Source organism: Lolium perenne, chromosome 4 (assembly GCF_019359855.2).
Source record: "Lolium perenne isolate Kyuss_39 chromosome 4, Kyuss_2.0, whole genome shotgun sequence".
In the NCBI taxonomy this organism is placed as follows: Eukaryota; Viridiplantae; Streptophyta; class Magnoliopsida; order Poales; family Poaceae; genus Lolium; species Lolium perenne.
This window is the reverse complement of record NC_067247.2, coordinates 173,045,096-173,117,184: the sequence shown is the minus strand read 5'-3', so window position 1 is coordinate 173,117,184 and position 72,089 is coordinate 173,045,096. Positions and strand designations below refer to the sequence as shown.

Genomic DNA, 72,089 nt, shown 5'->3' with positions numbered 1-72,089 from the left:
GTTCACCTTCAACTTCACATCATTCAATGGAATGCTTCACCATTCCAAGGTTTCAACAAGCCATATGTTCCCATCTAGCGTAGTCAAGTTTTAGTATTTTAGCACTAGCACTAATCATGAGGGGTGCTACATTGCTTCGCTAACTTTGCTACTCTAGTAGTTATATTCACTATACCATTTGATATCAACTCTTTGAAAACACAACAAGTAAAACTTGTATAGTATAAAGGTAGGATAGGATGGTATGAATAAAGATAAGAATCATGGTGCCTTGCCCAAGGAGGGCTTTGCACTTTGCAAGAGTATTAGCTTGCCTTGGTAGTTCTCTAGGTTTTCTTCTTCCTCTTCTGGGTAGAATTCTCCTTCCTCTTGGAAATCTCCGGTGCTAGCGTCTAAATTTGAATACGAGGTATAATCACTAAACAAGCTCAAGGACTATGCTAAGCACATCATTATCTCACACAATCTAGGCTAAGCACACACATAAAATAATTAGGTGCATTGGTTTTCTTTATTAAAGAAAAGTGATTTCCTTTCATGGCATATGTAGTTAATAGATTTCCATTTAGTTCTTGAGAAAAATAATTTCCTCTCATTGAAATCTTCTTAAGATTTAACTTCTCAAATAACCATACTTAAATTCATATTGACCAAAGTCAACATTCATTATTAGTATTTGAGAAAATGATTTAAATGAGGTATGTCACCTCATACCATTTTATAATTCTATAAATGATTTAAATCTCCAAATATTCATATAAGAGGGTTTGGACCAGGGGTACAAACATCACATGAATTCATTTGGGACAAGATTTAAATGAAGTAAAATACTTCATATGCTTTACATAATAGTTTTGGACAATATCACATAGCTAAACTAGCCATATAGTCCATTAATTAATCTAGGGCATGATCATGCAGAGTGACCACACCATTTTCTTGCAGAAACAATTAGTGTAAGTCAAATGTGAGCTATAGGAGTTGGAATTAATTCAATATCTATTTTGGTTGATTTTTTATAATTATTTGAATATGAAAAAGTCCCTGCCTTCTTCTTTTTATCATTTTATTTCCACAACAGATCTCTAGGTGAGACCAGTGTCATAATGTAGATCTTTTTGCTAGCTTTCCAAATATATAAAATTTGTTAAATTTGGCCAAGCCAAACAGATTCTATGAATTTTCAAAGTTGGGTTCTGTATTGAATTCAAACTAAATTTATTAAACGAGTTTTGAATTAAACGGGCTGGCGGGAAAAACTACTGGGCTCAATTGTTTAAAAACGGCCCAAGGCCAGCCCACCACGCATCTGTGCACGCGCGGGCCGCCTGACAGTGGGCTCCACCCGTCAGCGACGCGTAACGCCGAAGCAGTATGAATCAACAGGGGGCGTTGGATTAGAACGCGATCTAACGGCTCTGGTGCGTCGTCGTCGACGGCGAGAGAGAAGTTCGCCGGCGGCGCAGGTAGGGGGTCGGAGGGCTTACGGTGGCTCCAGCTAGGGTTGGCAGTATGCTCGATGAGGTTGTAGACGACGGCGAGGCTCCTGGTAGCAGTGGCGTCGCTTGGGGAGGCCTGGATCGACGGCGATTGCTGCAGCGCTTCCGCGGCAGTGATGCGTCGATTGGCCTTGCTCCGGCGACGATTGAGGTGGCTACTGGTGCTGCGCGAGGCGGTGGTGAGTGGTGATCATGGTGGTGTGCTTGGTTGTGTCCAGGGAGGTCTCTATTTATAGGAGGGAGGGGGTGCTGCGAGGCAGGGAGCTGGTCGTCGCGGGCGCGGCGTCTCCGGCGAGCTAGAGGGCTAGGCGTGACGCAGCGACGATCGGGAGAGTACGGCGAATCCACGAGCATCCGCGGCGAGTTAATGCGACGCGTACGGTGGTCGGGCGGGCGCGTGTACTGTCGCGGCCGTGGCGGGTGCGTTCGTCCTCTCCAGCGGCCGTGGTCGCCAAGGCATGACGTCGGCGTGTCCGGCGAGCTCCGCGTGGCGAGAAGGGTACTACGGCGCGCGGATATGGTCGGGGTACGGCGAGATTTGGCGGGCGCCGCGTGGCCGGGTCGCGCGCGTCCGTGCGCCAGTGACGTCGCCCATGCCGCTCGCGGCGTACCTGGGCACGCGTCGTCCGGGTCCTGTCGTCGTCCTCGCGGTCAAGGGCGTGTACTGGCGATCTTCTGGGATCCTTGGCTTTGTGTTTGGCAAGGTGGAGAGGAGTGGAGAGGCAGAGATGAGAGGGGAGGGTGTCGAGGTGGAACGGGGTCGGCATGGCCATGGCCAGCCATGTTCTGGTCGTGTCCATGTCAATCCATTGCATGGGCTAGGTAGGGTTAGGTCAGGGGATTAAGGCTAGGTCAAGTGGTGGTCAAGGTTTGGCCAGGTTTGATAACATTTTGAATTTTGGGAATCTTACATATGTTTCAATGTCTCATCTTCTCTTGATCATAACTCTTGATCCATACTGAATTTGATATCATGATCTTTACAAAAGTGGTTCACCTTGTTGTGTACTTGGATTACATGCAAAGAGTTGGATTTGTTTAGTTTAGAAATTTTGAAATAGAGAGGCTCAAAGTGGTGACCAGACTATAAAAGTCAGAAATGACCATTATCATATGTGCTTATATTTTTCAAATTTGAATTTGGTTAAATTGGTATATCTTTGATTCTCAAAGTTGTAATTACTCTTTAATATCATATTATAATTATTGGGGAAGATCAAATGGGTCTAGGGTCAAATTTACCATAATGACATGGACCATATGTTAGGGTTTTTAGGGTTTTAATAATATTTAATTTCTTTCTCTTTTTGATGGATTTGATTTATGATGATCACTTGATTACTCTAGGGTTTTGGAGTTCATCACATACACAAAATAACAATCATCATGGCATATCACTCAAAATGCACAAGTCCTATGCAGAGTACTATATGCAAAGTAAAAGTTTTTGTTGGTTCTGAAATTTGGATATTTGGAATTGTTCTACTTCCTTTATTTGAAATTTGGGATGTTACAAACCCTTCCCCCTTACAAAAGATCTCGTCCCGAGATCTTAAAGAAAATTAGGTGCTAGAGAGATCTGGGTATTCCTTCTTCATATCTTCCTCTCGCTCCCAAGTGGCTTCATCTTCGGTATGATTGCTCCATTGTATCTTCAGGAACTTGATGCTTCTGGTGCGAGTGGTTCTGTATGCCTCTTCCAAGATGCGAATCGGCACTTCGCGGTATGTCAGATCTTGGTTGATATCCACCGAACGGTGATCGATGTTCTTGAACACTTCAGTCTTCTCAGGAACTTCAAGGCACTTCCGAAGGAGTGGGATGTGAAACACGTCGTGTACAGCCGACATTTCTTCGGGCAACTCTAGTTCATAGGATACTTCTCCTCGGCGACTTAGAACTTTGAAGGGTCCGACATATCGGGGTGCGAGCTTTCCTTTCAGCTGAAATCTCTGCATTCCTTTCAGGGGGGATACTTTAAGATAGACGAAATCTCCGATTTCAAAGGTCATCTCTCGGCGTCTCTTGTCAGCGTAACTCTTCTGCCTGGATTGCGCCGTCTTGAGGTACTCTCGAATCTTGTGCACCTTCTCTTCGGCTTCACGAAGTACATCAGGTCCAAAGACTTGACTTTCTCCGACTTCCGACCAGTTCAGGGGGGTACGGCACTTCCTTCCATACAGAGCTTCAAAGGGGGCCATCTGTAAACTGGCTTGGTAACTGTTGTTGTACGAGAACTCTACGTACGGCAAACAGTCTTCCCACTTAGATCCATATTCCAGTACACATGCTCTCAGCATGTCCTCCAAGATTTGGTTGACTCTCTCAGTCTGTCCATCGGTCTGTGGGTGATAAGCGGTGCTGAAATTCAGACGGGTTCCTAGTCCTTCATGCACCTTCTGCCAGAATCTTGAGGTGAATTGTGATCCTCTATCTGACACTATCGACTTCGGGGTTCCGTGTAGGGCGACAATTCTAGAGATGTACAGCTCAGCTAACTTTGGGCCCTGGTAGGTGGTCTTGACAGCTATGAAATGGGCTACCTTGGTCAATCTATCGACAACTACCCATATGGAGTCATTTCCTTTGCTGGATTTGGGCAAACCGGTGATAAAGTCCATTCCTACAGAGTCCCACTTCCATTCTGGAATCTGTAGAGGTTGCAGCAGTCCTGCGGGTCGCTGATGTTCTGCGTTGACTCGCTGACAGATATCACACTTGGCGATGTAGCTTCCGATCTCCCTCTTCATTCCATGCCACCAGAACTGTTCCTTCAAGTCCTGATACATCTTGGTACCTCCGGGGTGAATAGAATATAGGGTGTCATGGGCTTCCTTCAGAATAACTGTTATCACCAGAATTTGACCGAGTTAGAGGTGGGCCGCGATCAAGATGGGCTTGAAGAATATACATGGAAGAAATACGTGAATCGGCCTTATATGCAAAGTTTGGGCTAGTTTGCCCTTGTATCTGTAAATATGATAGGATACGTGTCGGTTAGTTAGAGTTTGGCCCGTGCCCGGTTGGGATTATTCCCACGTTAGAAAGTCTATGGACTATAAATATGTATCTAGGGTTTATGAAATAAACAACAATCACGTTCACCACAAACCAATCTAGGCGCATCGCCAACTCCCTTGTCTCGAGGGTTTCTTCCGGGTAAGCATCATGCTGCCTAGATCGCATCTTGCGATCTAGGCAGTACAAGTTTATTCGCCGTTCATGCGTTGCTCGTAATGAAGCCTTTTTGAAGGCGAGCAACGTAGTTATCTTAGACGTGTTAGGGTTAGCATTGTTCATCGTATCATATGCTATCGTCGTGCAACCCTGAGACGTCTAGCCGCCCTTACGCCTATCTTAGGTGTAAGGGCGGCACCCCGCTTGATCATTATTTAGTAGATCCGATCCGTCACGGTTGCTCCTTGTTCTTCAAGGATTAGTTTAATATCTGCATAGTTAGGCCTTACAAACAGGTTGAAGGATCCAGTGGCGCGTAGGGTGTAGTTTGCTAGCCCTAGACAGGATGTTCCGGGGATCAACCTCGTGTTGGTTTTTAGGCCTTGTCTAGGGTCGGTTTACGATCACCGTGCGTGGCCGCCAGGCTCAATCATGAGTAGGATGTTCCGATTATGTGGTGAAAACCCTAAATCGTAGTAGGTCGTTTTAGCTTTATTTTGATCAAGCAGGACCACCATATATTCGTACACCTCGTGCGAATCATGGGTGGATCGGCTCTTTGAGCCGATTCACAGGACAACCTGAGAGCCGATCGAGGCTCGTATTTAATGTTTACGTGTATGCCATGCAGGAAACTAAGCGAGGCACATCCATCACCTTCCTGACCAGGTATAGGTCAGGTGGCACGCCCTTGCACCAGCATCGGACGTGCGTGCCGAGTCTTTGAGGGCCGTCGCTCGGAGGGACCAGGGCCAGCCGCAGTCCTGGGAGCCTCCCGGCTCTCCTGTGTTGCCCGTCGCTGCTCGCCGGTGGGTTTCTGACCGCAACACATTCTGGCACGCCCGGTGGGACCATCTTCGACATCAACCGCATCGCCATCTACATCTGAGATGGCGGAAGGCACTCCAGTCACGTACGAGGATTTGACCGAGGAGCTCAAGAAGAAGTATGACGAGGTCAAAGCGATCCTCGAAGCCGACCTCATCGGCTCTTTTCACAGAACCCGCTCACATGGCGTCAGGTGGAAAGGGTTCTCACCTGAAGGCGCGCTCGATGGAGTGGACCTGTCCGCCCCGTCAGAAGAACGCACCAGGTCTCTGCGTCAGGAGATTAACTTCATGGTAGCTCATTCGCTACACCGCCATTCTGAGAGCCTGGTGAACACTTTGGAGCGTGTCGCTCTTCGGGTGATCCAGGAGATAATGAGGCATCAGTACTCTCCGTCAGGACCAGCTCTCGGGACTTACCAAGGAGAGATGCCACTCCAGTCCCGTCCACCGCTGTCATTCGCGTTGGCAGCACCAGAAGTGCCGAATTCACCGGCATACGTCGTCTACAAGATCGGTGGTGACCCTAGTGACTACCAGTTCTTGCATGAGGCGCCTAAGGAGATCCCTCACGGATACACGTGCACATACGTGCTGCATCGCAGAATCGGGCACTCACAAACCGCATCGCAACAGGGACTTCTAGAAAAGCAGGAGGAACTTCAGCAACAGATCTTGAGAAGCAGACGTGGCTAGCTAAGTATGCCACTCCGACAAACCTCCAGAGCTCGGCTCCTGCAGTTGGCTCAGAGCTGGAAAAGCAAGCATGGCTGGCTAAGTATGCCACTCCGGCGAATCTTCAGAATTCGACTCCTGTAGCCAGCACTGCGGATCAGATCAGTACCATCCTGAGAGACCAGTTCGGCATGGTGCCGAAAAGAAGGACAATCGGCTATTCCAAGCCGTACCCCAACGAGTACGAGTTGATCCCGCTACCACCCAAATATCGGCTCCCTGATTTCTCCAAGTTTAATGGATCAGATGGTTCCAGCTCCATCGAGCATGTGAGCCGATATTTGGCACAGCTGGGCACGATCTCAGCGGCAGATGAGCTACGTGTGAGGTTCTTCGCACAGTCCCTCACAGGATCGGCTTTCGGGTGGTACACATCGCTGCCACCAGACTCAATCCGGACTTGGAAGCAGTTGGAGGAGCAGTTCCACATGCAGTATCACTCAGAGGCTTCCGAGGCTGGCATTGCCGATTTAGCACAAGTACGTCAGAAGCGCGGAGAAACAGTGTCAGAATACATCCAGCGCTTCAGGACCATGAGGAACCGATGTTATTCGGCTCGTTTGACTGAAAAGGAGGCAGTCGAGTTGGCGGTGGTGGGTCTCGCATCACCGATCAAGGATATGGCTTCCCAAGCAGACTACCCTTCACTGGCGCACATGGTTCAGAAACTGTCATTGTATGAGCAGCGCCACCCAGAGCTGTACCAGGACAAATTCAAGCGAGCAGTAGTCCTGGTTGAAACAGAAGAAGATGAAGGGTCTGCGGGAGATCAAGAGGTAGCAGTGGCTGAATTCGACTCGGGGGGCAACCCCCATATCCTGCAAATGGGTTAAGCCACCAGGTCCGCCCAGAGGGTTTGATTTCGACGTAACTAAAACTGAGCAAATTTTTGACCTCTTACTTAAGGAGAAGCAGTTGAAGTTACCCGAAGGCCTCAAAATCCCCACGGTACAGGAACTGAACGGAAAGCCATACTGCAAATGGCATAACTCGTTCTCCCATACCACCAACGACTGCAGGGTGTGGCGTCAGCAGATCCAAATGGCGATAGAACAAGGACGTCTAATTTTCAACCAGTACGCCATGAAAGTCGACACTCACCCCTTCCCCGCCGTTAACATGGTGGAGTGCACTTACCCTGGAGGGTGCCAGCCGGGATTCTCGTTCAACATCAACATGGTAGGACCTGGACACCACTCTGGTAAGGACGGAGACGAGGGCAGCTGCTCTCGTAGCAAGGACACAGAGGAAGCCGTTCCACGCGATCGGCTCCGTCACGATGGCAAGCGCTACATCACAGAGGGAGAAGTAAGGAATGTGAGGTATCAGCGACCTCTCTCTGATCACCTCCTCAACAAGTATGTGAGTCAATATGACCAACGCCGACGACCCAACGATGATGATGAAAGAGATCGCCTGGCTAGGGACGCCAGGAGACATCGTCGGCATGATCGTGATGAGGAGAAGTACGAGCGCCGTGCCAAGGAAAAGTCAAGGGAGGAAGACGACGAGGATAGGCACTGGGACTGTCCCTTCTTCAGACACTGCTGGGATTCAGGAATGAGCCGATTTCCTACAATCGGCAACTGCCCAGAATGTAGACAGAAGAAGAAGGATGCAGCTAACGTGTCCGTGTTCAAACGTCTAGGGCCTCTCCCGCCTCGGAACAAGCACACGCTGAGTCCTCTCGAGTGGAAGATCTCGAGGAATTGGAAGACGATGATGAAGAAGAAGATAAGTACCACCGGCCAAGGTGGTGCCCTGATGGACTCAGCCGTTCCCAAAAGCGTAGGGTTCAGCGACTACGTGGTTTGGAGGAAGCCGAAAGGCTATACCTGCACACATTGAGGAAGGCGCGGCCTGATCTGGCCGCTAAAATTCAGCGAACCCTGGACGAAGAAGGTCGGCCACAAAGGAAAGAGTGGTGCCCCAGACAAAAGAAAGCCGATGATGAAACATCGGCTGGCACAAACATGGTGTTCATCCTTCCGACGGAGTTTAGTGCTCCAGGATTAGACGAGGCACCCGTGGCACAACTTGACTGCGGCCCACGGCCAGTTATCTTTGAGAAGCCACGAGAAAGAAGCTACAAACATCTGAAGGCCCTGTACTTGCGAGGTTATATCAATGGGCAGCCTGTCAACAAGATGCTGGTGGACACCGGAGCGGCAGTCAACATTATGCCATACTCCATGCTACGTCGGTTGGGACGCTCTAGCTCGGATCTGATCAAGACCAACGTGACATTGAGCGATTTCAATGGCCAAGCGTCTGACGCACAAGGTGTTCTGAATGTGGATCTGACCGTAGGAAGGAAAACCATCCCTACGACGTTCTTTATTATCGATAGCAAGAGCACCTATGCTGTCCTGCTAGGAAGAGATTGGATCCACGCCAACTGTTGCATTCCATCCACGATGCACCAATGCGTAATACAGTAGGATGGAGATGAAGTAGAGGTCGTCCATGCAGATGACTCAGCCGAGATTTCAACGGCTGGCATGAACGCTTGGGAGACAGCAGGCCAAGAGCCACTCTCAGGCATCAATTTGGACGACTGCGAGCGCATCGACGTGACAAAGGATGGGGTTAGGCTGGTCTTGTCCACCGGCCTAACCGTCTAGCAAGAACAAACCTATGGACAAACGTGGCGAGGCCGATCCTTGGGATCGGCCCCAAAGATCTATGGAGGAACGTTACAAAACCTTCATTGAGCGATTCAATCGACATGGAGGCCGATTCCAGCAATCGGCCAAAATTATCTTCACCACACATTTCTGCCTGTGTTCAACGTCGATCTAATGGGCAGCGGTCTTACGTCGGCTGATGAGAGTCAACATTAGTCCTAACGGAGCCGACGTTCAAATACAGTGCCTTGGCTAACTACAGAGCCGATATCTGTAGTTACCTGACAGATTCGGCTCGGGGGGCACCTAATCAGATGAACATGTGCGATACATGTGCAGTGAAATATTGGGGGCCGATAGAAAATCGGCCAGTAAAAAAAAAATTCTCATGGTATACAGCCGATGCACGGACATCGACTTTAGAGCTAAGAAACAAAGCCGATGTACAGCCATCGACTCTAGTACAATTACACAGGATCTACCTGCTGCGTGTTCAAGACGCGGATTTTCACCAAGTCCTCAGCTGTGAGGCCTTCTGCTTCCTCGAGGGAGTGAACAATGAGAGCTTCCTCAGCTGCAATGAGCCGATTTTGGTGCCCGAACCTTCTCTTCGAGGACTTCCAACCCTTTGCGCTAGTTCAGCAGTACTGTCAGAAGTCAGTTTTGGCATGCAAGGCAACCTTTTGCTCATTAAGCTGTTGGTGTTTCGTCTACAACATCGGCTTTCAGCGGAAGAAAGGTGATCAATGGGGGCAAGTTTGGCTGACTCTGCATGGTGGCTGTCTCAGAAATTACCTGAGTTCAAAGCCCTTTGTTTGATCTGTGCATCTTCACCGCTATTCTCGCCTTGACTGAGGCTCGGGGGGGCAGCTGGCCTGGTAGATGCTCTGTTTTAGAAGCCGATTGGAGTGTCATCGGCTGACCCTGCATCATAACCTTCTTCAAAAGCAGTGAGTTGTTGCAGTAGAAGACTACTAGAGCTGCTGAAAGGGAAGCCGTCATCATCTACAGGGTCAGAACCGTTTCTGTTGCTGCAAAAAGATAGAGCAAGGCGCTATGTTCGGACAGTAAGGGGCAGTTAAGGATCACCTTCAGGCTGGAAACCATAGCGTGGGCATTGGATGGTGTTGCCCATGGATTCATTGCAGTTGCGAACCTGCGCGATTGACATCTGAGGTTCGTATGGCCGTGAGTTGGATCTGTTCAAGTGGCGTTTTGGGGATTTGGGTTTTGCCCTTGCGGACAAGTCACAGATTACCATTTGGATAAACAATAGAGTTGGCTTTGCTCGCGTTTTCATGGCAAGGTCCGGTGCGCTACCATCGGCTCGTAAGTTGTTGACTTATTTTAGCAATCGGTAAATTTGGTGAAAGGACAGAATCAGCTGAGAAGTTTCTTCTTCATAATAAGAGGGTTTTTTTACAAAAGAAGAGCCGATTGCTCAAGAAAGGAAAAACAAAAGAAGAGCCGATTGCTCAGGGGCTACTAGTCCTACTTTACTAGTCCTCGCTGGCCTCGTCGTCGGCATCGCTGCCGTCGGCGCTGCTTCCGGAGAGTTCCTCGTTGCTGCTACCCCAGCCCTCGGCTGGAGCCTCTTCTTCCTCGTCATCATCATCATCCTCGCTGTCCGCCCAAGCGCGGAAGCGCTTTGCCGGCGGATACCCAGCGGAAGAGGAGGAATCATCCTCCTCCTTTTCCTCTTCTTCCTCTACTTCTTCTTCTTCCTCCTCCTTGTCGGAGGAGGTGGATTTCGCCCAGGGATGGAGGTCATCTTCGCTTTCGCTCTTCAACTCCCCTTCGATGAGGAACTTGAGGTCGTCTTCCCCATCGGTCAGAGGTAAGTCACCATCTGACCCGACGAGTGCTTCGGGTGGGCCGTCTGGCACATGATCAAAGTTCCACTCCTGCTCGCTCGAGGAGGAAGACTGGAGGGAAAGGCCTGAGGAGATGGAGGAAGAAGACGACATTGCTGCAAGGGAAGAGGGTTTTTTAGGTGCCGATAGCCGGAACAGAGCAAGGGGATGAAGTGGCGAACCATTCGGCGCAGTTAAATAAAGGAGATATAGTGGAGATTCAATGCCACAGCAGTTTCCGAGGAGATGGTGCCCAACAGAAAAAAAAACTGCCAAGTCACGCGGAGAAGTTGAGGAGGCAAGGCATCATGATGAAGGATACTGCGACGGTTCTGCCATGACATCTCCCGACGAAGAAAAGCAGAGTGATTTTGGAATTATAAATTCCAAAACCAGGGGGGCATGTGTTATCACCAGAATTTGACCGAGTTAGAGGTGGGCCGCGATCAAGATGGGCTTGAAGAATATACATGGAAGAAATACGTGAATCGGCCTTATATGCAAAGTTTGGGCTAGTTTGCCCTTGTATCTGTAAATATGATAGGATACGTGTCGGTTAGTTAGAGTTTGGCCCGTGCCCGGTTGGGATTATTCCCACGTTAGAAAGTCTACGGACTATAAATATGTATCTAGGGTTTATGAAATAAACAACAATCACGTTCACCACAAACCAATCTAGGCGCATCGCCAACTCCCTTGTCTCGAGGGTTTCTTCCGGGTAAGCATCATGCTGCCTAGATCGCATCTTGCGATCTAGGCAGTACAAGTTTATTCGTCGTTCATGCGTTGCTCGTACTGAAGCCTTTTTGATGGCGAGCAACGTAGTTATCTTAGACGTGTTAGGGTTAGCATTGTTCATCGTATCATATGCTATCGTCGTGCAACCCTGAGACGTCTAGCCGCCCTTACGCCTATCTTAGGTGTAAGGGCGGCACCCCGCTTGATCATTATTTAGTAGATCCGATCCGTCACGGTTGCTCCTTGTTCTTCAAGGATTAGTTTAATATCTGCATAGTTAGGCCTTACAAACGGGTTGAAGGATCCAGTGGCGCGTAGGGTGTAGTTTGCTAGCCCTAGACAGGATGTTCTGGGGATCAACCTCGTGTTGGTTTTTAGGCCTTGTCTAGGGTCGGTTTACGATCACCGTGCGTGGCCGCCAGGCTCAATCACGTGTAGGATGTTCCGATTATGTGGTGAAAACCCTAAATTGTAGTAGGTCGTTTTAGCTTTATTTTGATCAAGCAGGACCACCATATATTCGTACACCTCGTGCGAATCATGGGTGGATCGGCTCTTTGAGCCGATTCACAGGACAACCTGAGAGCCGATCGAGGCTCGTATTTAATGTTTACGTGTATGCCATGCAGGAAACTAAGTGAGGCACATCCATCACCTTCCTGACCAGGTATAGGTCAGGTGGCACGCCCTTGCACCAGCATCGGACGTGCGTGCCGAGTCTTTGCGGGCCATCGCTCGGAGGGACCAGGGCCAGCCGCAGTCCTGGGAGCCTCCCGGCTCTCCTGTGTTGCCCATCGCTGCTCGCCGGTGGGTTTCTGACCGCAACAATAACTTGCTTCAACTCTGAGTCTGACGGTACACACAGACGTCCGTTGTACGAAAGGACTCCTTCTTCATCTACGGTGAATCCCGGTGCTTTTCCGGCGGCTATCTGGGTCTTGATTCCATCAATGCTGGCATTTCCCTCTGAGCTTCCTTGATTTGACCAATCAAGGTGGGTTGCAGCTCCATGCTGGCTAGGAATCCTTCACTGACTAACTCCATTCTAAACTGCTCAAACTCCTGGTATAGGCTAGGTTGTTCTTCGGCTATCATTGAATTTAACTGACACGGCAGTCTACTCAACGCATCCGCTACCACATTGGCCTTGCCGGGGTGGTAGTGGATCTCCATATCATAATCTTTGATTAATTCTAACCATCTTCTTTGCCTCATGTTCAGTTCCTTCTGGGTAAAGATATACTTCAGGCTCTTGTGATTCGAATAGATCTCGCAGCGATTACCCATGAGGTAATGACGCCACACCTTCAGTGCTAAAACTACGGCTGTGAGTTCGAGGTCATGGGTTGTGTAGTTCTGCTCATGCTGCTTCAATTGCCGGGATAGATAAGATATCACTTTGCCTTCTTGCATAAGCACACATCCGAGACCAATCTTGGATGCATCGCAGTAAACGTCAAAGGGCTTGGTGATGTCTGGCATGATCAGAATTGGGGCTGTGGTCAGTCTAAGCTTGAGTTGTTGGAAACTCTCCTCACATTTGTCAGTCCATTCGAACTTCTTGTCCTTCTTCAGCAGTTGGGTCATTGGTCGAGTGATACTCGAAAAGCCTTCTACAAATCTGCGGTAATATCCGGCTAGTCCAAGAAAAACGCGGACCTCGGTCTGGGTGGTTGGGGCTTTCCATTCTGCAACAGTTTTGATCTTGGCGGGATCTACGACAATTCCTCCTGCAGACAAGATATGTCCCAGGAATCCTACTTCCTTCAGCCAAAACTCACATTTGCTGAACTTAGCATACAGCTTATGCTCTCTAAGGGTCTCTAGGACAGCTTCTAGGTGTTGCTCATGTTCCTCCTCAGACTTGGAGTAGATGAGGATGTCATCGATGAAAACGACAACAAACTTATCCAGAAAGTTCATGAAGATCTTATTCATGAGATTCATGAAATAAGCGGGAGCATTGGTCAATCCAAATGACATGACATTGTACTCGTACAATCCATATCTGGTGGTAAAGGCAGTTTTGGGAATGTCTGATGCCCGAATCTTCAGCTGGTGGTATCCAGTCCTGAGATCAATCTTTGAGAAAACTACGGCACCGGTCAACTGATCAAACAGGACTTCTATCTTTGGCAAGGGGTATTTGTTCTTGATGGTGACATCGTTAAGCTTACGATAGTCCGTACATAAACGACTGGCACCATCCTTCTTATCCACAAACAAAACTGGGGATCTCCAAGGTGACGCACTTGGTCGAATCAGACCTTTGGCTAACAGTTCATCCAGTTGCTTCTTCAGCTCCACTAGCTCTGCTAGGTTCATGCTATAGGCTCTCTGGGCTATAGGTCCAGTTCCGGGGATTAACTCGATAATGAACTCGATATCCCGATCCGGGGGCATACCGGGTAAACCATCAGGAAACACATCAGGATATCGACAAACGACCCTGATTTGATCCAAGGTTGGCTTGGCTACACTTTGGTTGCAGGTAAATTTTCTGGGTAGCAGTTCAGAGACATGTTCTACTATGATACCGGTGCTACTGGTCATGGTGATGGCTTTCTTGGCACAGTCAATCATTCCATGGTGTTTGGCCATCCAATCCATTCCCAGCACTATTTCCAAACCTTTGGTTCCCAGAATTATTAGATTGGCATAGAAATCTACTTCATGTATTCTGATGGGTACAATTTTACAAAATTTTCTGGCTTTAGTGGTTGATCCGGGAATTTGAACTATCATGACATGTTTCAAACTGAGAGGTTGAATTTTACTGGTTGATGCAAAGTCTTCGGTGACAAAAGAATGAGATGCTCCGGAATCAAACAACACTCTAGCAGGTACTGAGTTGACAGGAAACATACCCAGTACAACATCTGGTGCTTCCTGGGCTTCTTCGGCATTCATGTGGAAGAGACGGCCGTTGCGGTTATTGGGATTGTTGGGGGCAAACTTCTTTCCGTTGGAGATGCGGCGTTGCTGCTGAACAGGTGCAGCAGTGTTGCCGGCGAGCTTGGCGAGTCTCTTGGGGCACTCGTTGGAGTAGTGTCCCACTACACCGCACTCATAGCAGGTGATGGTGGACTTGTCCTTGGTAGCGACAGGAATGGCGTTACTCCCAGTCCTTTGAGCGGTGTTGGTGTTGTTGTTGTTGGTGTTGGGGGTTCTCATTGGGGCACGGTTGAAGTTGTTGGTGTTGTTCTGGTAGTTGTGGTTGTGGTTGGGATGGCCTCCTGGCCTGGGGTTTCCTCCACTCCGGTTCTGAAATCCGGGGCGTGAAGTCTGCATCTGGGGTTTGTTGTTTCTGGGGGCAAAACCTCCGCTTGAGCTGGGGCGATACTTGGGAGTATTGCTGGGCCCACTTTGGTGCATCATGCGGCGTTTGCGGTTCTCATTGGCTTGGTTCAACTTGCCCTCCATCTGAATGGCGGAGTCAACAAGGGCTTCAAGGTCGGCAAAGGGGATGTTGACTAGGACAGTTTGCATCTCATCATGCAGTCCGTTCAGGAATCTCTCCTGCCTCTTCTCTGTGGTGTCAGTCTCATCGGGGGCGTACCTTGACAGTGTAAGGAACCTGTCGCGGTATTCTACCACCGTCATCCGTCCTTGCTTCAGTTCGCGGAATTCATCCCGCATCTTCTTGATGAGACCCGGGGGCACATGGTACTTGCTGAACTTGAGCTTGAAATCTGCCCAAGTCATGACTTGACCTCCGTTCATGGCACGGGTGCTGGTCCACCAGGCTCGGGCTGGTCCGGCAAGATAGTGGGTTGCAAATAGGACCTTCTCATTGGCTTCCACTCCGGCGACCTCTAAGTTGTTCTCCATAGTCTGGAGCCAGTCGTCAGCGTCGAGGGGTTCTTCAGTCTTGCTGAACACCGGAGGATTGGTATTCTAGAAGTTCTTGAGTTTGGATCCGGGATGATCATGATTCCCATGGCCTTGATTAGCAAGGTTTTGCAGGGCTGCTATGTTGGCTTGACGTTCAGCCCTTTCAGTCTCCCTGTCTTGAAGCAGGGTTTGCAACAGTTGCATCATGGCATCGTTGTTGTTGCGATTGGGAGGGGCCATCTGAATATACAGGAGATTATAAGATAAGAGGGAAATTCTATGGTTTATTTTGAATTGAGTTCAAAAACTTGTAAAAACTTGAATGCTTTGGATGACACACACAAACATTCATTCATTCATTCCACATCACATATTACAAACTAATAGTTCAACACTCCAATGGTTTTAAGAACCATTTCACATGCTACGATACAACCGACGGGATACAACTCATGCCTACATCAGTGCTCAGGTGTGGCTGCCCTCATCCTCAATGTCGATGTGAACGACATCATCAGGTCCTGGCTCCAGGAACGCGTAATCCTCCTCCTCAGTGAACTCGTCATCCTCGAAGTCGTCATCGTCACTCAGGAAGGCACCTCCTCCCTGAATATCGATACCGGCTTCATCTTCCTCCATCTCCTGCAGCTGCTCCTCCTGGGCCTTCACCGTGGTCTCAAGTGACGCTATCTGAGCGCGAAGGCGCGTGATAGTGACATCCTTCTTCGCACACCGCAGGCGAAGCTTATTGCGGTCCCGAGACAGCATCTTGATAGCGTCGCCATGGGTGGCCAGGGCAAGGTGAGTCTGGTTCACGTACATCCTGGCGTTATCCAGATCCTGCTGAGTATGGTACAGCATGAAGTCTAGATGCTCGGCGTGATGCCTCAGCTCAGGGTGAGACTGCAGAGCCATGGGTACTCCTGCGGCATCACGTTTCACTAGGTGAGCGAAATGGGACGCAAGCAGACGCACCGCGTTCTGTCCGCAGAGGCGTGCCAGTGCCTCCTGCAGACCACGTGCAAGACCATCGAGCCAGTTGCTCTCACGGAAAGAGAACAGGATTCTCTCCGTGGTAGGAGATTCCATGTTCCCCCTCAGATCTGCCGTAATGATCCATTGCATCTCACCGCTAGGCTGATCGTTTACTTGGATCCCATGGAACTCGGGCTGGAGGCGCCCCAGAAAGTTCGAGACCGCAGTGAGATCATGCTCGAAAATCAAGCTGCCTCCATTACCAAGTTGGTAAAACTTGGTGTTGACGGGTGCGTTGGGCTCCATCTGAAAGTGAATTGGGAGAGTAAGTTAGAGATTTGAACAAGTGTGGCAAAATTTTAAGTAGACATAGTAAGAAAGAGCATGTTTCAACCACTTTCGAAAAATCCTCCAAGACAAGAGTACGAATAAGTTTTTCATAAATATTCTTTTCATTTTGATTTCAAAGTTAGGTTTTTATGAACGCCCATTCGAACTAAGGTTTTCTAAGGTCAAATAATGGCTCTGATACCAACTTGTCAACACCCGGATTTTTAAGTCCAGATGCCTATTATGTCATTCATCGCAATCCCAGGATAATTTTGTTGCGAGGCATAATAGTCGAATATCACAGTCATTATTTATTACAAGCCATAATGTCGTACAATCTTGAATCACATGATTCATCTTACATAAATAGTTGATCCTTCAATCAACATACATACACAAGTTCATACATAGCGAAAGCGTAACTATAGATGGACTCTCTAGTCCATAGGCCAACATTTGACGTCAGAAACCCCTAGTTATCGTAGGCGTCCTGCTGGTCATCCTCGTGATAATTCTGTTCATCATCGTACTCTGGCCATTTGAATAGCCAGGGACAAAGCCGTAAGTACTTTAAGTACTTGCAAACTAATACTAGTGTAAAATGCTCACTAAAGGTATTAAATCTCTAGTTTAACTTGCGTAAGCCAAATTTTAATTCACAAGCTTGGATCATGTGCTAACTAACTCAAATGGGAACATTAGTGTCATTCCCACATCATTAGTAATATTTCAACAAGTCACCACATCACCATTCATATTCACTAAGGTTTTCAAAATATCTGACACTGGAAACTGTATGGCCCTTCCAACCGTCCGTAACCGTGGACACGGCTATTCGAATAGATTTACACTCTGCAGAGGTTGCACACTTGTGCCACAACATTTGATTTCATCCGTCGGAATAACTCCGAGTCACTGTAACACAGTACGCGGATCATCAACCATAACCTTTCACTTACACATCCTAGTATGAGCACCTCTCCCCATGAGCTTGGCCTCCCAGTGAAAACCAACTGTTAACCTGGGAACTGCACAGGGCTTGGCCGTACAATTTCACCTCAAATCACATCATATCTTAACAACGGAGGTAGCCTCAGCATAACCCCTATGACGTGTGTTCAGAGGGAACTCATACTAAAATCTATAAACTTCCAGTTAAGCCCTACCCATAATCGGGTATTGTGGGGGTACTCAAAAATTGGAAAGGTATCGCATTCAAACCAATATCAGGGTTTTATCAAAAATCACTATCTTCTCTTGTTCACCTTCAACTTCACATCATTCAATGGAATGCTTCACCATTCCAATGTTTCAACAAGCCATATGTTCCCATCTAGCGTAGTCAAGTTTTAGTATTTTAGCACTAGCACTAATCATGAGGGGTGCTACATTGCTTCGCTAACTTTGCTACTCTAGTAGTTATATTCACTATACCATTTGATATCAACTCTTTGAAAACACAACAAGTAAAACTTGTATAGTATAAAGGTAGGATAGGATGGTATGAATAAAGATAAGAATCATGGTGCCTTGCCCAAGGAGGGCTTTGCACTTTGCAAGAGTATTAGCTTGCCTTGGTAGTTCTCTAGGTTTTCTTCTTCCTCTTCTGGGTAGAATTCTCCTTCCTCTTGGAAATCTCCGGTGCTAGCGTCTAAATTTGAATACGAGGTATAATCACTAAACAAGCTCAAGGACTATGCTAAGCACATCATTATCTCACACAATCTAGGCTAAGCACACACATAAAATAATTAGGTGCATTGGTTTTCTTTATTAAAGAAAAGTGATTTCCTTTCATGGCATATGTAGTTAATAGATTTCCATTTAGTTCTTGAGAAAAATAATTCCCTCTCATTGAAATCTTCTTAAGATTTAACTTCTCAAATAACCATACTTAAATTCATATTGACCAAAGTCAACATTCATTATTAGTATTTGAGAAAATGATTTAAATGAGGTATGTCACCTCATACCATTTTATAATTCTATAAATGATTTAAATCTCCAAATATTCATATAAGAGGGTTCAGACCAGGGGTACAAACATCACATGAATTCATTTGGGACAAGATTTAAATGAAGTAAAATACTTCATATGCTTTACATAATAGTTTTGGACAATATCACATAGCTAAACTAGCCATATAGTCCATTAATTAATCTAGGGCATGATCATGCAGAGTGACCACACCATTTTCTTGCAGAAACAATTAGTGTAAGTCAAATGTGAGCTATAGGAGTTGGAATTAATTTAATATCTATTTTGGTTGATTTTTAATAATTATTTGAATATGAAAAAGTCCCTGCCTTCTTCTTTTTATCATTTTATTTCCACAACAGATCTCGAGGTGAGACCAGCGGCATAATGTAGATCTTTTTGCTAGCTTTCCAAATATATAAAATTTGTTAAATTTGGCCAAGCCAAACAGATTTTATGAATTTTCAAAGTTGGGTTCTGTATTGAATTCAAACTAAATTTATTAAACGAGTTTTGAATTAAACGGGCTGGCGGGAAAAACTACTGGGCTCAATTGTTTAAAAACGGCCCAAGGCCAGCCCACCACGCATCTGTGCACGCGCGGGCCGCCTGACAGTGGGCTCCACCCGTCAGCGACGCGTAACGCCGAAGCGGTATGAATCAACAGGGGGCGTTGGATTAGAACGCGATCTAACGGCTCTGGTGCGTCGTCGTCGACGGCGAGAGAGAAGTTCGCCGGCGGCGCAGGTAGGGGGTCGGAGGGCTTACGGTGGCTCCAGCTAGGGTTGGCAGTATGCTCGACGAGGTTGTAGACGACGGCGAGGCTCCTGGTAGCAGTGGCGTCGCTTGGGGAGGCCTGGATCGACGGCGATTGCTGCAGCGCTTCCGCGGTAGTGATGCGTCGATTGGCCTTGCTCCGGCGACGATTGAGGTGGCTACTGGTGCTGGGCGAGGCGGTGGTGAGTGGTGATCATGGTGGTGTGCTTGGTTGTGTCCAGGGAGGTCTCTATTTATAGGAGGGAGGGGGTGCTGCGAGGCAGGGAGCTGGTCGTCGCGGGCGCGGCGTCTCCGGCCAGCTAGAGGGCTAGGCGTGACGTAGCGAAGATCGGGAGAGTACGGCGAATCCGCGAGCGTCCGCGGCGAGTTAATGCGACGCGTACGGTGGTCGGGCGGGCGCGTGTACTGTCGCGGCCGTGGCGGGTGCGTTCGTCCTCTCCAGCGGCCGTGGTCGCCAAGGCATGACGTCGGCGTGTCCGGCGAGCTCCGCGTGGCGAGAAGGGTACTACGGCGCGCGGATATGGTCGGGGTACGGCGAGATTTGGCGGGCGCCGCGTGGCCGGGTCGCGCGCGTCCGTGCGCCAGTGACGTCGCCCATGCCGCTCGCGGCGTACCTGGGCGTACCTGGGCGCGCGTCGTCCGGGTCCTGTCGTCGTCCTCGCGGTCAAGGGCGTGTACTGGCGATCTTCTGGGATCCTTGGCTTCGTGTTTGGCAAGGTGGAGAGGAGTGGAGAGGCAGAGATGAGAGGGGAGGGTGTCGAGGTGGAACGGGGTCGGCATGGCCATGGCCAGCCATGTTCTGGTCGTGTCCATGTCGATCCATTGCATGGGCTAGGTAGGGTTAGGTCAGGGGAGTAAGGCTAGGTCAAGTGGTGGTCAAGGTTTGGCCAGGTTTGATAACATTTTGAATTTTGGGAATCTTACATATGTTTCAATGTCTCATCTTCTCTTGATCATAACTCTTGATCCATACTGAATTTGATATCATGATCTTTACAAAAGTGGTTCACCTTGTTGTGTACTTGGATGACATGCAAAGAGTTGGATTTGTTTAGTTTAGAAATTTTGAAATAGAGAGGCTCAAAGTGGTGACCAGACTATAAAAGTCAGAAATGACCATTATCATATGTGCTCATATTTTTCAAATTTGAATTTGGTTAAATTGGTATATCTTTGATTCTCAAAGTTGTAATTACTCTTTAATATCATATTATAATTATTGGGGAAGATCAAATGGGTCTAGGGTCAAATTTACCAAAATGACATGGACCATATGTTAGGGTTTTTAGGGTTTTAATAATATTTAATTTCTTTCTCTTTTTGATGGATTTGATTTATGATGATCACTTGATTACTCTAGGGTTTTGGAGTTCATCACATACACAAAATAACAATCATCATGGCATATCACTCAAAATGCACAAGTCCTATGCAGAGTACTATATGCAAAGTAAAAGTTTTTGTTGGTTCTGAAATTTGGATATTTGGAATTGTTCTACTTCCTTTATTTGAAATTTGGGATGTTACATGTGCCCAAATGCATGTTTGATGAGGATTTTCTTCATGACAATTGTGTTCAAAAATGTACATGTTATAAGTATATGTGGGATAAGTTAGCAGGAATCAAAAACCTTTGAGGGATCCTTCGATTCATGGGATTTGTAAAGGAATTGTGTAGGATATGGACCATATGGAAATTTTCCTATACAAGTTGTTTCATTGGTAGGAACACATCCTGTAAGAACTAATTAGGTCATAACTCGTTGGAAAACTCCTTTGCTACAATCAAACACACTACATCCTGCCACATGATTCACATAGGCATGCCATCTAAATCCTATGCTTTTCCTATTCATGTTATTTTCCTATCCTATGAATCAAAGGAGCCCTGAAAAACAAAAAAAATCAAGAGGATCAATCCTACAGAAGTCCTGAGCAAATCCTATGAACCGAGGTTCGAGTGATGCCAAACATCCAAATCCAGATGCAACCCAACTTGCTACTATCTCCTTCCCTAATTACGATACGTACATATATTTTTTCAGCCAAGTCAAAATTCAAAAGATTGAGCAACTCTACATAAAAAATATCAACATCTACAATTTTAGAAGCACATACTACGAAAGTATATTGCATGGTGGTTCCAAAAATATTAATACGGGATTATAAGTGTTGACACTTATTTCTATATAGCTGGCCAACCTTTTAACATATTATTGGCACCCTACTTTCGGATAAAGGGGTACTGAATAATACATTTTTAGCGAGTACAAATAATGTCAGTTGGAACTAGACTTGTAAGGCACATGTCCACAAATCTTTTGGTCTGCAGAAGAGTCGAATCTGCAGTCAGTAGTTACAAAAGTGACCTAGCTTAGGGATGGATAATAAGACTTCGGCAATATAATACTCCGTACTAGTACTACTAGCAAAAGAACAAGGAAGGATAATAAGACTGAAGAGTCGACTCAGCAATTAGTAGTTACAAAAGCCATCCAGCTTAGGGATGGATAATAAGACTTGAGCAATATAAACGTTGATACTTACTTTGTGATGCTAAAATATATGTATCTAGACATATTTCAGTTGTAGATACATCCATTTTAACATCAAGTAATATGGATCGGAGGACTAGCTAAAGAACAATGAGATACGCAACTAAGAAAGATATCACTGAAAGTGCATAGAGCCCCCATGTGGGGTTTTTGTAATTAATGACAATCCCTATGGACTAATGTTTGCATTGAGTCATATGTGTAGGAGAGGCAATGCTTGAACCATAAGTTGGCGTCAAGGTTGCAATACGAAGAAATGAGGTGCAAGTTCAAGATGAGTCAACTCGAAGAACTCACATGCTTGAAGCTTGCCATTCATATGTGTTCATGGATATGTGAAGATGCACCGAAGAAGAATCTCTCCCATAGTGGAGTATGGGGAGCAATCCAAAAGACTTCATCAAGCAAGCACAATCAAGAGAGGCATTCCATCTTGTTGCATTTCTTTCTTACCAGTCTCATGGTTTAGTTGGGTGACCGGCTTACAGGCTAGATGTCGTACTATCAAGGGGCACTCGGGTGAGTAACTCGATCGTATCATTCAGAGTGTGGTCAAACCTTTGCATCCTTGCATCATCATTCTTTGCTGTTATTTGGATCTTATCCATGTGGTGTTTTAGAGCTTGTAGTTATTTCCATGACAAGCTCCAGTTCATCGAAAATGAATTTCGCCTAGACCACCTGTTGCGTTTTCGAGTTTGGTGATTTCCTCGGTTTCTCGTATTGAGGGGTTGCACCTCTAAAATTAATAGAAAATCCTCCCCCACTAGTTTTCATATTTTCCTCCCCCACTAGTTTCCATGTTGGGTTAGCTCTTGTTGTCCTCTTTCCAATAAAATTGGTCGATCGAAGTTTTCAAACTCTAGATTTTGCAGTTTTAAGTTTACCTTTGTTTTAAGAAGGAAGAAGAAAAAGAGAAAAGAGCTGCCGGTAGTACCACCCTGGGTACTGATAAACGTATCTATAATTTTTGATGCTCCATGCTTATTTTATGCTTCGTGGCATTTTTATGCATTTTTTGGAACTAACCTATTAACAAGATGCCACAGTGCCAGTTCCCGTTTTTAGCTGTTCTTGTATTTCAGAAAAGTTGTACAGGAAATATTCTCGGAATTGGACGAAACAAAAGCCAAACCTCCTATTTTTCCCGACACAGAGATGCAGTCCAAAACAGAGATGGAGGAGGGCACCGAGGTGGCCACACCATGCCATGGCGCAGGCCCACCTCTGGTCGCACCTGGCTATGGTGTGGGCCCCTCGGGCGCCCACCGACCTCGCCCTTCCGCCTATATATTTCCTTCCTCGCGAAAACCCTAAATACCTGAGTCATATTCCCCAAAAAGTTCCGCTGGTCCGCCGCTATCGAAGGCAAGTTTCGGGGGTCAGAAGTTCCTGTTCCGGCACCTTGTCGGGATGGGGATTGACCCACTGAGCCATATCCATCGACTCCACCGCCTCCACTTTGACTCCATGATGGTTTGTGAGTAGTTCCCCATGGACTACGGGTTCTTGGTTGTAGCTAGTTAGTACTCTCTCTCCAATGTACTGATAACGCGTGAAGCACACGTCCGTTGGGAACCCCAAGAGGAAGGTGTTATGCGTACAGCAGCAAGTTTTCCCTCAGTAAGAAACCAAGGTTATCGAACCAGTAGGAGATGAAGGCCACGTGAAGGTTGTTGGTGAAGGAGTGTAGTGCGGCGCAACACCAGGGATTCCGCGCCAACGTGGAACCTGCACAACACAATCAAAATACTTTGCCCCAACTTAACAGTGAGGTTGTCAATCTCACCGGCTTGCTGTAAACAAAGGATTAAACGTATGGTGTGGAGAATGATGTTTGCTTGTAGAAAACAACAGAGAACAGAGATTGCAGTAGATTGTATTTCAGATGTAAAAGAATGGACCGGGGTCCACAGTTCACTAGTGGTGTCTCTCCAATAAGAAATAGCATGTTGGGTGAACAAATTACAGTTGGGCAATTGACAAATAGAGAGGGCATAACAATGCACATACATATCATGATGACTACTATGAGATTTAATTAGGGCATTACGACAAAGTACATAGACCGCTATCCAGCATGCATCTATGCCTAAAATGTCCACCTTCGGGTTAGCATCCGCACCCCTTCCAGTATTAAGTTGCAAACAACAGACAATTGCATTAAGTATGGTGCGTAATGTAATCAACACAAATATCCTTAGACATAGCATTGATGTTTTATCCCTAGTGGCAACAGCACATTCACAACCTTAGAACTTTCTGTCACTGTCCCAGATTCAATGGAGGTATGAACCCACTATCGAGCATAAATACTCCCTCTTGGAGTCACAAGTATCAACTTGGCCAGAGCCTCTACTAGCAACGGAGAGCATGCAAGAACATAAACAACACATATATGATAGATTGATAATCAACTTGACATAGTATTCAATATTCATCGGATCCCAACAAACGCAACATGTAGAATTAAAAATAGATGATCTTGATCATGATAGGCAGCTCACAAGATCTAAACATGATAGCACAAGAGGAGAAGACAACCATCTAGCTACTGCTATGGACCCATAGTCCAAGGATGAACTACTCACGCATCAATCAGGAGGCGGGCATGGTGATGTAGAGCCTTCCGGTGATGATTCCCCTCTCCGGCAGGGTGCCGGAGGCGATCTCCTGAATCCCCCGAGATGGGATTGGCGGCGGTGGCGTCTCTGGAACTTTTTCCGTATCGTGGCTCTCGGTAATAGGGTTTTCGCGACGGAGAGTTTAAGTAGGCGGAAGGGCAGAGTCGGTGGAGGCACGGGGCCCCACACCATAGGGCGATGCGGGCCCCTCCTTGGCCGCGCCGCCTTGTGGTGTCGCCACCTCGTGGCCCCACTTCGTATCTCCTTCGGTCTTCTGGAAGCTCCGTGGAAAAATAAGACCCTGGGCGTTCGTTTCTTCCAATTCCAAGAATATTTCCTGTGTAGGATTTCTGAAACCAAAAACAACACAAAACAGGAACTGGCGCTTCGGCATCTCGTTAATAGGTTAGTGCCGGAAAATGCATATAAATGATGTAAAGTGTGTATAAAACATGTGAGTATTGTCATAAAACTAGCATGGAACATAAGAAATTATAGATACGTTTGAGACGTATCAAGCATCCCCAAGCTTAGTTCGTACTCGCCCTCGAGTAGGTAAACGATAACAAGGATAATTTCTGAAGTGACATGCTATCATAATCTTGATCAATACTATTGTAAAGCATATGAGATGAATGAAGTGATTCGAAGCAATGGTAAAGATAATGACTAAACAACTGATCATATAGCAAAGACTTTTCATGAATAGTACTTTCAAGACAAGCATCAATAAGACTTGCATAGGAGTTAACTCATAAAGCAATAAATTCTTAGTAGAAAGTTTTGAAGCAACACAAAGGAAGATATAAGTTTCAGCAGTTGCTTTCAACTTCAACATGTATATCTCATGGATAATTGTCAACACAAAGTAATATGATGAATGCAAGTAAGCAAGTATGTAGGAATCAATGCACACAGTTGACACAAGTGTTTGCTTCTAAGATAGAAAGAAGTAGGTAAATTGACTCAACATAAAGTAAAAGAATGGCCCTTCGCAGAGGGAAGCATGGATTACTATTTTTGTGCTAGAGCTTTTATTTGAAAACATAGAAACAATTTTGTCAACGGTAGTAATAATTCATATGTGTTATGCATAAGACATCCTATAAGTTGCAAGCCTCATGCATAGAATACCAATAGTGCTCGCACCTTGTCCTAATTAGCTTGGATTTACATGGATTATCATTGCATAACATATGTTTCAACCAAGTGTCACAAAGGGGTACCTCTATGCCGCCTGTACAAAGGTCCAAGGAGATAAATCGCATTTGATTTCTCGTTTTTGATAGATCTCAACTAAGGACATCCATACCGGGACAACATAGAAAACAGATAATGGACTCCTCTATAATGCATAAGCATTCAACAACAGATAATATTCTCATAAGAGATTGAGGATTAGTGTCCAAACTGAAACTTCCACCATGATTCATGGCTTTAGTTAGCGGCCCAATGTTCTTCTCTAACAATATGCATACTCAAACCATTTGATCATGATAAATCGCCCTTACTTCAGACAAGACGAACATGCATAGCAACTCACATGATATTCAACAAAGGTGTAATAGTTGATGGCATCCCTAGAAACATGGTTACCGCTCAACAAGCAACTTATAAGAAATAAGATACATAAGCTACATATTCTTTACCACAATAGTTTTTAAGGCTATTTTCCCATGAGCTATATATTGTAAAGACAAGGAATGAAATTTTAAAGGTAGCACTCAAGTAATTTACTTTGGAATGGCAGAGAAATACCACATAGTAGGTAGGTATGGTGGACACAAATGGCATAGGTTTTGGCTCAAGGTTTTGGATGCACGAGAAGTATTCCCTCTCAGTACAAGGCTTTGGCTAGCAAGGTTGTTTGAAGCAAACACAAGTATGAACCGGTACATCAAAACTTACATAAGAACATATTGCAAGCATTATAAGACTCTACACTATCTTCCTTGTTGTTCAAACACTTCACCAGAAAATATCTAGACTTTAGAGAGACCAATCATGCAAACCAAATTTCAACAAGCTCTATGGTAGTTCTTCATTAATAGGTGCAAAGTACATGATGCAAGAGCTTAAACATGATCTATTTGAGCACCACAATTGCCAAGTATCAAATTATTCAAGACAATATACCAATTACCACATGAAGCATTTTCTGTTTCCAACCAAATAACAATGAACGAAGCAGTTTCAACCTTTGCCATGAACATTAAAAGTAACGCTAAGAACACCAGTGTTCATATGAAAAAGCGGAGCGTGTCTTTCTCCAACACAAGGAATGCTAGGATCCAATTTTATTCAAACAAAAAAAAAAGCAAACAGACGCTCCAAGTAAAGCACATAAGATGTGATGGAATAAAAATATAGTTTCACTAGAGGTGACCTGATAAGTTGTCGATGAAGAAGGGGATGCCTTGGGCATCCCCAAGCTTACATGCTTGAGTCTTCTTGAAATATGCAGGGATGAACCATGGGGGCATCCCCAAGCTTAGACTTTTCACTCTTCTTGATCATATTGTATCATCCTCCTCTCTTGATCCTTGAAAACTTCCTCCACACCAAACTCAAAACAAACTCGAGGGTTAGTGCATAATCAAAAATTCACATGTTCAGAGGTGACATAATCATTCTTAACACTTCTGGACATTGCCCAAAGCTACTGAAAGTTAATGGAACAAAGAAATCCATTCAACATAGCAAAAGAGGCAATGTGAAATAAAAGGCAGAATCTGTCAAAACAGAACAGTCCGTAATGACGAATTTTTTAGAGGCACTTAACAGGCACAAATGAAAAAGCTCAAAACTAATGAAAGTTGCGTACATATCTGAGGATCACGCATGTAAATTGGCAGAATTTTTTGATTCTTCTACAGAGAGATCTACTCAAATTCGTGACAGGTAGAAATCTGTTTCTGCGCAGCAATCCAAATCTAGTATCAACTTTACTATTAGAGACTTTACTTGGCACAACAATGTGATAAGGAGAGGTTGCTACAGTAGTAACAACTTCCAAGACTCAAATATAAAACAAAAGTGCAAAAGTAAAATAATGGGTTGTCTCCCATAAGCGCTTTTCTTTAACGTCATTCAGCTAGGCGCAGAAAGTGTGAATCAAGTATTATCAAGAGATGAAGCATCAACATCATACTTTGTTCTAATAATAGAATCAAAAGGTAACTTCATTCTCTTTCTAGGGAAGTGTTCCATAAGTTTCTTAAGAGGAAACTGATACTTAATATTCCCTTCCTTCATATCAATAATAGCACCAACAGTTCGAAGAAAAGGTCTTCCCAAAATAATGGGACAAGATGCATTGCATTCAATATCCAAGACAACAAAATCAACGGGGACAAGGTTATTGTTAACCGTAATGCGAACATTATCAATCCTCCCCAAAGGTTTCTTTGTAGAATTATTAGCAAGATTAACATCCAAATAACAATTTTTCAATGGTGGCAAGTCAAGCATATTATAGAGTTTCTTAGGCATAACAGAAATACTTGCACCAAGATCACATAAAGCATTACAATCAAAATCATTGACCTTCATCTTAATGATGGGCTCCCAACCATCTTCCAACTTCCTAGGAATAGAAGTTTCAAGTTTTAATTTCTCTTCTCTAGCTTTTATAAGAGCATTTGTAATATGTTTTGTAAAAGCCAAATTTATAGCACTAGCATTAGGACTTCTAGCAAGTTTTTGTAAGAACTTAATAACTTCAGAGATATGACAATCATCAAAATCTAAACCATTATGATCTACAGCAATGGGATCATTGTCCCCAATATTTTGAAAAACTTCAAATAGCTTTATCACAAACAAGTTTTAGCTTTAGCAGCTTTCAAAGCAGTTTTGCACGCTTTGCATTAGGAGTAGAAACATTGCCAACACCAATTATTTTACCATTGATAGTAGGAGGTTTAGCAACATGTGAAGCATCAACATTACTAGTGGTGGTAATAGTCCAAACTTTAGCTACATTATTCTCTTTAGCAAGTTTTTCTTCTTTTTCTTCTCTTTCCCACCTAGCATGCAATTCAGCCATCAATCTAATATTTTCATTAATTCGAACTTGGATAGCGTTTTCTGTAGCAAATGACTTAATATCTTTATCTTCATTAGGCATAACTTTCAATTTTAAAAGATCAACATCAGCAGCAAGACTATCAACCTTAGAAGCAAGAATATCAATTTTACCAAGCTTTTCTTCAACAGATTTATTAAAAGCAGTTTGTGTACTAATAAATTCTTTAAGCATGACTTCAAGACCAGAGGGTACACTTCTATTATTGTTGTAAGAATTACCATAAGAATTACCATAACCATTACCATTATTAGAAGGATATGGCCTATAGTTGTTGCCAGAATTATTCCTATAAGCATTGTTGTTGAAATTATTACTTTTAATGAAGTTCACATCAACATTCTCTTCTTGAGCAACCAATGAAGCTAAAGGAACATTATTAGGATCAACATTAGATCTACCATTCACAAGCATAGACATAATAACATCAATCTTATCACTCAAGGAGGAGGTTTCTTCAACAGAATTTACCTTCTTACCTTGTGGAGTCCTTTCCGTGTGCCATTCAGAGTAATTTATCATCATATCATCAAGAATCTTTATTGCGGCGCCTAAGGTGATGGACATAAAAGTACCTCCAGCAGCTGAATCCAATAGGTTCCGCGAAGAAAAATTCAGTCCTGCATAAAAGGTTTGGATGATCATCCAAGTAGTTAGTCCATGGGTAGGGCAATTCTTTACCAAAGATTTCATTCTTTCCCGTGCTTGAGCAACATGTTCATTATCCAATTGCTTAAAATTCATAATGCTACTTCTCAAAGATATAATTTTAGCAGGAGGATAATATCTACCAATGAAAGCATCTTTACATTTAGTCCATGAATCAATACTATTCTTAGGCAAAGATAGCAACCAATCTTTAGCTCTTCCTCTTAAGGAGAAAGGAAACAATTTCAGTTTTATAATGTCTCCATCTACATCCTTATACTTTTGCATTTCACAAAGTTCAACAAAATTATTAAGATGGGCAGCAAGATCATCGTAACTAACACCAGAAAATTGCTCTCTCATAACAAGATTTAGTAAAGCAGGTTTAATTTCATAGAATTCTGCTGTAGTAGCAGGTGGAGCAATAGGAGTGCATATAAAATCATTATTATTGGTGCTAGTGAAATCACACAACTTAGTGTTCTCAGGAGTATTCATTTTAACAGTAATAAAAATAAGAAAAACAAACTAAATTAAGTAAAGTAAAACAAGTAACTAATTTTTTTGTGTTTTTGATATAGAGAAGCAAACAAGACAGATGAAATAAAATAAAGCAACTAATTTTTTTGTGTTTTTGATATAAAGAAACAAACAAAATAGAAAATAAAATAAAGTAAAGCAAGACAATAACAAAGTAAAGAGATTGGATGTGAGAGACTCCCCTTGCAGCGTGTCTTGATCTCCCCGGCAACGGTGCCAGAAAAAGAGCTTGATAACGCGTGAAGCACACGTCCGTTGGGAACCCCAAGAGGAAGGTGTGATGCGTACAGCAGCAAGTTTTCCCTCAGTAAGAAACCAAGGTTATCGAACCAGTAGGAGATGAAGGCCACGTGAAGGGTGTTGGTGAAGGAGTGTAGTGCGGCGCAACACCAGGGATTCCGGCGCCAACGTGGAACCTGCACTACACAATCAAAATACTTTGCCCCAACTTAACAGTGAGGTTGTCAATCTCACCGGCTTGCTGTAAACAAAGGATTAAACATATGGTGTGGAGAATGATGTTTGCTTGTAGAAAACAACAGAGAACAAAGATTGCAGTAGATTGTATTTCAGATGTAAAAGAATGGACCGGGGTCCACAGTTCACTAGTGGTGTCTCTCCAATAAGAAATAGCTAGTTGGGTGAACAAATTACAGTTGGGCAATTGACAAATAGAGAGGGCATAACAATGCACATACATATCATGATGACTACTATGAGATTTAATTAGGGCATTACGACAAAGTACATAGACCGCTATCTAGCATGCATCTATGCCTAAAAAGTCCACCTTCGGGTTAGCATCCGCACCCCTTCCAGTATTAAGTTGCAAACAACAGACAATTGCATTAAGTATGGTGCGTAATGTAATCAACACAAATATCCTTAGACATAGCATTGATGTTTTATCCCTAGTGGCAACAGCACATCCACAACCTTAGAACTTTCTCACATCGTCCTGCATTCAATGGAGGCATGAACCCACTATCGAGCATAAATACTCCCTCTTGGAGTCACAAGTATCAACTTGGCCAGAGCCTCTACTAGCAACGGAGAGCATGCAAGAACATAAACAACACATATATGATAGATTGATAATCAACTTGACATAGTATTCAATATTCATCGGATCCCAACAAACGCAACATGTAGAATTACAAATAGATGATCTTGATCATGATAGGCAGCTCACAAGATCTAAACATGATAGCACAAGAGGAGAAGACAACCATCTAGCTACTGCTATGGACCCATAGTCCAAGGATGAACTACTCACGCATCAATCAGGAGGCGGGCATGGTGATGTAGAGCCCTCCGGTGATGATTCCCCTCTCCGGTAGGGTGCCGGAGGCGATCTCCTGAATCCCCCGAGATGGGATTGGCGGCGGCGGCGTCTCTGGAACTTTTTCCGTATCGTGGCTCTCGGTAATAGGGTTTTCGCGACGGAGAGTTTAAGTAGGCGGAAGGGCAGAGTCGGTGGAGGCACGGGGGCCCCACACCATTGGGCGGCGCGGGACCTTCCTTGGCCGCGCCGTCTTGTGGTGTCGCCACCTCGAGGCCCCACTTCGTATCTCCTTCGGTCTTCTGGAAGCTCCGTGGAAAAATAAGACCCTGGGCGTTCGTTTCGTCCAATTCCGAGAATATTTCCTGTGTAGGATTTCTGAAACCAAAAACAGCACAAAACAGGAACTGGCGCTTCGGCATCTCGTTAATAGGTTAGTGCCGGAAAATGCATATAAATGATGTAAAGTGTGTATAAAACATGTGAGTATTGTCATAAAACTAGCATGGAACATAAGAAATTATAGATACGTTTGAGACGTATCATGTACTTCAATACAATGATCTCATGAGCTGCCTTACATGATTGAGATCCATATGATGTAATTGGTGTTGTGTTTGTTGTGATCCGATGAATTGTGGAATTGTAATCAGATTGTTCATCATGTTATCATACTATTGTTTATTTAAGATCTTGCATGCTCTCCGGTACTTGTGGTTACCCTGATCAAGTAGTTGCTTGTATCTCCAAGAGGGAGTATTTATGCTAGATAGTGGGTTCAGTCTCCATTTAATCTGGGGGAGTGACACTAACCTCTAAGGTTGTGGATGTGATGTTGCCACTAGGGGTAAAACAACAATGCTTTGTCCAAGGATAATTGTGTTTTTTACATTATGCACTTTACTTCATGCAATAATCCATAGCTCGCAACTTAATACTGAAAGGGGTGTGGATGCTAATCCGAAGGTGGATTATTTAGGCACAAATGCATGCTGGATAGCGGTCTGTGTATCATGTTGTACTGCCCAATTAAATACGACAGTAAATTTATCTTATCATAGCATGTATTGTGATGCCCTCACAATTATCAATTGGCCAACTATAATTTATTCACCCAACACATATTACTTGTTTGGAGAGTTACCACTAGTGTAGATAGCTGATACGTCTCCGACGTATCGATAATTTCTTATGTTCCATGCCACATTATTGATGTTATCTACATGTTTTATGCACACTTTATGTCATATTCGTGCATTTTCTGGAACTAACCTATTAACAAGATGCCGAAGTGCCGCTTGTCGTTTTCTGCTGTTTTTGGTTTCAGAAATCCTAGTAAGGAAATATTCTCGGAATTGGACGAAATCAAAGCCCAGGGGCCTATTTTTCCACGAAGCTTCCAGAAGTCCGAAGGAGAGACGAAGAGGGGCGACGAGGGGGCCACACCCTAGGCGGCGCGCCCCCTTGGCCGCGCGGCCCGTGGTGTGGGGCCCCGTGCCGCCTCTTGACCTGCCCTTCCGCCTACAAATAGCCTCCGTGACGAAACCCCCGCACGAGAACCACGATACGGAAAACCTTCCGCAGACGCCGCCGCCGCCATCCCATCTCGGGGATCCAGAGATCGCCTCCGGCACCCTGCCGGAGAGGGGAATCATCTCCCGGAGGACTCTACGCCGCCATGGTCGCCTCCGGTGTGATGTGTGAGTAGTCTACCCCTGGACTATGGGTCCATAGCAGTAGCTAGATGGTTGTCTTCTCCCCATTGTGCTATCATTGTCGGATCTTGTGAGCTGCCTAACATGATCAAGATCATCTATCTGTAATTCTATATGTTGCGTTTGTTGGGATCCGATGAATAGAGAATACTTGTTATGTTGATTATCAAAGTTATGCTTATGTGTTGTTTATGATCTTGCATGCTCTCCGTTACTAGTAGATGCTCGGCCAAGTAGATGCTTGTAACTCCAAGAGGGAGTACTTATGCTCGATAGTGGGTTCATGCCTGCATTGACACAGGACAAGGATGAGAAAGTTCTAAGGTTGTGTTGTGCTGTTGCCACTAGGGATAAAACATTGATGCTATGTCTAAGGATGTAGTTGTTGATTACATTACGCACCATACTTAATGCAATTGTCTCTGTTGCTTTGCAACTTAATACTGGAGGGGTTCGGATGATAACCTCGAAGGTGGACTTTTTAGGCATAGATGCAGTTGGATGGCGGTCTATGTACTTTGTCGTAATGCCCAATTAAATCTCACTATACTCATCATGATATGTATGTGCATTGTCATGCTCTCTTTATTTGTCAATTGCCCAACTGTAATTTGTTCACCCAACATGCTGTTCGTCTTATGGGAGAGACACCTCTAGTGAACTGTGGACCCCGGTCCAATTCTCTTTACTGAAATACAATCTACTGCAATACTTGTTCTACTGTTTTCTGCAAACAATCATCTTCCACACAATACGGTTAATCCTTTGTTACAGCAAGCCGGTGAGATTGACAACCTCACTGTTTCGTTGGGGCAAAGTACTTTGGTTGTGTTGTGCAGGTTCCACGTTGGCGCCGGAATCCCTGGTGTTGCGCCGCACTACATCCCGCCGCCATCAACCTTCAACGTGCTTCTTGGCTCCTCCTGGTTCGATAAACCTTGGTTTCTTTCTGAGGGAAAACTTGCTGCTATGCGCATCATACCTTCCTCTTGGGGTTGCCCAACGAACGTGTGAAATACACGCCATCAAGCACATTTTCTGGCGCCGTTGCCGGGGAGATCAAGACACGCTGCAAGGGGAGTCTCCACTTCTCAATCTCTTTACTTTGTTTTTGTCTTGCTTAGTTTTATTTACTACTTTGTTTGCTGCACTAAATCAAAATACAAAAAAATTAGTTGCTACTTTTACTTTACTTGTTATCTTGTTTGCTATATCAAAAACACAAAAAAATTAGTTTACTTGCATTTACTTTATCTAGTTTGCTTTATTTACTGTTGCTAAAATGGCCAACGCTGAAAATACTAAGTTGTGTGACTTCACAACCACAAATAATAATGATTTCTTATGCACACCTATTGCTCCACCTGCTACTACACAAGAGAATTCTTTGAAATTAAACCTGCTTTACTGAATCTTGTTATGCGAGAGCAATTTTTTGGTGTTAGTTCTGATGATGCTGCTGCCCATCTTAATAATTTTGTTGAACTATGTGAAATGCAAAAATATAAAGATGTAGATGGTGATATTATTAAACTAAAATTGTTCCCTTTCTCATTAAGAGGAAGAGCTAAAGATTGGTTGCTATCTCTGCCTAAGAATAGTATTGATTCATGGACTAAATGCAAGGATGCTTTTATTGGTAGATATTATCCCCCTGCTAAAATTATATCATTGAGGAGTAGCATAATGAATTTTAAACAATTAGATACTGAACATGTTGCTCAAGCTTGGGAAAGAATGAAATCTCTGGTTAAAAATTGCCCAACCCATGGACTGACTACTTGGATGATCATCCAAACCTTCTATGCAGGACTAAATTTTTCTTCACGGAATTTATTGGATTCAGCTGCTGGAGGTACCTTTATGTCCATCACTCTTGGTGAAGCAACAAAGCTTCTTGATAATATGATGATCAACTACTCTGAATGGCACACGGAAAGAGCTCCACAAGGTAAGAAGGTAAATTCTGTCGAAGAAACCTCTTCCTTGAGTGATAAGATTGATGCTATTATGTCTATGCTTGTGAATGATAGGACTAATATTGATCCTAGTAATGTTCCGTTAGCTTCATTGGTTGCACAAGAAGAACATGTTGATGTAAACTTCATTAAAAATAATAATTTCAACAACAATGCTTACCGGAACAATTCTAGTAACAACTATAGGCCATATCCTTATAATAATGGCAACGGCTATGGTAATTCTTATGGGAATTCTTACAACAATAATAGGAATTCGCCCCCTGGACTTGAAGCCACGCTTAAAGAATTTATTAGTACGCAAACCGCTTTTAACAAATCTGTTGAAGAAAAGCTTGGGAAAATTGATATACTTGCTTCTAAAGTCGATAGTCTTGCTGCTGATGTTGATCTTTTGAAATCAAAAGTTTTGCCTAATGAGAATCATCATAATAAAATTGTTACTATAGCAAATGCCATTCAAGTTAGAATTAATGAGAATATAAGATTAATGGCTGAACTGCGTGCTAGGTGGGATAGAGAAGAAAATGAAAAACTAGCTAAAGAGAAGAATGTAGCTAAAGTTTGGACTATTACCACCACTAGTAATGCTAATGCTACACATGTTGCTGCACCTCCTACTAATACTAATAAAAGAATTGGTGTTAGCAATGTTTCCACTTCTAATGCAAAGCGCGAAAAACTGCCTGAAACTGCTAAAACTGCTGAAACTGCCCGTGATAAAGCTGCTGAAATTTTTTCCAACATTGGGGATGATGATCCCATTGCTTTAGATTATAATGGTTTGAATTTTGATGATTGCCACATCTCTGAAGTTATAAAGTTCTTGCAAAAACTTGCTAAAAGTCCTAATGCTAGTGCTATAAATTTGGCTTTCACGCATCATATTACAAATGCTCTCATAAAAGCTAGAGAAGAGAAATTAGAGCGCGAAGCCTCTATTCCTAAAAAGCTAGAGGATGGTTGGGAGCCCATCATTAAGATGAAGGTTAAAGATTTTGATTGTAATGCTTTATGTGATCTTGGTGCAAGTATTTCTGTTATGCCTAAGAAAATTTATAATATGCTTGACTTGCCACCGCTGAAAAGTTGTTATTTGGATGTTAATCTTGCTGATCATTCTACAAAGAAACCTTTGGGTAAAGTTGATAATGTTCGCATTACCGTTAACAATAACCTTGTTCCCGTTGATTTTGTTGTCTTGGATATTGAATGCAATGCATCTTGTCCCATTATATTGGGAAGGCCTTTTCTTCGAACTGTTGGTGCTATCATTGATATGAAGGAAGGTAATATAAAATATCAATTTCCTCTCAAGAAAGGTATGGAACACTTCCCTAGAAAGAGAATGAAGGTACCTTTTGATTCTATTATGAGAACAAATTATGATGTTGACACTTCGTCTCTTGATAATACTTGATACACACTTTCGCGCCTAGCTGAAAGGCGTTAAAGAAAAGCGCTTATGGGAGACAACCCATGTTTTTACCTACAGTACTTTGTTTTTATTTTGTGTCTTGGAAGTTGTTTACTACTGTAGCAACCTCTCCTTATCTTAGTTTTGTGTTTTGTTGTGCCAAGTTAAGCCGTTGATAGAAAAGTAAGTACTAGATTTGGATTACTGCACAGTTCCAGATTTCTTTGCTGTCACGAATCTGGGTCCACCTCCCTGTAGATAGCTCAGAAAATTAAGCCAATTTACGTGCATGATCCTCAGATATGTACGCAACTTTCATTCAATTTGAGCATTTTCATTTGAGCAAGTCTGGTGCCATTTTAAAATTCGTCAATACGAACTGTTCTGTTTTGACAGATTCTGCCTTTTATTTCGCATTGCCTCTTTTGCTACGTTGGATGAATTTCTTTGATCCACTAATGTCCAGTAGCATTATGCAATGTCCAGAAGTGTTAAGAATGATTGTGTCACCTCTGAATATGTCAATTTATATTGTGCACTAACCCTCTAATGAGTTGTTTCGAGTTTGGTGTGGAGGAAGTTTTCAAGGATCAAGAGAGGAGTATGATGCAACATGATCAAGGAGATTGAAAGCTCTAAGCTTGGGGATGCCCCGGTGGTTCACCCCTGCATATATCAAGAAGACTCAAGCGTCTAAGCTTGGGGATGCCCAAGGCATCCCCTTCTTCATCGACAACATTATCAGGTTCCTCCCCTGAAACTATATTTTTATTCCATCACATCTTATGTGCTTTTTCTTGGAGCGTCAGTTTGTTTTTGTTTTTTGTTTTGTTTGAATAAAATGGATCCTAGCATTCACTTTATGGGAGAGAGACACGCTCCGCTGTAGCATATGGACAAGTATGTCCTTGGTTTCTACTCATAGTATTCATGGCGAAGTTTCTCCTTCGTTAAATTGTTATATGGTTGGAATTGGAAAATGATACATGTAGTAATTGCTATAAATGTCTTGGGTAATGTGATACTTGGCAATTGTTGTGCTCATGTTTAAGCTCTTGCATCATATGCTTTGCACCCATTAATGAAGAAATACATAGAGCATGCTAAAATTTGGTTTGCATATTTGGTTTCTCTAAGGTCTAGATAATTTCTAGTATTGAGTTTGAACAACAAGGAAGACGGTGTAGAGTCTTATAATGTTTTCAATATGTCTTTTATGTGAGTTTTGCTGCACCGGTTCATCCTTGTGTTTGTTTCAAATAAGCCTTGCTAGCCTAAACCTTGTATCGAGAGGGAATACTTCTCATGCATCCAAAATACTTGAGCCAACCACTATGCCATTTGTGTCCACCATACCTACCTACTACATGGTATTTTCCGCCATTCCAAAGTAAATTGCTTGAGTGCTACCTTTAAAATTCCATCATTCACCTTTGCAATATATAGCTCATGGGACAAATAGCTTAAAAACTATTGTGGTATTGAATATGTAATTATGCACTTTATCTCTTATTAAGTTGCTTGTTGTGCGATAACCATGTTTATCTGGGACGCCATCAACTATTCATTGTTGAATTTCATGTGAGTTGCTATGCATGTCCGTCTTGTCTGAAGTCAGAGAGATCTACCACCATATGGTTAAGCATGCATATGTTAGAGAAGAACATTGGGCCGCTAACTAAAGCCATGATCCATGGTGGAAGTTTCAGTTTTGGACAACAATCCTCAAATCTCAAATGAGAAAATTATTAATTGTTGTTATATGCTTATGCATAAAAGAGGAGTCCATTATCTGTTGTCTATGTTGTCCCGGTATGGATGTCTAAGTTGAAGAATAATCAATAGCGAGAAATCCAATGCGAGCTTTCTCCTTAGACCTTTGTACAGGCGGCATAGAGGTACCCCTTTGTGACACTTGGTAAAAACAATGCATTGTGATGATCCGGTAGTCCAAGCTAATTAGGACAAGGTGCGGGCACTATTAGTACACTATGCATGAGGCTTGCAACTTATAAGATATAATTTACATGATGCATATGCTTTATTACTACCGTTGACAAAATTGTTTCATGTTTCCAAAATCAAAGCTCTAGCACAAATATAGCAATCGATGCTTTTCCTCTATGGAGGACCATTCTTTTACTTTCAATGTTGAGTCAGTTCACCTATTTCTCTCCACCTCAAGAAGCAAACACTTGTGTGAACTGTGCATTGATTCCTACATACTTGCTTATTGCACTTATTATATTACTCTATGTTGACAATATCCATGAGATATACATGTTACAAGTTGAAAGCAACCGCTGAAACTTAATCTTCTTTTGTGTTGCTTCAATGCCTTTACTTTGAATTATTGCTTTATGAGTTAACTCTTATGCAAGACTTAATTGATGCTTGTCTTGAAGTGCTATTCATGAAAAGTCTTTGCTTTATGATTCACTTGTTTACTCATGTCATATACATTGTTTTGATCGCTGCATTCACTACATATGATTTACAAATAGTATGATCAAGATTATGATGGCATGTCACTCCAGAAATTATCTGTGTTAACTAAGCTTGGGGATGCTGATACGTCTCCGACGTATCGATAATTTCTTATGTTCCATGCCACATTATTGATGTTATCTACATGTTTTATGCACACTTTATGTCATATTCGTGCATTTTCTGGAACTAACCTATTAACAAGATGCCGAAGTTCCAGCTTGTCGTTTTCATTGTTTTTGGTTTCAGAAATCCTAGTAAGGAAATATTCTCGGAATTGGACGAAATCAAAGCCCAGGGCCTATTTTTCCACGAAGCTTCCGTAAGTCCGAAGGAGAGACGAAGAGGCGACGAGGGGGCCACACCCTAGGCGGCGCGGCCCCCTTGGCCGCGCGGCCCTGTGGTGTGGGGCCCCGTGCCGCCTCTTGACCTGCCCTTCCGCCTACAAATAGCCTCCGTGACGAAACCCTCAGCATCGAGAACCACGATACGGAAAACCTTCCAGACGCCGCCGCCGCCGATCCCATCTCGGGGATCCAGAGATCGCCTCCGGCACCCTGCCGGAGAGGGGAATCATCTCCCGGAGGACTCTACGCCGCCATGGTCGCCTCCGGTGTGATGTGTGAGTAGTCTACCCCTGGACTATGGGTCCATAGCAGTAGCTAGATGGTTGTCTTCTCCCCATTGTGCTATCATTGTCGGATCTTGTGAGCTGCCTAACATGATCAAGATCATCTATCTGTAATTCTATATGTTGCGTTTGTTGGGATCCGATGAATAGAGAATACTTGTTATGTTGATTATCAAAGTTATGCTTATGTGTTGTTTATGATCTTGCATGCTCTCCGTTACTAGTAGATGCTCTGGCCAAGTAGATGCTTGTAACTCCAAGAGGGAGTACTTATGCTCGATAGTGGGTTCATGCCTCGCATTGACACCGGGACAAAGGATGTAAAGTTCTAAGGTTGTGTTGTGCTGTTGCCACTAGGGATAAAACATTGATGCTATGTCTAAGGATGTAGTTGTTGATTACATTACGCACCATACTTAATGCAATTGTCTGTTGCTTTGCAACTTAATACTGGAGGGGGTTCGGATGATAACCTGAAGGTGGACTTTTTAGGCATAGATGCAGTTGGATGGCGGTCTATGTACTTTGTCGTAATGCCCAATTAAATCTCACTATACTCATCATGATATGTATGTGCATTGTCATGCTCTCTTTATTTGTCAATTGCCCAACTGTAATTTGTTCACCCAACATGCTGTTCGTCTTATGGGAGAGACACCTCTAGTGAACTGTGGACCCCGGTCCAATTCTCTTTACTGAAATACAATCTACTGCAATACTTGTTCTACTGTTTTCTGCAAACAATCATCTTCCACACAATACGGTTAATCCTTTGTTACAGCAAGCCGGTGAGATTGACAACCTCACTGTTTCGTTGGGGCAAAGTACTTTGGTTGTGTTGTGCAGGTTCCACGTTGGCGCCGGAATCCCTGGTGTTGCGCCGCACTACATCCCGCCGCCATCAACCTTCAACGTGCTTCTTGGCTCCTCCTGGTTCGATAAACCTTGGTTTCTTTCTGAGGGAAAACTTGCTGCTGTGCGCATCATACCTTCCTCTTGGGGTTGCCCAACGAACGTGTGAAATACACGCCATCAATAGCTGGGAACCCTGGTCCTTCTGTCATCATCATGGATCTACAGTCAACTACGCACTAAAATATTTATGGTGTCATTGCCTCTGTGTTACTGCTACTGCTACTGTGTTACTATTACTAGTGTTTTTCCAGGTCAGCTGAATTGACAACTCCAATGTTAAAGCTTATAAGTATTCTTTGTCTCCTCTTGTGTTGAATCAATAAATTTGGGTTTTACTTCCCTCGAAGACTGTTGCGATCCCCTATACTTGTGGGTCATCAAGACTATTTTCTGGCACCGTTGATGGGGAGCATAGCTCTACTCATAAGTTCACCCGGGGAGTACACTTTACGTGTCTCTCTGTTTTTATTTTATTTGGTCTTATCTAGTTTATTTGTGCTTAGTTTATCTCTGTTTAGTTGTGTTTTGTTTAGTTTTCTTTTGTCTAGTTTATTTTTGTCTTTTTTTATTTTTCTTATATACTCAAAAATCCATAGATTTTTGAAAAACCGAAAATCTAAAAAACTTTTGTTATGGAAGAACATGCTAGAACCTCTATGGAACTTAAAGAATTATTTATAAAGTATAGAGAATCAATTAAGGGTAAAATCATGAGAGGCGTGTTAAAATAGTTGAATCAAATTGCTGAAATTTTGCTTAAACACCATGATATAAATTGTTACTCTGAACAGGATACTAAACATCTTAAATTCCAATGTGGCTTTAGTAAAGAAGTTTTAATTGTGAACTATCATTGGAAAAACTATATTCATCTTGGATTTGAAGAAGTAGATCAATTTGTTTTATTTATGGGAGCTTCTGAAATAGAATCCTTCATGTCTAAAAATTATGAAACATGTGTTGCTTGTAATAACCTTAAAGATATGATCTCTTCTATCCTTGATTATTGTATAGAAAATTTCAGCAATAATTTTTATATCATTGATTATAAAGAGAGACTTAGTCATTCACAAGAATGTATCCACAATTTGCAGGAACCTGTGGAAGAAGAAATTGCTGAACCTGAAAGCTCATTAGATGAAAAGAGGAGAAGAGTGATGAAAAAAAGGGGAAGAATGGATTAGCTACCCATGTCTACCTTTTAATGAGAGTAACTCTTTATTTCTTATACTATTTGATTGTCCCCCATGCTTACCAAAGGAGGATGAATGTTATGTTCCCGTGGATTCTTTTGAAATATTTACTACGAGTAAAACTCGTCATAATTATTATGCTCCTGTTATCTATGATAATCCATGCTATTTTGATAGATCTTATGATAATCCTTTATTTGTGCATAACTTCGAAATGCATGGTACTAAAGAGTTTTGCTTAGAAAATGTTTATGATAAAGCTCTAGATGATGGTCCTATATTGGTTGAAAATATTAATTGTACTACTATTCAAAATGGGATTGAAGGGGTCTTGACTTTATCTTGTGAAAGAACATGGAGCCCCCATGTGTGGTTTTGGTAATTGATGACAATCCCTATGGACTAATGGTTGTATTGAAAATCTATCTTAGGTCGTGTCCATAGCCATATGTTGGTCTCAAGGTTGCAAGATGGAGAAGATCGAGTACAATGAAGAAGACAGATGAAGACGGTGTCGAACAGAGATGAAGACGGTGTAGAAAATGAAGATGGACGAAGACGGTGTAGAAGAGATGAAGACGGTGGCGTGGGTACAAGATGGATGAAGACGGTGGCTTGTATGTTGTAAGAAGATGGTGGCATGTACAATGATGAAGAGGGTGAAGAAGGAGCTTGCCGACTCGAGTGTAATGCGCGAGGACAAGGTTTGTGCACGATAGGATAGTGGGTCGCATCATCGGAGAGAGCTCAAACCTTGCATGCATTGCATTGTGTTTATTGGTTGTTCTTGGTTCTTATCCATGAGATGTTTTAGAGATTGTATTTATTCTCATGACAAGCTCTAACTCATCGGAAACGAATTCCGGATGCATCGCATGTTGCATGTTCGAGTTGGATGATTTTCCCGGTTTACCATATTGAGAGGTTACACTTCTATGACCATATGAAAATCATCCTTCACTCATTTTCATGTTTTGACCATGTGTGGAGGTAGCTATTGTCGTCATCTTTCTAGAAAAATTGATTTCACCGGAATCAAAGTTACCTATCTCGAGTTATTGTTTTTTCCGTATTACGGTTTAAAGAAAGAAAAAGAAAAAGGAAAAGGAGCCGGTACTACCGGCCTGGGTTCCGGCCCATTACCGGCAGGACATCTGCAAGTCCAGGGGCTGTTCCGGTACCAGGCCGGTACCGGGCCCAGTAGTACCGGCCGGCCCGGTTTTCTTCCCCTTCCTCAGCCCAGCTCTCCAGCCTCCACCTGCAGTGGGCCGCCGCAGTACTCCGGCCCAACTCCCCCGCCACCCAGCGCACCTCACCTGGGCTACGCATGCTCCACCCTGTACTGGGCCGCCTGCCCTTGGCAGGCCCAGCTCACCGCCAGGCCGCGCGGCCTCGCTGCCACTCCCACTCGATCGGGAGAGCGAGCGCTGACCAGCTCGCTCAGTCCCTGCACCGTTCTCGCTCGCGCCTCGACTGTCGGGATGCTAGCCCCGCGCAGGTCCCGCACTGGAGGTTCCCGCCCGTGTCCCTGCTATAGCATGCTGCCGCTGCTCTGCACTGTTTAGGGCATCTCCAACCGGGCGACCCAAACGGATGCGCTGGACCGTCCGTTTTGGGCCGTTTGGGTCGCCGCCCGGACACGCGGACAGCGCCCCGCGTCCGCGTGTCCGTTTGGGTCGCGCGCTGCGCCCAACGCGCGGACGCATCGCATAACCGGAGAACCACAAAAACAAAAACAAAATGCGAATTTAAACGAAATTTCATTGAACATATGCCCTATTTTGGGCAAATTTGTACATAGCCCTATTTTGGGCAAATAAAACTAACAAAAGAAGCCTCTATATGGGCTTTTAAATTTAAACTAATATAAAAAACCCTCTATTAGGGTTTGGTCGGCGGCGCGGTGGCCGCTGATACGTCTCCGACGTATCGATAATTTCTTATGTTCCATGCCACATTATTGATGTTATCTACATGTTTTATGCACACTTTATGTCATATTCGTGCATTTTCCGGAACTAACCTATTGACGAGATGCCGAGAGGCCAGTTGCTGTTTTCTGCTGTTTTTGGTTTCAGAAATCCTAGTAACGAAATATTCTCGGAATCGGACGAAATCAACGCCCAAGTTCCTATTTTCATCGGAAGCATCCAGAACACCCGGGAAGGACCAGAGGGGAGCCCTGGGGGCCCCACACCACACCCCGGCGCGGCCAGGGGGGGGGCGCCCCCCTATAGTGTGGGCCCCCCAGAGACCCTCCGACTCCGATTCTTCGCCTATTTAAGCCGTCGTGACCTAAAACTTCGATACCAATTGGCGAAAACCACAGAAACCTTCCAGAGCCGCCGCCATCGCGACGCCAAGATCTGGGGGACAGGAGTCTCTGTTCCGGCACCCTGCCGGAGCGGGGAAGTGCCCCCGGAAGGCGTCTCCATCGACACCGCTGCCATCTCCACCGCCATCTTCATCACCGCTGCTGCTCCCATGAGGAGGGAGTAGTTCTCCATCGAGGCTCGGGGCTGTACCGGTAGCTATGTGGTTAATCTCTCTCCTATGTACCTCAATACAATGATCTCATGAGCTGCTTTACATGATTGAGATTCATATGAGTTTTGTATCACTACTATCTATGTGCTACTCTAGCAAAGTTATTAAAGTAGTTCTATTCCTCCTGCACGTGTGTAAAGACGACAGTGTGTGCACCGTGTTAGTACTTTGTTTATGCTATGATCATGATCTCTTGTAGATTGCGAAGTTAACTATTGCTATGATAATATTGATGTGATCTATTCCTCCTACATATGCATGAAGGTGAAAGTGTGCATGCTATGTTAGTACTTGGTTTAGTCCTTTGATCTATCTTACACTATAAGGTTACTTAAACATGAGCATTATTGTGGAGCTTGTTAACTCCGGCATTGAGGGTTCGTGTAATCCTACGCAATGTGTTCATCATCCAACAAAAGTGTAGAGTATGCATTTATCTATTTTGTTATGTGATCAATGTTGAGAGTGTCCACTAGTGAAAGTGTAATCCCTAGGCCTTGTTCTTAAATACTGCTATCGCTACTTGTTTACTACTGCTGCATTACTACTGCTTGTTTACTGTTTCTTTCACAAGCATTACCGCTGCAATACTACCACCATCGACTACACGCCAAAGCAAGCTATTTTCTCGCACCGTTGCTACTACTCATATATATTCATACCACCGTATTTCACTATCTCTTCGCCGAACTAGTGCACCTATTAGGTGTGTTGGGGACACAAGAGACTTCTTGCTTTGTGGTTGCAGGGTTGCATGAGAGGGATATCTTTGACCTCTTCCTCCCTGAGTTCGATAAACCTTGGGTGATCCACTTAAGGGAAAACTTGCTGCTGTTCTACAAACCTCTGCTCTTGGAGGCCCAACACTGTCTACAGGAAAAGGAGGGGGAAGTAGACATCAAGCACTTTTCTGGCGCCGTTGCCGGGGAGGAAAGGTAAAAGGTACTCACACTCCGGATCTCGGCTACTAAGCTATTTCCCGGTGCTGTAAGTACTCGAAGCTATTTCCTTTAGATCCTGCAATTGCAACTTTTTGTTTCTTGTTTACACTAGTTTGGCATAATGGACAAGAATGAGCTTCTATTTCTGTTTCCTGATTTAAAACATGGATTGTTTGATGCGAAAATTAAAAAACCTATGGAATCTTATTTGCATGCTGGTAGTAATATTAGTATGAACGCTTTGAACACCATTGTTGATAATGATATAGAAAGTTCTAAGCTTGGGGAAGCTGGTTTGCATGATATTTTTAGTCCCCCAAGCATTGAGGAGAAAATTTTCTTTGATGATACTTTGCCTCCTATTTATGATGATTATAATGATATTGGTCTTTTAGTACCACCTACTATGGAGAGTAAATTTTGTTGTGATTATACTATGCCTCCAACACTTGATGAGAATAATAATGATAGCTACTTTGTTGAATTTGCTCCCACTACAACTAATAAAATTGATTATGCCTATGTGGAGAGTAATAATTTTATGCATGAGACTCATGGTAAGAATGCTTTATGTGATAGTTATATTGTTGAGTTTGCTCATGTTGCTACTGAAAGTTATTATGAGAGAGGAAAATATGGTTGTAGAAATTTTCATGTTACTAAAACACCTCTCTATGTGCTGAAATTTTTGAAGCTATACTTGTTTTATCTTTCTATGCTTGTTGCATTATGCTTCTTGAACTTGTTTATTTACAAGATTCCTATGCATAGGAAGCATGTTAGACTTAAATGTGTTTTGAATTTGCCTATTGATGCTCTCTTTTGCTTCAAATACTATTTCTTGCGAGTGCATCATTAAAACTGCTGAGCCCATCTTAATGGCTATAAAGAAAAGAACTTCTTGGGAGATAACCCATGTGTTATTTTGCTACAGTACTTTGATTTTATTTTGTGTCTTGGAAGTTGTTTACTACTGTAGCAACCTCTCCTTATCTTAGTTTTGTGTTTTGTTGTGCCAAGTTAAGCCGTTGATAGAAAAGTAAGTACTAGATTTGGATTACTGCGCAGTTCCAGATTTCTTTGCTGTCACGAATCTGGGTCCACCTCCCTGTAGGTAGCTCAGAAAATTAAGCCAATTTACGTGCATGATCCTCAGATATGTACGCAACTTTCATTCAATTTGAGAATTTTCATTTGAGCAAGTCTGGTGCCATTTTAAAATTCGTCAATACGAACTGTTCTGTTTTGACAGATTCTGCCTTTTATTTCGCATTGCCTCTTTTGCTATGTTGGATGAATTTCTTTGATCCATTAATGTCCAGTAGCATTATGCAATGTCCAGAAGTGTTAAGAATGATTGTGTCACCTCTGAATATGTTAATTTTTATTGTGCACTAACCCTCTAATGAGTTGTTTCGAGTTTGGTGTGGAGGAAGTTTTCAAGGATCAAGAGAGGAGTATGATGCAACATGATCAAGGAGAGTGAAAGCTCTAAGCTTGGGGATGCCCCGGTGGTTCACCCCTGCATATATCAAGAAGACTCAAGCATCTAAGCTTGGGGATGCCCAAGGCATCCCCTTCTTCATCGACAAATTATCAGGTTCCTTCTCTTGAAACTATATTTTTATTCGGTCACATCTTATGTGCTTTTCTTGGAGCGTGAGTATGTTTCTTGTTTTTGTTTTTGTTGAATAAATGCTTGTGTGGGAGAGAGACACGCTCCGCTGGTTCGTATGAACACATGTGTTCTTAGCTTTTAATTTTCATGGCGAAGGTTGAAACTGCTTCGTTAATTGTTATATGGTTGGAAACGAAAAATGATACATGTAGTAATTTGCTATAATGTCTTGGATAATGTGATACTTGGCAATTGTTGTGCTCATGTTTAAGCTCTTGCATCATATGCTTTGCACCCATTAATGAAGAAATACATAGAGCATGCTAAAATCTGGTTTGCATATTTGGTCTCTCTAAGGTCTAGATAATTTCTAGTATTGAGTTTGAACAACAAGGAAGACGATGTATAGTCTTATAATGCTTGTAATATGTCTTTTATGTAAGTTTTGCTGTACTAGTTCATACTTGTGTTTGTTTCAAACAACCTTGCTAGCCTAAACCTTGTATCGAGAGGGAATACTTCTCATGCATCCAAATCCTTGAGCCAAACAACACTATGCCATTTGTGTCCACCATACCTACCTACTACATGGTATTTCCTGCCATTCCAAAGTAAATTGCTTGAGTGCTACCTTTAAACAATTCAAAATTTATCACCTCTGATTTGTGTCAATGTTTTATAGCTCATGAGGAAGTATGTGGTGTTTATCTTTCAATCTTGTTGGGCAACTTTCACCAATGGACTAGTGGCTTCATCCGCTTATCCAATAATTTTGCAAAAAGAGCTGGCAATGGGATTCCCAGTCCCAAATTAATTAACAAAAATAGACACTCCTCCATGGTATGTGATTGTTGGACGGCACCCGAAGGATTCGGTTAGCCATGGCTTGTGTAAGCAAAGGTTGGGAGGAGTGTCATCATAATAAAACTAAAATAAAAAGGCACTCCTTCATGGTATGAGATTGTTGGCAGGCACCCGAGGATTCGGTTAGCCATGGTTTGTGAAAGAAAGGTTGGAAGGAGTGCCATCCAAAAATAAAATAAAATGGGAGCCGCTCTTTGAAGGTTTGTCTGGCAAGGGGGTTAGAGTACCCGCTACCATTCGTTGACAACAACATACACCTCTCAAAACTTTATTTTTATGCTCTCTTTATGTTTTCAAAATCAAAGCTCTAGCACAAATATAGCAATTGATGCTTTCCTCTTTGAAGGACCATTCTTTTACTTTTATTGTTGAGTCAGTTCACCTATCTCTCTCCACCTCAAGAAGCAAACACTTGTGTGAACTGTGCATTGATTCCTACATATTTGCTTATTGCACTTGTTATATTGCTTTGCATTGACAACTATCCATGAGATATACATGTTACAAGTTGAAAGCAACCGCTGAAACTTAATCTTCCATTGTGTTGCTTCAATGCCTTTACTTTGAATTGTTGCTTTATGAGTTAACTCTTATGCAAGACTTATTGATGCTTGTCTTGAAGTGCTATTCATGAAAAGTCTTTGCTATATGATTCACTTGTTTACTCATGTCATATACATTGTTTTGATCGCTGCATTCACTACATATGCTTTACAAATAGTATGATCAAGATTATGATGGCATGTCACTCCAGAAATTATCTGTGTTATCGTTTTACCTGCTCGGGACGAGCAGAACTAAGCTTGGGGATGCTGATACGTCTCCGACGTATCGATAATTTCTTATGTTCCATGCCACATTATTGATGTTATCTACATGTTTTATGCACACTTTATGTCATATTCGTGCATTTTCCGGAACTAACCTATTGACGAGATGCCGAGAGGCCGCTTGTCAAGTCACTGTTTTTGGTTTCAGAAATCCTAGTAACGAAATATTCTCGGAATCGGACGAAATCAACGCCCAAGTTCCTATTTTCATCGGAAGCATCCAGAACACCCGGGAAGGACCAGAGGGGAGCCCTGGGGGCCCCACACCACACCCCGGCGCGGCCAGGGGGGGGCCGCGCCCCCCTATAGTGTGGGCCCCCCAGAGACCCTCCGACTCCGATTCTTCGCCTATTTAAGCCGTCGTGACCTAAAACTTTGATACCAATTGGCGAAAACCACAGAAACCTTCCAGAGCCGCCGCCATCGCGACGCCAAGATCTGGGGGACAGGAGTCTCTGTTCCGGCACCCTGCCGGAGCGGGGAAGTGCCCCCGGAAGGCGTCTCCATCGACACCGCTGCCATCTCCACCGCCATCTTCATCACCGCTGCTGCTCCCATGAGGAGGGAGTAGTTCTCCATCGAGGCTCGGGGCTGTACCGGTAGCTATGTGGTTAATCTCTCTCCTATGTACCTCAATACAATGATCTCATGAGCTGCTTTACATGATTGAGATTCATATGAGTTTTGTATCACTACTATCTATGTGCTACTCTAGCAAAGTTATTAAAGTAGTTCTATTCCTCCTGCACGTGTGTAAAGACGACAGTGTGTGCACCGTGTTAGTACTTTGTTTATGCTATGATCATGATCTCTTGTAGATTGCGAAGTTAACTATTGCTATGATAATATTGATGTGATCTATTCCTCCTACATATGCATGAAGGTGAAAGTGTGCATGCTATGTTAGTACTTGGTTTAGTCCTTTGATCTATCTTACACTATAAGGTTACTTAAACATGAGCATTATTGTGGAGCTTGTTAACTCCGGCATTGAGGGTTCGTGTAATCCTACGCAATGTGTTCATCATCCAACAAAAGTGTAGAGTATGCATTTATCTATTTTGTTATGTGATCAATGTTGAGAGTGTCCACTAGTGAAAGTGTAATCCCTAGGCCTTGTTCTTAAATACTGCTATCGCTACTTGTTTACTACTGCTGCATTACTACTGCTTGTTTACTGTTTTACTGCGTTACTACTGCTGCAATACTACCACCATCGACTACACGCCAGCAAGCTATTTTCTGGCACCGTTGCTACTACTCATATATATTCATACCACCTGTATTTCACTATCTCTTCGCCGAACTAGTGCACCTATTAGGTGTGTTGGGGACACAAGAGACTTCTTGCTTTGTGGTTGCAGGGTTGCATGAGAGGGATATCTTTGACCTCTTCCTCCCTGAGTTCGATAAAACTTGGGTGATCCACTTAAGGGAAAACTTGCTGCTGTTCTACAAACCTCTGCTCTTGGAGGCCCAACACTGTCTACAGGAAAAGGAGGGGGAAGTAGACATCAGCCGCCGGTGCGCCGCCTAGCCCCTGTGGGCGTCGTCGGCGACGTCGTCGTCGTGGACGACGTCCCCGGGCGGCGAGGCGCTGTTGTGCCTCGACCGCGCCGGGGACTCCGGCCACGGAGACCACAGGGCCTCCTCCCACGGCGAGTGGCGGTCCGGAGCCACCCGAGGCTGCGGCGGCGCACGGAGCAGCGCCTCCTCCCCGAGGCGCTGCGCCTCTCCGCCGTGCGCGGCGCCCGGCCACCCGGCGCCGCCGCGCGCCTCCTCGCCGCTGCTCCTCGCGGCGCTCCTAGTCGGGCGGCGCCGGCCTCCTCCCGCCGCGCCGCCTCCTCCTCCTCCCGTCGCTCTCGGCGGGCCTGGGCGTAGAGCTCCCAGCCCTCCGCCTCCTCGACCTCCCCGCCGGGCCGCCTCCTCCATCTCGGAGGTGCGAATGGCCGCATGGAGGTGCGGCCATTTCGCGTCCTCCTCCGCCGCCGAGATGAGGAGCGCGGCGCGAGGTCCGGGTCCTCCTCCGAGGACTCGGGCTTGGGCTCCAGCAGCAGCGGCGGCGGCGGTTGCGGCAATGCCGCGCCGCCGCGGGCGGCCTCTCCGATGTGGAGCCCGCCTCGGTTTCGTCCGGACGGCCGCAGCGCCGGCGGACGACGGCGGCTGCTGCTCGCCTCGTCGTCGTTGGCTCAGGAAGCGATGCGCCGCTTCGGGGCCATGGCGGCGGTTTCGCTGGGGAGTGGAGTGGGGACTAGAGTGGAGGGCCGATCCCCTCCGGTCCCCATTTAATAGTCTCCCGGTCACCGACAGTGGGCCCAAGGGAGACGAGGCGACCAGCGCGCGGACGCGAGCGGACGGCGCGTGCCATCCGCGGCCACGCAAACCTAGCCCAGATTTGGGCCGGGTTTGCGTCGTTCCGGACGCCGCGGCCGTCCGCTTTTGCGGTGCGTCCCCGCGCTGGGCCGCGTTTTTGTCCGGCTCGACCCAAACGGACGCGCGGGCGCGGTTTGGGTCGCGCGGTTGGAGATGCCCTTATGCATGCTGTTTTTCCTGCTCTTCTCTCTCCCGCAGATTCAGTTTTGTTCTGCTTTTTGGGCACAAGAGGCAGCGGTACTACCGGTTTGGATTATTTTTCTACCTCTTTTCTGCACAGTTTTGGCGCAAACAGTAGTACCGTTTTAGCAAGCAGTAGTACCGGTTTTGCGCAATCTGACCATTTTTCAGCCATCAACAGTCATATTTCTGAGCCCGTATTTATACCCTCCTTTCACCTCCGCCACACTAGTTCTTCCCATCCATTCTCTCTCCTCCATTGTTGACTTTGAAGAGCTTGATCCTCCTCTTGATCTCCCCACTATTTCTTGCATCTTTTGAGGGAAAGGAGAGAGAAGATCTAGATCTAGTGCTCCACCAAGTGAATCCTCTCCTAGTGAGGGGAGGGGATCTTACTAGATCTAGATCTTGGAGTAAATTGGTGTTTCTGCTCCTATTTTGTTCTTCCTCCCTTATTCCCCCAATAGTTTTTGTAGCTTTGTTGTAATTTGGGAGAGAAGAACTTGGGCATCTTAGTGGTGTTCTTAGCCATTTGCATTAGGTGCATTGGTTTGGGTTCTCTTCGGGGTTTCGATCTCGTGTGAGTTCGTGTGAGTTCCCTTCTTGGAACCCTAGAGGGCTTGTTGACCTTAGTGGTGTTGTTGCCTTCGTGTCCTTGTCGCCTTTGTGGCGTGGTAGCCTTTGTGGTCTTGTTGCCTTTGTGGCCTTTGTCGCCTTTATGGCGTGGTAGCCTTTGTGACGTTGTTGCCTTTATGGAGTGTGGTAGCCTTTGTGGTTTTAGAGCCGGTTGTGGCGCGTTGGAGTCTTTGTGGTCTTGTTCCCGTGTGTGGAGTGTTCTAGTCTTTTTGGCCTTGAACTTGAGAGCCTCCGGTATTGTGGAGTTTGCCTCAAGCTTGATACTTGTGTGTTTGCCCAAGCTTGTACGGATTCGGTGACCACCCTCAAGGGTCCCTTAGTGGATCGAGGCTTTCCCTTTGGTGGAAAGGCTCGAGGAGAATACGGTGGCCCTAGCGGCTCATTGGAGTGCCTCGTGCCTCCACACCACTCCAACGGAGACGTAGCACCCAAGGGTGTGAACTTCGGGATATATCGTTGTCTCCTCGTGCACCGGTTACTTCTCAACCCGAGCTCATTTACCTATGCGCTTTACATTGTGACAGCCTTCATGCTTGATGTTCCATATCTAGTTTGTTATCACCTTGTTGCTTATCATGCTTAGCATAGGTTGTTGGTGCACATAGGCAAACCCTAGTTGATAGGCTTTGAGCTAAACAAGTAAACCTTAAGTAGTTTTATTTCGCCTTGTTTAACCCTCAAGTAGAAGTTTTACAACCCGCCTATTCACCTCCCCTCTAGGACACGTCCTTGTACATTCATCTTGGAGTCCCATACCTCTTTAGAATGATCAATCATCTTGTTATAAAATTGTTAAAAGAGGGTTTGGATGTTTTAATCCCACTATTGTTGAGCTTGATAAATTATGTGTTTGTAGATCATGAAAATCATGCTTTATGTGATAGTTATATTGTTGAGTTTATTCATGATGCTACTAAAAATTATTATGAGAGAGGAAAATATGGTTATAGAAGTATTCATGGTACTAAAACACCTCTCTATATGCTGAAAGTTTTGAAATTACTCTTGTTTTATCTTCTTATGCTTGTCACTTTGTTCTTTCTGAATTTATTTGTGTGCAAGATTCCAATGCATAGGAAGTAGGTTAGACTTAAATGTGTTTTGAATTTGCTTCTTGATGCTCCTTTTGCCTCATTTTCTATTTTCATGAGAGCATCATTAAAACTATCAGACCTAGCTAAAAGGCATTAAAGAAAAGCACTCTTGGGAGATAACCCATGTTTTATTTCTGTAATTTTTCTTTTATTGAGTAGTAGTACAATTAATATTATCAACCAATATAGGATCATCATCTGGAGCTTTATCATAAACATTTTCTAAGCAAAACTCTTTAGTACCATGCATTTCGAAGTAAGGCACAAATAAAGGATTATCATAAGATCTATCAAAATAGCATGGATTATCATAGATAACATGATCATAATTATTATCACAAGTTTTACTCATAGTAAATATTTCAAGAGAATCCACAGGAACATAACCTTCATCCTCCTTTGGTAATCATGGGGGAAAATCAAATAGTGTAAGAGATAAAGAGTTACTCTCATTAGAAGGTAGGCATGGGTAGCTAATCCATTCTTCCTCCTTTTGTTCATCACTCTCCTCCTCTTTTTCATCTAATGAGCTTTCAGGTTCAGCAATTTCTTCTTCCACAAGTTCCTACAAATTGTGGATACATTCTTGTGCATGACCGAGTCTCTCTTTATAATAAATTATATACCAATCATTGCTGAAATTTTCTATTCAATAATCAAGGATAGAAGAGACCGTATCTTTAAGGTTATTACAAGCAACACAGGTTTCATAATTTTTAGACATGAACGATTCTATTTCAGAAGCTCCCATAAATAAAACAAATTGTTCTACTTCTTCAAATCCAAGATGAATATAGTTATTCCAATGATAGTTCATAATTAAAACTTCTTTACTAAAACCACATTGGAATTTAAGATGTTTAGTATCCTGTTCAGAGAGACAATTTATATCATGGCGTTTAAGCAAAATTTCAGCAATTTGATTCAACTATTTTAACACGCCTATCATGACTTTACCCTTAATTGATTCTCTATACTTTATAAATAATTGTTTAAGTTTCATAAAGGTTCTAGCATGTTCTTCCATAACAACAGTTTTTTAGGTTTTTTGTTTTTCAATTTTTTCATGGATTTTTAAGTATATAAGAAAAATAAAACAAGCCAAAAATAAACTAGAAAAAAGTAAACTAAACAAAAGACAAGTATTGATGACCCACAAGTATAGGGGATCACAATTCGACACAAGGGAAGACAAAGAATACTTATAAGTCTTAACAACGGAGTTGTCAATGCGGCTGCACCTGGAAAAACACTAGTAATAGGGGTGATGTGAAAGCAGCAGTAATATGAGAGCAACATTAATAGTAACACGGTAGTAGTAGCAATAACACAGATGCAATGGCACCAGAAAATATTCTAGTGTGTAGTTGACTGTAGAGCAATGATGATGACATAAAGACCGGGGTTCCCAACTATCTACACTAGTGGTAACTCTCCAAACAAATAACATGTCCTGGGTGAACAAATTACAGTTGGACAATTGATAACTGCGAAGGCATGACAATGCATGCTATGATAAGATAAAGTTTACTGTAGTATTTAATTGAGTATTACAACATGATACACAGACCGCTATCCAGCATGCATCTGTGCCTAAATAATCCACCTTCAAGTTAGCATCCGCAACCTTTCAGTATTAAGTTGCAAGCAACATATTATTGCATTAAGTAAAGTGCATAATGTAAACAACACAATTATCCTTGGACAAAGCACTGTTGTTTTACCCCTAGTGGCAACAACACATCTACAACCTTAGAGGTTGTTGTCACTCCCCCAGATTAAATGGAGACTAAACCCACTATCTAGCAGAAATACTCCCTCTTGGAGATACATGCAACTAATTGATCAGACTAACCGCAAGTACCGAAGAGCATGCAAGATCTTAAATAAACAATAGTATGATAACATGATGAACAATCTGATCACAATTCCACAATTTATCGGATCCCAACAAACACAATACTAATTACATCATATGGATCTCAATTATGTAAGACAGCTCATGAGATTATTGTATTGAAGTACGTGGGAGAGAGTACCAACTAGCTACAGCCAAGAATCCGTAGTCCATGGGAGAACTACTCACAAACCATCATGGAGTCGTAGTGGAGGCGGCGGAGTCGATGGAGATGGCTTCGGGGGTCAATCCCCGTCCCGGTAGGCTGCCGGAATAGGAACTTCTGACCCCCGAAACTTGTCTTCGATAGCGGCAGAGTTACGAAACTTTTCGTGGATGGAGGCTCGGGTGTTTAGGGTTTTCGCGAGGAAGGCAATATATAAGCGGAAGAGCGAGGTCGGTGGGCACCTGAGGGGACCACACCAGCCCTAGGCGCGGCCAGGGGGCTCGCACCTAGGCATGGTGTGGCCGCCTCCTGGTTCTTCTCCGTTTCCCCTTTGGACTCCGTCCTCGTGACAGCAAAATAGAAATTTTGGCTTTTGTTTTGTCCAATTCCGAGAATATTTTTAGAACAACTTCGCTGAAATACAAAAATAGCAGAAAACATGAAGTGACACTCTGGCATCTTGTTAATAGGTTAGTTCCAGAAAATGCATAAAAATGCAACGAAGTGTAAACAAAACATATAGAAATTGGTGTAAAACAAGCATGTAGCATAAAAAATTATAGATACGTTTGTAACGTATCAGCGACGCGCTGTTCCTGCTGGACACCCTAGAGCGCGCCGGGGACTCGCCCTTTCCCAGGCGGAGTGCGGGTCCAGAGGGCTCGCTGGCCTACGCAGGCGTGCCAGCCGTGCTGCCTCCTTCTCCCACTGCTCCGTTGTAGCGGCCTGAAGCTCCGCCTCGTTCTTGAGGCGGAGGAGACGCTCCTCCTCCTCCCGGAGCGCGGCCTCGGATCTCAAAAAATTGTGCGGCCTCTTTCGGCTTCATTCAATGACGCTAGTCAGTTTCCACCACAGTTGGTCAGCCACCGTCTTCCTCCTCCCATAAGATCTCGCTATCGCCACAGTGACATAGATCCTATCCCGCAGCGGCAACAGCAGCGCTATCGCGAATGCCGCCGGCGTGACTTGCCGGCTGCTATCGGCATCGTGGTCGTTCGCGCTCGGCTCGAACTCGCGCTTCGGGCCCATGGTGGCGGAAGCTCGAGCGCGTGGATAGGGACAGTCCGCCTCCCAATCCACATTTATTAAGACTCGCAGGCGGCGACAGGTGGGTCCTGGGAAGTGAGCAAGCGGACACGGGAGGACGCCGCGTGCCATCCACGGTCACACAAACCTGTCTCAGATTTGAGCCAACTTTGCATCGTCCTCAATGCTGCGGTCATCTGTTTTCGAAATGCTTCGCGAAGTTGGGCCGTGTTTTTATCTGCGCGACCCATCCGAAGGCACGGGCATGTGATGAGTCGCTGTGTTGGAGATGGGCTTAGAAAAGGTCGGGCCCGGCGGACTGATGCGCGCGCCACGCAGCACTCTCCGGTTCAGTTGCGTGTTTGCGGGTTTTTTTTTTTTTTTTTTTTTTTTTTTTTGTATATCCTCGCTGTTCCACTCTAGCGTCTACTGACGCGATGCAAGTGGGTTTGAATGGATCCCAAAATTGACAGCAAATCAGTGCCGTTGCGTCGAGACGAAACCCAGTAATGACACGCATGGGCATGGGCATGTGTGCGGTGACTGCTGATGATGAGCGCACCGCGCACAGACAAAATCGAAGAGAAATCTACGCGGTGACTGCGTCAATCATACACTCCTATACTACACACATAAACACATAGCTTAATATATGCATTATTTTTATTTTACAGTACTTCTGCGGGAGAATGGAGCCTGCAGTTGATAGTTAGGCCATCTCCAACGGGTGCGTCCGCAGACAGGCGCATCCTGCTCCAGCGGAGCGACGCATCGTGTCCGGAGCGTCCGCAACAAGTAAGCGCGGCGTAAATATGCGGCACGTTTGCGTTTACGTGGACACTGCACGGTCGCGTCTTCGTTTTCCCCACGGGTCCGCCTGGCAGCGACCCTGGTTCGATCGGCCTCGAATTAAAGCACAACAAGCGCGCCGATGTCAACCACCGGAGTGGCAACCGCGTCGATCAACTCGCCAACCGCCGGAATGGAGCATCGAACCGCCGCCGAAGAGCAACCGCATGCCTCTTCGTTTGCCCCGCAGAATAGAACCCCTGCGCCTGCTGTAATTCACGTCGAACCACCTGCCAATCTTCTTCTTCTTTTCCAACACCGGGTAGCCAGGCGCCATGAGCAACTCGTCCTTGTCGTCGGACTCGGAGAGCGAGGGAAAGCCGCCGGGATAGCAACATTGGTGGAAAACGCCTGCGACGCCCAGCGACCCTAGCTCCACGCCGAGGGAGGTCGAGTAGGACGGAGGCGTCGTTGGCAGCGACGGCGAGGAGGATGAGGAGGAGGACTCTGACACCAATTTCGCACGGCTGGAGGCGGCGGACGAGAAGGCGGTGGCAAGGAAGGAGGCAAGGGCCCGGGCAAGGGCGCATGCGGAGCGTCGTCGTCCGTTCACCGACGACGATGACGAAGACGCCACTTCGTCCAACTGGAACTCCTCCACGGACGCATCGTCCGGCAGTTCCTCTTTCGAGGAGGAGGTGACAAGCAAGAGGCGCGTGCGTGAGGACAACAAGGCATAACCTTCTAACAAGAAGGCCAAGAATTTGCTTATAGTTTCTTTGTTTTTTAATTTGTTGTCTAGTTTGTATGTTAAATATATTTGAACTTGTTCGATTCTAGTAATCAGTACTACTTATTTTCGCGTTTGAACTTGCTCATTCAAAGATTGGGGACAACTTGCAACCAATATACAAATTGAGCAGTTCTTCAACAAAAAAAAAGGAAGCAAGGAAACAACACAGTGGATTGTCCAAAATGCGTCGGACCACTAGGGGGTGACCCTCGATGCAAACGAACAATTCGTGCCTCGCGATTATTTCCGCGTCCGCTAGACGACGCAAACGGACACCCACGAACAGTTTAGGTGTCCAAAATGCGTCGCTTGGAGATGCCGTTAGGCACTTACGATGCGTGTCCACGAATCAAGGCCCCGAGTAGTGGGCTGGAGCGGCATCTGCGTTCAACGCACCAGAGTCGCAACAAGGATTTGACCCTCACGCTGGCGGCTGTCCTCATGTGACCTGAGGTCTGAGGAGATGACAGTATGACACCACCTCGATCAACCGGATTAGGAGTAGACGCGTGCATATGCATGCGCGTGCGGCCGTGCGGGGGAAATGGGCGACACCCAGACGAGATCGGTGTGATGGACATGGAGCGCACAGCGTACGCAAGTGATAACAGCAACTTATCCATGACGCTCACAAGAGATTATCGTCCATGCAAAAATACAGCGGCCAAGGGCAATATTTTCTCCTGACCATCGCTCTCCTGTCGCCCCCTCCAGGCGACAGGGGAGCGAAACCCTAGCCTCCCGCCGCCACCTCCCCACCTCCTCTGCCCGTCCCCTCGTCGCCTCCCGAGGCCGCCGCCAGCTAAGCCGTGCGCCGCCAAGGACGGGGGCGGTGAGGATCTATGCCTCTTGGGCCCCCGCATGGCCGCCCCGGAGGGAAGCCACCATGCCGGTCCCGGAGGTCGCCGTCGTCCGCGCTAGTTCCACGCGTGGCCCGCCGCCGCCCTGCTCGCCGCCGTCCCCTCGTCGCGTCTGCGTCGTCCACGCCGTGCCGTCTCGCGCGCCGGCCCTGGCGGCGGGATCTGGATCTCGGCCGGCTTCGCCTCGCCGCCGGCAGCTCGCCGTCCGGCCACGGCGCGGCCCCTGTAGCTTGGGGTGGCCGCGGTTTCCGCCTGGCACGGCGCTGCCTAGTGCGCCGCCGGCGCTCGCGCGCGCGGCTCTGTTGGGCAGGCTCCTGCGGGCTCAGATGGGCCCCTGCGGGCTCAGATGGGCCCCTGCGGGCCCCGATGGGCGCCTCCCAGCTCCGTTTCCTGTTTGACGGACGGCAACAAGGCACCCTGCTCGGCGGGGCACCTCTTCTGCCAGGGCCTACGGTGGGCCTGATGACAGACGACAACGTTGACACTCCAGACGAAAGCTTCGCACCATTGGTGCCGATGTTGGCGGTGCCCTTGGGTACCGTTTTCCCTGTTGAGGGCTTCATCGGGGAGCTTGGTCTCCTGCTGTCGCTAGTTCTTGCGTTCTCCGGGTGAAAACCTCGGCTCCTTGGAGCGGGCGGTGGCGACACACTGTGCCGTTACCTTCTTGAAGGCGCCGCTTTTGGAGTCCGTAGTCCTCGTGGTGTGGTAGATGGGTGGTAGTTGTGCTTGGTTGCCTTGTCGTCGAGGGTGGTGGATGCCGGGGCGGCATCCCCGGACGGTTGACGTGCGCCGAGGCGGCGGCCTCGGATGGTCTTGCAGCGATGACTCCATGGGGTGTGGTCATGGTCTTGCAAGGCATGGGTGGCGTGTTCGTGCTACGTGGTTAGCGAGCTCGTCGGCCCGGCCTATGCGACGGGGTGGTCGGTGTGGCTGGCAAGTCGGGGCGGCGGCACCGGATCTTTTGGCGCGGCGTCCGTGGTCTGCGGGTGGTCGCCTTGGTAGCTTGGGCTACAGGTCGTCCACGCCGTGCGGCGTTGCGGCTCGCCTCCGAGCAGGGGACGTCGGAGCAGCGGCTCCGGGTTTGGTGGTGTGTGTTTGGTCGTCGGTGGTCTCGTTTCGTGTGGGCGATGAGGCTCCGACTATTGTGCGGTTTTTTCGGCCGGTTTCCCTCATAAACTCGGCCACTCTGTATGGTTTTTGGGTCTGGTTTCCCTGATTAACTGAGCCAAATCTTCTTCTATTAATATATCGAGCAGCTCACCTGCCGAATTCTCAAAAAGATTATCGTCCATGCTAAGTCGAATCTGGGAGCTAGGAGTGTGCAGCAAACTGAATTAATTTGGCTAGTTTCAACCTTGATGAAATTGACCGCCATCATCGAGTACCGCTCTGCAGTATACTGCTGATGATACAATAGTTATTGTTTTTAGAAAAAAAATACTACAGTAGTATCTCTAGAAAATTGAAATAGATTTTTACTTGTTTTAATTTGAATAATATTCAACTATGGTGGGAATCACAAAATTCAATTGGCTAAAAGCATCTCCAACGGAAGCACTAAAACGTACCAGAGTTGTAAAAACTGCTAATTTAGCGCGTGGGAGGCATTTTTGCGCGCTCAGCGTGCGGCATATTGCGCTATCACGAGCGACAAATTTGCTGCTCGGGCTTCAGCCCGCTAGAAAACCCGAGGCGGCGCGCAAACTCGCAACCGTCGATCTGAGAGCTCCGTGTGCGCCCTCCCGCCTCCATTCTCGCGCTGCCGCTGGCGATTTTCTGGTGATGCACGCCTCCACGGCCACTCCCTCACCCCTTAGTACTCCATACACCTCGCCCCCGCAAACCCTAGCGCTAGCTCCACCGCCAACCCTACAATCGGCGTCGACCGCGGTCTCTTCGCGGCCCCACGGTTGTCGGGCGTCTAGAGTGCCGCCACCATGCCCCCGCTGACAAGGAGTACGCATCTCAAATGGCCTCCGACCAAATGAAGGGGAAGACAAGCCCAACAAGTTGGTCATCTCGCGTCGAGTCCATCCACCGTCGGCCGAATTCTACCCAACGCTGCCTCCACTAGTTTCCAGCACGCTGCATTTCAGCGTATCCGCTGAAGCTACCGCCAGCGCCACGCGCGAAAAAGGCAAAACCCGCGCTGTAAGTTGATTATAACGCGCGCGTCTTTGCGGCGCCTGTTGGAGTTGCTCTAATTTCCCTTTTGTATGTATGATGAAGGAGTTCGGTGGTATGGGTATTCTAAGCCTCTAGGATATGAATCTTTGGCTAATTGGATCCAGGATTAAAAGATACATAAAGGGAGAATGCACCATGTGGAAGAAAATTATTAACAATATTTTTCATACTATAGATCTAAATATTTTCTTTTCTGCCATTACACACAACCTTCTACTCTTTGGAAGGATGTGATGTGTGCTGCTCAGGCAGTCAAATTTGGGTATAAGTGGAAAGTGGGGGATGGCAAGATAATTAGATTTTGGGAGGATATTTCGTATGGCAATACTAATTTAGCTACTCAATTTTGGGATATTTATTTTGTCTCAAATCAACAAATAAGGATATAGTTGAGCCGTGGGATGGAACAAACTTAAAAATACGATTTTAGAAGGACCTTTTCCGAGGAGATGATGGTGCAATGGCATGAGATAGTAGAGATAAATGGATTATATTTATCTAAATCCATGTATGTCTTAGTTAATTTTAGAGGCGTGACTCCTCTTTTTATTCATGCCGTGTGGGATTTGAAGGTTCCACCTAAATTCAGGTGTTTTTGTGGCTGTTTTCACAAAACAAAATTACGAGTAGAGATAATCTTAGAAAAAGAGGAATTCCAAAACCCTTGGAATGTAATTTTTTGAAAAGAATTTGATTCATTTGATCATTTGTTCTTTGAATGCATTATAGCTAGGAATCCGTGGGGTATTGTTATTTTTAATAGAAGTTGAATGTTTTGAAGATTTTGCATCTAGATGGTGGTGTAATAAACGCTTCCTTCAATATAATTTCATTTCCTCTGTTGTTCTGTGGAGGATTTGGAATTTTAGAAATAACTTTGTGTTTAATAGAACTAATTGGCTCGGTTTAAAGCAGGTGTGGAGACTGGTGGTAACCTATCTAAGAAATTGGAAGATGTCTTCCAAAGATCTGTGCTGTAAAGAATTGATAATGATGTTGCAACGGCTGGAAAAACTTCTGGCGACACCTATGCAGCTGAAGTAAAGCTGAAATGCACTGATTTTAGTTGGATCTCTTGCTGGGAACATGCTAAGAAGATGCATCATGGAGGAAGAGCAACTCAAGAGTATCTCCAAGAACATCCAGATGATGACTCTGTCCATTTTGTGATGTGATCTGTGATCTTCTAGAGGTGCTAAGAGCATCTCCACTCGTCTCCCCGACGAGGCCCCCGGCGAGCGTTTTTTCCATCCGAACGGCGTAATTCGGCCCAGTCGCGCCCCCGGTTCCTCGTTTTCGTCCGGATTTGGGCCTAAATTCATCCGGCGATCCCACGCCATCCCCGGCCCCCCGGGGAGCGCTCGGGGAGTCCGGACGAAAGGAAAGCGTGGGAAACACCGAGGAAACTTCCCGCGCGTCTGGTGGCCCCAACTTGTCGGCGAGAGAAACCGATCGTCGTCCTCATCGCATCGTCTTCCGCGCGCTGTAAAAGCCTGCCGCCGGTCTGCATTCGCCGGCCACGCGGCGAGTTAATGTCGTCGTCTTCCGCGCACGCATCGTCTTCCGCGCGCACTAAAGGCTGCCGCCGGTCAGCTCGCCGCGGACGCGTCGCATTCCACGCGTCATTAATCACCCGCGCCAGCCGCGCCTATATACGCCGGTCCGCTCGCCGCGAGGCGTACCCCGTGCTCCACTCTCCCTCCACTCTTCCTCTACTCTCCCAATGGCGTTCTACGACGACGACGGCGTAGCCAACAACGGCTTCCCCCGCCGGTCGCTCTACGCGTGGGAGGGGCACCTCCTCCACCAGGCGGGGTACCCCTGCCCGCCGGACACGAGGCCTCCCGGCGGCGGGTGGCGGCTTAGTGCTGGCGGCGTACCAATCTGTTGCGGTCAAAACCCACCGGCGGGCAGCGACGGGCAACACAGTAGAGCCGGAAACAACTTAGGGCTGCGGCTGGCCCTGGTCCCTCCGAGCGACGGCCCGCAAAGCCTCTGGTACACACGTCCGATGCTGATGCAAGGGCGTGCCACCTGACCTATACCTGGTCAGGAAGGTGATGGAGATGCCTCGCTTAGTTTCCTGCATGGCATACACGTAAACATTAAATACGAGCCTCGATCGGCTCTCAGGTTATCCTGTGAATCGGCTCAAGGAGCCGATCCACCCATGATTCGTACGAGGTGCACGAATATATGGTGGTCCTGCTTGATCAAGATAAAGCTAACTCGATCTACGACGATTTAGGGTTTTCACCGCATAATCGGATCATCCTACTCACGATTGGGCCTCGCGGCCACGCACGGTGATCGTAAGCCGATCCTAGACAAGGCCTAAAAACCAACACGAGGTTGATCCCCGGAACATCCTGTCTAGGACTAGCAAACGACACCCTACGTGCCGCTGGATCCTCCAACCCTTTGTAAGGCCTAACTATTGCAGATATTAAACTAATCCTTGAAGAACAAGGAGCAACCGTAACGGATCGGATCTACTAAATAATGATCAAGCGGGGTGCCGCCCCTACACCTAAGATAGGTGTAAGGGCGGCTAGATATGCAAGGGTTGCACTACGATAGCATATGATACGAAGAACAATGCTAACCCTAACATATCTGAGATAACTACGTTGCTCGCCATCAACAAGGCTTCAGTACGAGCAACGCATGAACAACGAGACAAGCTTGTGCTGCCTAGATCGCAAGATGCGATCTAGGCAGCATGATGCTTACCGGTAGAAACCCTCGAGACGAAGGAGTTGGCGATGCGCCGAGATTGATTTGTGGTTGAACGTTGGTTGTTGTTTATTTCATAAACCCTAGATACATATTTATAGTCCAGGGGACTTTCTAATTTAGGCGTGCACCTAACCGTGCACGAGTACAACTCTATCTTTTAATCTAAGATGCGATCTACTATAATTAAAGATACACGGGCAATCTAGCCCAAATTCTTCGTGCAAGGCCGCTTCAGAGATCTTCCACATGTAATCTTCCAAGCCCATCTCCCTTACGGCCCACCTCCTGATTTGGCCAAAATCTGGTGATAACACATGCCCCCCTGGTTTTGGTAATGATAATTTCAAAACCACTCTGTTTTTCCTTCGAAGGGTCATGTCGTGGCAGAGCAGAACTGTTGCAGTATCCTTCATCATGATGCCCTGTCTTCTCAACTTCTCTGTAAAATTTGACAACTTTAGCATCACCCCCTCGGAAACTGCAATGGCATTAAATCTCCACTAGGCTCCTTATTATTTAACCGTGCCGATTGGTTAACCCACTTCATCCCCTTCCTCTGTTCTAGCCATCGGCACCAAAAAACCCTCTTCTCCTGTAGCAATGCCTTCCTCTTCCTCCGTCTCCTCCGGCCTCTCCCTCCAATCCTTCTCCTCGAGCGAGCCGGAGTGGAACTCCGATCACGTGCCAGAGGGCGACCTGCCTCTGACCGATGGGGAAGACGACCTCAAGTTCCTCATCGAAGGGGAGCTGATAAGCGAAAGCGAAGACGACCTCCATCCCTGGGTGAAACCCACCTCCTCCGACGGGAAGGGGGAAGAAGTAGAGGAAGAAGAAGAAAAAGAGGGGGGCAGCCCCTCCTCCCCCGCCAAGCTTCTGCCGGTAAAGCGATTCCGCGCTTGGGCGGACAGTGAAGACGATGATGATGACGAGGAGGAGGAGGAGGAGGATGAATCCTCCTCCTCCATCGGGTACCCGCCGACAAAGCGCTTCCGCTCTTGGACGGACAGCGAGGATGATGATGATGACGAGGAAGACGAAGCTCCGGCCAAGGGCTGGGGCAGCAGCGACGAGGACCTTCCTGGGAGCAGCGCCGACGACTTCGACGACGGCGACGATGAGGACAACGACGACTAGTAGAGTAGGACTAGTAGTAGCAGTGCACTAGGCACCAGATCCCTCTTTTGAGAGGTATCGGCTCTTTCTTGTAAAGCCGCTCCTTTGAATTAATGAAAATTGTTCTTCCAATTCATCTTTCAATTAATCCAATTTCAATCCTTCCGCTTGCCACACCAGGACCGATAGCAACGTATCGGACTTTTCTTCCTTGGACGCCCATGAAGCCGGACTCAAATATCGATCAGACCGTCAGTCAAGCACTTCTCAAATTCAGACTGTGATTTGATACCTGATCGTGATATTTCGTAATCCTATAGCCGATGACTATCCATCGGCTATTTTAAGAATCCAGTCTCTTCCCTTTTCTTGCAGCAACAGGACGGTCCAAGCCCCGCAAAAGCCGATGGCTCCCTTTCCCGGCTCCTCTCCGTAGCTTTAGCAGTCTTCTTCTGCAACACCTCACCGCTTTCGGAGAAGATTACGATGCAGGGTCGGCCGATGCAACTCCAATCGGCTCCAAAAACAGAGCATCTACCAATTTAGTTGCCCCCCGAGCCTTAATCAAGGCGAGAATACCGGCGAGGATGCACAGATCAAACAAAAACGGCTCTGACCTCAGGTAATCTGGTAATCCGAGATAGCCGCCATGAAGAGTCAGCCAAACTTCCCCCTACTGACCAGCTTTCTTCTACTGAACGCCGATGTTGTAGATGAAACACCACCAGCGCAAAGGGTTGTCAGCTCATTGCAGCCGAGGCTGCTCTCATTGTATATTCCCTTCAAGGAAACAGAAGCTCCTGAAGCCGCACTGAGAACCATCTTGGCGAAAATCTGGGCCTTGAGCACATATCCGGTAGGCGTTGTGTAATTGTACTAGAGTCGATGGCTGCGCATCGGCTTCGTTTCTTAGTTATAAAGTCGATGCCCTTGCATCGGCTGTATGTCATGAAATTTTTTTTTTACTGGCCGATTTTTTCTATCGGCCCCAATATTTCACTGCACACATGCCACATGTTCACATGTTCATCTGGTTTAGGTGCCCCCCGAGCCGAATCTGTCAGGTAACTGCAGATATCGGCTCTGTAATTTGTACGTCGGCTCCGGTAGGATCAATGTCGAACACAAACAGAACATGTGGTGAGGATAATTTTGGCCGATTGCTGGAATCGGCCTCCATATTGATTGAAGCGCTCAATGAAGGCTCTGTAATGTTCCTTCATAGATCCTTGGGGCCGATCCAAAGGGTCGGCCTCGCCACGTGTCTCATCGGTTTGTTCTTGCTACTCGGTCAGGCCAGTGGATAAGACCAGCCTAACCCTGCCCTTCGTCACGTCGATGCGCTCGCAGTCGTCCAAATTGATACCTGAGAGGGGCTCTTGGCCTGCTGCTTCCCATGCGTTCATGCCAGCCGTTGAAATTTCGGCTGAGTCATCGGCCTGGACGACCTCTACCTCATCTCCATCCCACTGTATTATGCATTGGTGCATCGTGGAGGGAATGCAACAGTTGGCGTGGATCCAATCTCTTCCTAGCAGAACAGCATAGGTGCTCTTGCTATCGACGACGAAGAACGTCGTAGGGATAGTTTTCCTTCCTACGGTCAGATCCACGTTCAGAACACCTTGTGCGTCAGACGCTTGGCCGTTGAAATCGCTCAATGTCATGTTGGTCTTGATTAGATCCGAGCTAGAGCGTCCCAACCGACGTAGCATAGAGTATGGCATAATGTTGACTGCCGCTCCGGTGTCCACCAGCATCTTATTGACAGGCCTCCCATCGATATAACCTCGCAAGTACAGGGCCTTCAGATGTCTGTAGCTTCTTTCTCGTGGCTTCTCAAAGATAACCGGCCGTGGGTCGCAGTCAAGTTGTGCCACAGGTGCCTCATCTAATCCTGGAGCATTGAACTCTGAAGGAAGGATGAACACCATGTTTGTGCCAGCCGATGTCTCGTCATCGGCTTTCCTTTGCTTGGGGCGCCACACCATTTTTTGTGGTCGACCCTCTTCATCCAGGGTCCGCTGAATTTTCGCGGCCAGATCCGGCCGCGCCTTCCTTAGCGTATGCAGGTATAACCTTTCGGCTTCCTCCAAGCCGCGCAATCGCTGAACCCTGCGCTTTTGGGAACGGCTGAGTCCATCAGGGCACCACCTTGGCCAGTGGTACCTGTCTTCTTCTTCTTCTCCCTCGTCTTCCGAATCCTCGAGATCCTCCATCCGAGGGGACTCCGCACGTTTGCTTTGTGGTGGGAGAGGCCCTAAACGTTTGAACACGGACACGTTGGCTGCCTCCTTCTTCTTTTGGTTGCATTCTGGGCAATTGCCGATTGTAGGCAATCGGCTCATTCCTGAATCCCAGCAGTGTCTGAAGAAGGGGCAGTCCCAGTGCCTATCCTCGTCGTCTCGCTCCCTCGACTTCTCCTTGGCACGGCGCTCGCACTCCTCCTCATCGCGATCATGCCGTCGATGTCTTCTGGCTTCTCTAGCCAGACGATCTCTTTCATCATCATCGCTGGATCGTCGGCGTTGGTCATACTGACTCACATACTTGTTGAGGAGGTGATCAGAGAGGGGTCGCTGATATCTTATGTTCTTCACTTCTCCCTCCGTGACGTAGCGCTTGCCATCATGACGGAGCCGATCGCGTGGAGCGGCCTCCTCTGTGTCCTTGCTACGAGAGCAGCTGCCCTCGTCTCCATCCTTGGCAGAGTGGTGCCCAGGTCCTACCATGTTGATACTGAACGAGGATCCTGGCTGGCAACCTTCAGGGTAAGTGCACTCCACCATGTTAACGGCGGGGAAAGGGTGGGTGTCGACCTTCATGGCGTACTGGTTGAAAATCAGACGTCCTTGTTCTATCGCCATTTGGATCTGCTGACGCCACACCCTGCAGTCGTTGGTGGCATGGGAGAGCGAGTTATGCCATTTGCAGTATGGCTTTCCGTTCAGCTCTTGTACCGTGGGGAATTTGAGACCTTCAGGTATCTTCAACTGCTTCTCCTTGAGCAGGAGGTCGAAGATTTGCTCAGTTTTGGTCACGTCAAAATCAAACCCCCTGGGCGGGCCTGGTGGCTTTACCCATTTGCAGGACACGGGGGTTGCCCCCCGAGTCCATTCAGCCATCGCTACCTCTTGATCTCCCGCAGAAACTTCGTCTTCCTCTCGCTTCGACCAGACTACTGCACGCTTGAATTTGTCCTGGTACAAGTCCGGGTGGCGCTGTTCATATGCTGACAGTTTCTGAACCATGTGCGCCAGCGAAGGATAGTCTGCTTGGGAGGCCATGTCTTTGATTTGTGAGGCAAGGCCCACTACTGCCAACTCGACTGCTTCTTTTTCAGTCGCACGAGCCGAATAGCATCGGTTTCTTAGATTTCTGAAGCGCTGGATGTATTCTGCCACAGTTTCCCCACGCTTCTGACGTATCTGTGCTAGATCGGCAAGGCCAGACTCGGAAGCTTCTGAGTGAAACTGCATGTGGAACTGTTCTTCCAACTGCTTCCAAGTCCGGATCGAGTCTGGTGGCAACAAAGTGTACCACCCGAAAGCCGATCCCGTGAGGGACTGTACGAAGAACCTCACGCGTAGTGGATCCGACGCTGAGGCCGTTCCTAGTTGTGCCAAATATCGGCTCACATGCTCGATCGAGCTGGAGCCATCTGATCCACTGAACTTGGAGAAGTCAGGGAGCCGATACTTGGGTGGTAGCGGGACCAACTCGTATTCATCGGGGTACGGCTTGGAATAGCCGATTGTCCTTCTTTTCGGCACCATGCCGAACTGGTCCCTCAGGATCGTGCTGATCTGATCCGCGGTGCTGGCTGCAGGAGTCGAACTCTGAAGATTCGCCGGGGTGGCGTACTTAGCCAGCCATGCTTGCTTTTCCAGCCCTGAGCCAACTGCAGGAGCTGTGCTCTGGAGGTTCGTCGGGGTGGCATATTTAGTTAGCCACGTCTGCTTCTCAAGATCTGTCGCTGACGTTCCTCCTGCTTTCCCAGAAGTCCCTGATGTTGCGGCCTGGTTTGTGAGTGCCCAGTTACCGCAGTCTGGCACGTATGTGCACATGTAGCCGTGGGGGATCTCCTTAGGCGCCTCATGCAAGAACTGGCAGTCACTAGGGTCACCACCGATCTTGTAGACGACGAATGCCGGTGAATTCGGCACTTCTGGTGCTGCCAACGCAAATGGCAGCGGTGGACGGGACTGGAGTGGCATCTCTCCTTGGTGTGTCCCGAGAGCTGGTCCTGACGGAGAGTACTGGTGCCTCATGATCTCCTGGATCACCCGGAGAGCGACACGCTCCAAAGTGTTCACCAGGTTCTCAGAGTGGCGGTGCAGCGAGTGAGCCACCAAGTAGTTGATCTCCTGACGTAGGGACCTGGTGCGTTCTTCCGACGGGGCAGAGGTCTATCCCATCGAGTGCACCATCAGCGAGAACCCCTTCCACCGATGCCATGTGAACGGGTTCGTGAAAAGAGCCGATGAGGTCGGCTTCGAGGATTGCTTTGACCTCGTCATACTTCTTCTTGAGCTCGTCGGTCAGATCCTCGTACGTGATCGAGGTGCCGTCCGCCATCTCAGATGTAGATGGCGATGTGGTTGATGACGGCTTGTCCCACCGGCGTGCGTAATGTGTTGCGGTCAAAACCCACCGGCGGGCAGCGACGGGCAACACAAGAGAGCCGGAACAACTTAGGGCTGCGGCTGGCCCTGGTCCCTCCGAGCGACGGCCCGCAAAGCCTCGGTACACACGTCCGATGCCGATGCAGGGCGTGCCACCTGACCTATACCCGGTCGTGAAGGTGATGGAGATGCCTCGCTTAGTTTCTGCATGGTATACACGTAAACATTAAATACGAGCCTCGATCGGCTCTCAGGTTATCCTGTGAATCGGCTCAAGGAGCCGATCCACCCATGATTCGTACGAGGTGCACGAATATATGGTGGTCCTGCTTGATCAAGATAAAGCTAACTCGATCTACGACGATTTAGGGTTTTCACCGCATAATCGGATCATCCTACTCACGATTGGGCCTCGCGGCCACGCACGGTGATCGTAAGCCGATCCTAGACAAGGCCTAAAAACCAACACGAGGTTGATCCCCGGAACATCCTGTCTAGGACTAGCAAATGACACCCTACGTGCCGCTGGATCCTCCAACCCTTTGTAAGGCCTAACTATTGCAGATATTAAACTAATCCTTGAAGAACAAGGAGCAACCGTAACGGATCGGATCTACTAAATAATGATCAAGCAGTGTCGCCCCTACACCTAAGATAGGTGTAAGGGCGGCTAGATATGCAAGGGTTGCACTACGATAGCATATGATACGAAGAACAATGCTAACCCTAACATATCTGAGATAACTACGTTGCTCGCCATCAACAAGGCTTCAGTACGAGCAACGCATGAACAACGAGACAAGCTTGTGCTGCCTAGATCGCAAGATGCGATCTAGGCAGCATGATGCTTACCGGTAGAAACCCTCGAGACGAAGGAGTTGGCGATGCGCCGAGATTGATTTGTGGTTGAACGTTGGTTGTTGTTTATTTCATAAACCCTAGATACATATTTATAGTCCAGGGGACTTTCTAATTTAGGCGTGCACCTAACCGTGCACGAGTACAACTCTATCTTTTAATCTAAGATGCGATCTACTATAATTAAAGATACACGGGCAATCTAGCCCAAATTCTTCGTGCAAGGCCGCTTCAGAGATCTTCCACATGTAATCTTCCAAGCCCATCTCCCTTACGGCCCACCTCCTGATTTGGCCAAAATCTGGTGATAACACAATCCCGCCGCCGCATCGGGGCCACGCCCTCGACGTTGCCATCGAGGAGGCGCGGATGACCTTGACGGACGAGGAACGCGCCGAGCCACGCCACCACCCCGACAACTACACGGCGTGGAACTCGTACTTCCTGCGGCAGTGGGAGCGGGAGCTCGCCTCCTACGACGGTCCGCCGCCTCCGCCTCCGCGCAACAACGCCGCGGGCCGCCGACGTTGGTGGAGCGCGCCGGAAAGGATGCTGGCGAACGTCCTCGCGCACATTGAGGGCGGAAACTACCCGGTGCTCACGATGCCCCCTCCATCGAGGGCATCGGCGAGCCGCCGCCGGGGAAACGTCTGGCAGCCACGGCGAATGGCTGTCAGTTCGTCGTCTTCCGGATCGGCGCCGAGGTCATCCTTCGCGCCGGTGAAGAGGGAGGAGGCGACGTCGCCTTCGACGCCGGTGCGCGTCAAGAAGGAGCCAGCGTCTCCGCCGCCGACCAGAGGGCGCAGCAGCGGCGCCCTCGTCATCCGCGACCAACCCTCCCAGCCAGGGCGGAAGAGGAAGGCGCCGAAAAAGGAGGACGCCGCGGCCGCCGCCGCAAACAAAGCTCGCCGAGGAGGAGGCGAAGCGCGCGGAGGACGCCGCCGTGGCGGAGGCGATCGCCGTGTCGCTCAACGACCGGGTGCCCGCCGACAACGCTCCCCGAGGACGCCGCCTGCGTGGTCTGCAAGACCGGGAGCGCGAGGAGGAGGAGCAGCAACGGCGGCCGCCGGACTCGGCCGCCGCACGCCGACTCGCCGTCCGCGCCTCCCGCGCCGCTTCCGGCCGCCGCCGACGACGCCGCGCGCTACCGCCGTCCTGCGACGCCTCCATCCGGCGTCGTTGTCCCCGTCGTCGACCTCGAGTCCTCGGACGACGAATGGTACAAGCCATCCCCGGGGTGGGGAGACGCCGGCCAGGGCAGCAGCCGCCAGGCCGCGCCGCCGAGGGCGCCGAAGGTCGAGGACGACGGCTCCGACGACGGCGGCGACGACTACACGGTGTTCTACCGCCGTTTGGGCATGTAGAGCGCCGTGTTTTAGAATTAGCATTTGAATTCCCCTAGCCGAATTCGAAATATAGTCGAATTCGGCCTCTATGTATGAACTCCGCCCGTTTTAGTCTAAATATCATTAAATTTAGTCTATATTCGCCCGAATTTAGCCGAAGTTTATCAAGTTTCCGTTTTTCAAACTCGCACCGTCGTCTTCGCCTGGGCACGCGGCTGGGAAACTAGTCCTCCCCACGCAAAATCTTCCTCCAATCCGGACGAAAATTTCGCCGGATTTGGGCGTGGGGAGCGCCAACGAGTGGGGATGCTCTAATGTTTGGGTGGCCGTTGAAGATGCTTTTAGTTTTGTTATTAGTTTATGTGTTTTATTTTAGCTGTGGCTCAGTTTGTACGAGTGGTGATTGTAAAAGTGGTGATCATCGCTTTTGTTTTGGTGCTGTGCCCGAGGGGCATCTCTAAACCTTGGTCTGTTAGTTTAGATTTGGTTAAAACTTGTTGGTTTTCTTTTGTAGGTTCGGTTTCCTGTACTTGAAAACTTGGTTTTATTTTAAATGGATATGGAACCTGGTTCTCCGTGTGAATCTATGTAAATATAAAAAAAGACTTTCCTCTTTTTCAGGATTTTTTTTCTGTGGCAAATTTATTTATTGCCCAATAACAATACTCCCGCTAAAAAACAGCTTGCTAGTACGGCGCTCCCATCAATCCGCCCGGCTTAGTTGCGCAGCGCCGTCCCGGCCTCATTCCGTGTGGACTCCGTCTGACGACTCTTTCTTCCTTCCATTACTGGCTCATCCATTCCGGCCTCCAACCCAACTACCAAGAACAAAACCTAGGGCGATTCTGCCTCCGATCGAATCGATCCACCACTCTACCAGCCTTCTCCGATCCAACAAACGAAGCATTCGCACCCAAGTGTTGAGGTTGGAGCTGACACCCCCGCCGGCGGCCGGTCCAAGATATATAGTGGGCGATCAAGGAAATTCCATGGCGCCCGTGATCCCGGGCGAGGAGCAGGATCAGATCGCCATCCCCGTCGACGAAGAGACCGCCCACGAGATTAGCGTCGGTACGTGCCTCCAAATCTACCTCTCTCGCCCCCGTCGATCTATGTCACTCTCTATCTTCTGTATCTTACGTTTCATCATGCATTTCGTACGTGCTTCTTTCGTGATTAGCCAT

General features: G+C 46.4%; 1 protein-coding gene across 1 annotated transcript in view; it reads left to right on the top strand.

The window, feature by feature from the left end:
• Positions 1-71,665: 71,665 nt before the first annotated feature.
• Positions 71,666-72,089, top strand: part of LOC127294655 (probable proline transporter 2) — a 5,806-nt gene continuing 5,382 nt past the window's right edge. Inside the window, exon 1 of the mRNA XM_051324521.2 lies at positions 71,666-71,976. Within this exon, the coding sequence (XP_051180481.1) occupies positions 71,895-71,976 (82 nt within the window). The 5' untranslated portion in view covers positions 71,666-71,894. The remainder of the gene's footprint in view (positions 71,977-72,089) is intronic.